This window comes from Dendrobates tinctorius, unplaced genomic scaffold, assembly GCF_039654945.1.
Source record: "Dendrobates tinctorius isolate UK_male_01 unplaced genomic scaffold, ASM3965494v1 ptg000214l, whole genome shotgun sequence".
NCBI lineage: Eukaryota > Metazoa > Chordata > Amphibia > Anura > Dendrobatidae > Dendrobates > Dendrobates tinctorius.
The window spans coordinates 2,637,267-2,696,446 of NW_027361881.1; the positions used below are offsets into that span (position 1 = coordinate 2,637,267).

The following is a 59,180-nucleotide window of genomic DNA, read 5'->3' on the forward strand; positions in this document are numbered from 1 at the left end:
ATAGGAGACATTCTCAGTGATGTCACCGCTGATCTCTAGTGTTGGATAGGAGGAATTCTCAGTGATGTCACCGCTGATCTCTGGTGATGGATAGGAGACATTCTCAGTGATGTCACCGCTGATCTCTAGTGATGGATAGGAGGCATTCTCAGTGATGTCACCGCTGATTTCTGGTGATGGATAGGAGGCATTCTCAGTGATGTCACCGCTGATCTCTGGTGATATATCCGGTTGTGATCCATTAATAATTCATTTATGAAGATTTTGAAACCCACAAGTTTAATTACAATCAAATCAAATCCTGTACATCGGGGGGCTTTTGTTACAATGTGTCAGGAGACAGCAGCGTTATTAACTCTGTAATCAGAAAAATAAACAAGATCCGATCGCGGGGCGATGACTGCACAGATCTGCCGCCTCCCACAGTCGCGCGCTCGTGTTTCGCAGATGTTCTCGTATAATCAGCTGTAACCAAACACCAAAAACGCAACGAGGAAAACAAAAAGTGAGATATAATCATCCTGCAGACATGATACATAGACGAGTCCGTGGCGCAATCTCCCAGCTCCTCGGCGCTGCCACTCATTAGATTGCGAGCTCCTTTGCGCTATACAGTGAAACCCAGAATTCCTGATAATCTGCGGCTTCTTAGCAGGAAAGCTGCGTAGACATTGCCGCTCCCTTAATATAAAGCTTCGGCGGAGCAGCGGATCGTACGTAAGCGTTTTATTTTCGCTTCGTCATCGTGAACACATTAAAGCTCTATTTTCAGCCTCGTGGCTTTCGCGGGCGTCATTGGCAGCGGGTGCAGGAGGCTGCAGACTGAGGTTATAGCTGCAGCGCCATCTTGTGGTGTTCCGTGTTATTAGAAGCAGCAGCCCTAACGCAGGATATACAGGACACGCGGATACGGATGGTCTCCGGTCCACATAGAATGCGGTTTTTTTCCTTCAGGTCTCGGAAGCAGAGTTGCATTTTCCTGCTATAGACAGGTGTAGAAAAATAAGGGCTAGTTACTGCGCCCCGATCCGGCCGGCGCCCCCGTCTTTATACATTATTACATAGGTGAGGCGGATTATATACATTACACAAGGCTTCTTCTTAAAAGCGTCACTCCATAATTCACAGTTGTCTTATTGTCACTGTGCTGCAGGGCCCCCCGGCACACGAGGGGTTACAGCGGACATGCGCCGGCCGGGCCTTGTCCCCGGGGTGGTCCGGGAGGGCGCCCCCTCTAGGTTGTCCATAGTTGCATAGCTTTCAGCATTTCATCGAAGGCTTCTAGTGATGGCGGCTGCGAGTTCTGAAATCTGTCCCTCATCCGACTGTACAAACTGAACGAGCGCAGCTCCAGCCAGATGAAGCCGAAGCGATCGTCATCGAAGAGGATGAAGAGGCCGGGAGTCCGCTCGGGGCTGCTGAACCCATGGCCGGCGATCAGGCCCGTCCCAAAGAAACTGAAAATACAAAAAAAATCACAATATTATACAACAAGGATTAAACATCGGCCTTCACGATCTCGGCTTGGTGGGACTTTTTTGTTATATTTGGAAGCTAAAAATCTAACCCAACGTTCACTTGTTTGTTTTCTTACAGCTGATAGTTTGTTACAGTTTCATCCAAGTGACACAATGCTTTGTGGACTCCAGGCTGATACATTGTAACAAGGGCTGACAATAGAGGGGAGACGGTGTAGCACTGCTCTCCGGTGTATCGGGCCCTCGCCTGCTGCACACGGACGCTGCGCGATCTCTCCGGTATATGAGGCCCTCATCTGCTGCACACGGACGCTGCGCCATCTCTCCGGTGTATCGGGCCCTCGCCTGCTGCACACGGACGCCGCGCCATCTCTCCGGTATATGGGGCCCCCACCTGCTGCACACGGACGCTGCGCGATCTCTCCGGTCTATCGGGCCCCCACCTGCTGCACACAGACGCTGCACCATCTTTCCGGTATATGAGGCCCTCATCTGCTGCACACGGACGCTGTGCCATCTCTCCGATGTATCGGTCCCTCGCCTGCTGCACACGGACGCTGTGCCATCTCTCCGGTGTATCGGTCCCTCATCTGCTGCACACGGACGCTGTGCCATCTCTCCGATGTATCGGTCCCTCGCCTGCTGCACACGGACGCTGCGCCATCTCTCCGGTATATGAGGCCCTCATCTGCTGCACACAGACGCTGCGCCATCTCTCCGGTATATGAGGCCCTCATCTGCTGCACACGGACGCTGTGCCATCTCTCCGGTGTATCGGTCCCTCGCCTGCTGCACACGGACGCTGCGCCATCTCTCCGGTATATGAGGCCCTCATCTGCTGCACACGGACGCTGTGCCATCTCTCCGGTGTATCGGTCCCTCGCCTGCTGCACACGGACGCTGCGCCATCTCTCCGGTATATGAGGCCCTCATCTGCTGCACGCGGACGCTGTGCCATCTCTCCGGTGTATCGGTCCCTCGCCTGCTGCACACGGACGCTGCGCCATCTCTCCGGTATATGAGGCCCTCATCTGCTGCACACGGACGCTGCGCCATCTCTCCGGTATATGAGGCCCTCATCTGCTGCACACGGACGCTGTGCCATCTCTCCGGTGAATCGGTCCCTCGCCTGCTGCACACGGACGCTGCGCCATCTCTCCGGTATATGAGGCCCTCATCTGCTGCACACGGACGCTGTGCCATCTCTCCGGTGTATCGGTCCCTCGCCTGCTGCACACGGACGCTGCGCCATCTCTCCGGTATATGAGGCCCTCATCTGCTGCACACGGACGCTGTGCCATCTCTCCGGTGTATCGGTCCCTCGCCTGCTGCACACGGACGCTGCGCCATCTCTCCGGTATATGAGGCCCTCATCTGCTGCACACGGACGCTGTGCCATCTCTCCGGTGTATCGGTCCCTCGCCTGCTGCACACGGACGCCGCGCCATCTCTCCGGTGTATCGGGCCCTCGCCTGCTGCACACGGACGCTGCGCCATCTCTCCGGTGTATCGGGCCCTCGCCTGCTGCACACAGACGCTGCGCCATCTCTGGGGTATATCGGGCTCTCACCTGCTGCATACAGACGCTGCGCCATCTCTCCGGTATATGAGGCCCTCATCTGCTGCACACGGACGCTGCGCCATCTCTCCGGTGTATTGGGCCCTCGCCTGCTGCACACGGACGCCGCGCCATCTCTCCGGTGTATTGGGCCCTCGCCAGCTGCACACGGACGCTGCGCCATCTCTCCGGTGTATCGGGCCCTCGCCTGCTGCACACGGACGCTGCGCCATCTCTCCGGTGTATCGGGCCCTCGCCTGCTGCACACGGACGCTGCGCCATCTCTACGGTGTATCGGGCCCTCGCCTGCTGCACACGGACGCTGCGCCATCTCTCCGGTGTATCGGGCCCTCGCCAGCTGCACACAGACGCTGCGCGATCTCTCTGGTATATCAGGCCCTCGCCAGCTGCACAAGAACACTGCGCCATCTCTCCAGTATATCGGGCCCTCACCTGCTGCACACGGACGCTGCGCCATCTCTCCGGTGTATCGGGCCCTCGCCTGCTGCACACGGACGCCGCGCCATCTCTCCGGTATATCGAGCCCCCACCTGCTGCACACGGACGCTGCGCCACCTTTCCGGTATATCGGGCCCTCACCTGCTGCACACGGACGCTGCGCCATCTCTCCGATGTATCGGGCCCTCACCTGCTGCACACAGACACTGCGCCATCTCTCCGGTCTATCGGGCCCTCGCCTGCTGCACACAGACGCTGCGCCATCTCTCCGATGTATCAGGCCCTCGCCTGCTGCGCCATCTCTCCGGTCTATCGGGCCCTTAACTGCTGCACACGGACGCTGCACCATCTCTCCGGTATTTGAGGCCTTCACCTGCTGCACCCGGACGCTGCGCAATCTCTCCGGTATATGAGGCCCTCACCTGCTGCACCCGGACGCTGCGCAATCTCTCCGGTCTATCGGGCCCTCGCCTGCTGCACACGGACGCTGTGCCATCTCTCCAGTCTATCGGGCCCCCACCTGCTGCACACGGACGCTGCACGATCTCTCCGGTCTATCGGGCCCTCACCTGCTGCACACGGACGCTGCGCCATCTCTCCGGTATATGAGGCCCTCACCTGCTCCACCCGGACGCTGAGCAAACTCTCCGGTATATCGGGCCCTCACCTGCTGCACACGGACGCTGCGCCATCTCTCCAGTATATCTGGCCCTCACCTGCTGCACACGGAAGCTGCGCGATCTCTCCGGTATATCAGGCCCCCAAATGCTGCATAGACGCTACGCGATCTCTCCGGTATATCAGGCCCTCACCTGATGCACACGGACGCTGCGCGACCTCTCCGGTCTATTGGGCCCTCGCCTCCTGCACACGGACTCTGCGCCATCTCTCCGGTGTATCGGGCCCTCACCTGCTGCACACGGACGCTGCGCCATCTCTCCGGTGTATCGGGCCCTCACCTGCTGCACACGGACGCTGCGCCATCTCTCCGGTGTATCGGGCCCTCGCCTGCTGCACACGGACGCTGCGCGATCTCTCTGGTCTATCGGGCCCTCGCCTGCTGCACACAGCTGCTGCGCCATCTCTCCGGTGTATCGGTCCCTCGCCAGCTGCACACGGACGCTGCGCCATCTCTCCGGTCTATCGGGCCCCCACCTGCTGCAGACGGACGCTGCGCCATCTCTCCGATTTATTCGGGCCCCCACCTGTTGCAGACGGACGCTGCGCCATCTCTCTGGTATATCGGGCCCCCACCTGCTGCACACGGACGCTGCGCCATCTCTCCTGTATATCGGGCCCTCACCTGCTGCACACGGACGCTGCGCCATCTCTCCGGTATATCGGGCCCTCACGTGCTGCACACAGACGCTGCGCGATGCACACGGCCGGCGCTGAAGCGCCATTTCCTTCTGCAGAACCCGGAGCCCCACAATTATCAAAGGGACCCCATTATGTTGTGTATGTTTTTTTGTTTTAAAGTAATCGATGCCCATGTGCACCCTGCACCGCGATAGTGGGGGGCCACTGAGTTGTCATGTGCCCTGGGAGGGGGAAATAAAACTGATACGTTGTGACAGTCGGAGAGAGATGGACGCTGCTCACAGGTCTGTTAGGTCTGGACTTTTTTTTTTTACTGCTTGCTGTCAGTGAATGGAAATAATATTAATAATTCCATGCAGCGTTAGACGGGACAGCTGACAACTGGAGGCTTCTTATCACTGTATCCGGTCTGTGCCGTCACTGCACAGGACTCTTCCCGATCGTTTGTTACAATGTGTCAGTCGGAGTTCCATGCTGGAACGGTCGGGTCTGTAGAGGATTTCACATGATGATGTAAGACGAGCCCCTGCTGCCCTGCGGTGTATCGGGAAATCGCTCCTACATAGCGCACATGGTGTCCCACCGGCGAGCAGCACTATGGACCCTGCTCGGACCCCTGACTCCCCTGCACTCTCCTTACCACATCTTGCAGCTTCGGGGGTAGTCTTCATTCCTCGCCAACACCTCTTCTGGCAGAGCGAACGCCTGCTGCTCGGGGGGCTGCACGTCACCCTGCACGTCCACCTGTCTGTCTTTGGGTTTCGGGGGAGGCGACTCTTCTTGCATCAGCTCCTCTCCCTGGACGCCCGCCGCCGCCTCCTCTTCGCTGCCGGCCAGACGCTGCGCTCTGTTGATTTGCTCATGGATATCCATGATGAGCCGCGACAACTCCTCAATATTCCGTAAATGTTCCAGGATCGGGAGCCGCACCGGCCGCGTCAGGTCGATTTCAAGGGTGGGCTGCCCGGCGGGGACATTGGGGTCTCCCTAAAACCAAGAGGGGAGAAATGACACAACGTCCGGGCCCCCTCATCCCCTACTAAACTCCAGGGAGCCCCCTAAAGAGACGACCCCATAACGGAGCACAGAAAGCCACCCAATGATATCCCCTTTTACTCTAGTCATATCCAAAGCTGCATTCAAAACTCCCCATAAACACCCACTGTGATTTTTGTAGCTTTGGCAAGTGTCCCGTGGAAGCTGAGCATTACGATCTCCAGGCCGTGGCTCCCATAGGTGCCCTTAAAGAAGCCGGGCCTCAGCAGGTCGTCGGGCCGGCTTGGGGGGTGGTAGATGCGCCGGTAGGTAAGGCAGTTGCTGCAGACAAAGGTTAGCGGTTATATGCTGTACGTACGACTCTGCGGGGGCAGTGTGGCCGTCTCTCCCCCAGGGGTCTGCAGGGGCTGTGTGGCCGTCTCTCCCCGGGGTCTGCGGGAACAGTGTGGCCGTCTACCCCGCAGTCTGCAGGAGCAGTGTGGTCGTCTCCCCCCTGGGTCTGCAGGAGCAGTGTGGTCGTCTCCCCCCTGGGTCTGCAGGAGCAGTGTGGCCGTCTCCCCCCTGGGTCTGCAGGAGCAGTGTGGCCGTCTCCCCCCTGGGTCTGCAGGAGCAGTGTGGCCGTCTCCCCCCTGGGTCTGCAGGAGCAGTGTGGCCGTCTCTCCCCGGGGTCTGCAGGAGCAGTGTGGCCGTCTCCCCCCTGGGTCTGCAGGAGCAGTGTGGCCGTCTCACCCCTGGGTCTGCAGGAGCAGTGTGGCCGTCTCACCCCTGGGTCTGCAGGAGCAGTGTGGCCGTCTCACCCCTGGGTCTGCAGGAGCAGTGTGGCCGTCTCCCCCCTGGGTTCCGCAGGAGCAGTGTGGCCGTCTCACCCCTGGGTCTGCAGGAGCAGTGTGGCCGTCTCCCCCCTGGGTCTGCAGGAGCAGTGTGGCAGTCTTCCCCTGTGGTCAGCAGAGGCAGTGTGGCCGTCTCTCCCCGGGGTCTGCAGGAGCAGTGTGGCCGTCTCCCCCCTGGGTCTGCAGGAGCAGTGTGGCCGTCTCCCCCCTGGGTCTGCAGGAGCAGTGTGGCCGTCTCCCCCCTGGGTCTGCAGGAGTAGTGTGGCCGTCTCCCCCCTGGGTCTGCAGGAGCAGTGTGGCCGTCTCCCCCCTGGGTCTGCAGGAGCAGTGTGGCCGTCTCCCCCCTGGGTCTGCAGGAGCAGTGTGGCCGTCTCTCCCCGGGGTCTGCAGGAGCAGTGTGGCCGTCTCCCCCCTGGGTCTGCAGGAGCAGTGTGGCCGTCTCCCACCGGGGTTTTGTCCCCCGTCCCGCGCTTACTCATACTGGCAGATGTAGATGAACTTCATGAGGATCAGCTCCTGCATGTGCTCGTGAAAGATGTCGTCCAGCGTCCGGCCCAGGTCGTCCCGCAGCCACGTCCGGAATTCCTGCATTCAGAGCAGAGTGCTTCGTTACAAAACACGACGGCGACACCAGAGGACGCGGCACAAGAGAACGAGGAACCAGAGGACGCGGCTCCAAAGGGCGCGGAACCAGAGGACGTGGAACCAGAGGGCGCGGAACCAGAGGGCGCGGAACCAGAGGACGTGGGACCAGAGGACGCGGCTTCAGAAGACGCGGCTCCAGAGGGCGCGGAACCAGAGGACGCGGCACCAGAGGACGCGGCACCAGAGGGGGCGGAACCAGAGGACGCGGCACCAGAGGACGCGGCACCAGAGGACGCGGCACCAGAGGGAGCAGAACCAGAGGACGCGGAACCAGAGGACGCGGCTCCAGAGGACGCGGCACCAGAGGACCCGGATGCGGCACCAGAGGACGCGGCACCAGAGGATGCGGCACCAGACGACGCGGCACCAGACGACGCGGCACCAGACGACGCGGCACAAGAGGACGAGGAACCAGAGGACGCGGCTCCAAAGGGCGCGGAACCAGAGGACGTGGAACCAGAGGGCGCGGAACCAGAGGGCGTGGAACCAGAGGACGTGGGACCAGAGGACGCGGCTTCAGAAGACGCGGCTCCAGAGGGCGCGGAACCAGAGGGCGCGGAACCAGAGGGCGCGGAACCAGAGGACGCGGCACCAGAGGGCGCGGAACCAGAGGGCGAGGAACCAGAAGGCGCGGAACCAGAGGACGCGGCTCCAAAGGGCGCGGAACCAGAGGACGCGGAACCAGAGGGCGCGGAACCAGAGGGCGCGGAACCAGAGGACGCGGCACCAGAGGACGCGGCACCAGAGGGCGCGGAACCAGAGGACGCGGCACCAGAGGGCGCAGAACCAGAGGACGCGGAACCAGAGGACGCGGAACCAGAGGGCGCGGCATCAGAGGACGCAGACGCGGCTGCAGAAGACGCGGCACCAGAGGACGCGGCTCCAGAGGGCGCGGAACCAGAGGGCGCGGAACCAGAGGACGAGGAACCAGAGGGCGCGGAACCAGAGGGGGCGGAACCAGAAGACGCGGCTCCAGAAGACGCGGCTCCAGAAGACGCGGCACCAGAAGACGCGGCACCAGAGGACGCGGCTCCAGAGGGCGCGGAACCAGAGGGCGCGGAACCAGAGGACGAGGAACCAGAGGACGCGGCACCAGAGGGCGCGGAACCAGAGGGCGCGGAACCAGAGGGGGCGGAACCAGAAGACGCGGCTCCAGAGGATGTGGCTCCAGAGGACGCAGCACCAGAGGACGCAGCACCAGAGGACGCGGAAACAGAGGACCCGGCTCCAGAGGACACGGACGCGGCTCCAGAGGACGCGGCACCAGAGGGCGCGGAAACAGAGGGCGCGGAAACAGAGGGCGCGGAAACAGAGGGCGCGGAAACAGAGGCTCCAGAAGACGCGGCACCAGAGGACGCGGCACCAGAGGATATGACACCAGAGGACGCGGCTCCAGAGGATGTGACACCAGAGGACGCGGCACCAGAGGACGCGGCACCAGAGGACCCGGATGCGGCACCAGAGGACGCGGCACCAGACGACGCGGCACCAGACGACGCGGCACCAGACGACGCGGCACCAGACGACGCGGCACCAGACGACGCGGAACCAGAGGACGCGGCTCCAGAGGACGCGGCACCAGAGGACCCGGATGCGGCACCAGAGGACGCGGCACCAGAGGATGCGGCACCAGACGACGCGGCACCAGACGACGCGGCACCAGACGACGCGGAACCAGAGGACGCGGAACCAGAGGACGCGGCTCCAGAGGGCGCGGCTCCAGAGGGCGCGGCACCAGACGACGCGGCACCAGACGACGCGGCACCAGACGACGCGGCACCAGACGACGCGGCACCAGACGACGCAGCTCCTACCTCCTGCCGCCCTCCGGACATTCGGTGGTAGTCCGTCTGCAGACATTTGGTGCAGAATTCGTTTTTCTTGTCCAGCTGTGAGGACGACACAAATCAGCACAACGTCAAACACATCATAGTTAAAGGGATAAACGTAAGGCTTAAAGGGGCGTGTCATGGCTGTATAATCAGGGGGAATCCAAACTCTGGGACCCCCTATAAACCTGACAATGAAAGAACTGCAGCGCTGCTGTCTGGGGTCCGAATTCCCGGGCTGTGTCGGTGTGCAGCGTCATGGCTCACCTGGATCTGCCCGCTATGGGGCCCCTTGGGCCCGTACATGCACTCCACCGTGGCCGCCTTCTTCTCCATCAGATGGATCCGGAACACGGGCTTCCGCCTCATCGGCTCGTCCACGTGCGGATCGTGAGGGGGGAGATACATCCAGCCGATGATGAAGAAGCCGTCTACCTGCAGCAAAGAGACGCGACATGTGGACGGACTGGGGGGCTGCTCTCTGGGGGCCGCAGGCAGCCATCAAAGCCTCCATGCAACTTCTACTCCAGTCACAACCAGAGCTGCATGCAGAACTGTCATGGATTCCAGTGAACCCTCTGGCGGTTGAGAGTCCCATTCCCTTTTCCCTGAGTCCAATGCCGCGTCTAGAGTTGGAGTTCTGACCGCAGCTCTGGATGTGACTGGAGGATAAAACAAAATTCTAGCATCTGGACGTGATACATGATGGCACAGGATTTCGGAATAACCGTCCTGCGGTGCACAGAGCCGATCCTCACTATGGGGGTCACTATGGGGGTCTCATCTTTACACTTAGACAGTAATCGAAGCTCAGAACTGTGAATGCAGCTTTATATGTGACTAGAGGAGAAGATGTGACGATCCAGGACTCACCACAACGTTAAGTAGTCCTCCATACGGGCCGAGGTCGGGCTGCCAGAGACCCAGGATGTCCCGGAACTGGTGCAGAACTAAACGGGGAGACAGGAGGCAGAGGAGGAATTACTGCGAATATCGAGCCCAGGCCACAAAATAACGCGAAAAACTGTTAGAGACTGGAGCTTGTGGTGTAATGAAGCAGGTGCTGCCCCCCAGTGGTCATAATACATCACTGCACAAAACACTACAATAACAGCTCTCCAGAACAGCAGCGCCCCCTGGAGGAAAGTCACCATAAAACCGCCCGAATAACAGACATAAACAAGGAAGGAAAATCCTAGGAGCAGGAAGGACGGACGGCACGAAATCCACAGAGCGATCGCCAGCAAGCAAGGGATTACATTACTCCAGTGCAGATATTACGCTCCAATAACAGATGATGTAATGTCTGGAGGTTATATCAGTACTGGAGCATTATAAGAGGGGCTGATATCAGTTACATATGGTGTAATGTCTGGAGGTTATATCAGTACTGGAGCGTTATAAGAGGGGCTGATATCAGTCACATATGGTGGAATGTCTGGAGGTTATATCAGTACTGGAGCATTATAAGAGGGGCTGATATCAGTCACATATGGTGTAATGTCTGGAGGTTATATCAGTACTGGAGCGTTATAAGAGGGGCTGATATCAGTCACATATGGTGTAATGTCTGGAGGTTATATCAGTACTGGAGCTTTATAAGAGGGGCTGATATCAGTCACATATGATGTAATGTCTGGAGGTTATATCAGTACTGGAGTGTTATAAGAGGGGCTGATATCAGTCACATATGGTGTAATGTCTGGAGGTTATATCAGTACTGGAGCGTTATAAGAGGGGCTGATATCAGTCACATATGGTGTAATGTCTGGAGGTTATATCAGTACTGGAGCGTTATAAGAGGGGCTGATATCAGTCACATATGGTGGAATGTCTGGAGGTTATATCAGTACTGGAGCATTATAAGAGGGGCTGATATCAGTCACATATGGTGTAATGTCTGGAGGTTATATCAGTACTGGAGCGTTATAAGAGGGGCTGATATCAGTCACATATGGTGTAATGTCTGGAGGTTATATCAGTACTGGAGCTTTATAAGAGGGGCTGATATCAGTCACATATGATGTAATGTCTGGAGGTTATATCAGTACTGGAGTGTTATAAGAGGGGCTGATATCAGTCACATATGGTGTAATGTCTGGAGGTTATATCAGTACTGGAGCGTTATAAGAGGGGCTGATATCAGTCACATATGGTGTAATGTCTGGAGGTTATATCAGTACTGGAGCGTTATAAGAGGGGCTGATATCAGTCACATATGGTGTAATGTCTGGAGGTTATATCAGTACTGGAGCGTTATAAGAGGGGCTGATATCAGTTACATATGGTGTAATGTCTGGAGGTTATATCAGTACTGGAGCGTTATAAGAGGGGCTGATATCAGTCACATATGGTGTAATGTCTGGAGGTTATATCAGTACTGGAGCTTTATAAGAGGGGCTGATATCAGTCACATATGGTGTAATGTCTGGAGGTTATATCAGTACTGGAGTGTTATAAGAGGGGCTGATATCAGTTACATATGGTGTAATGTCTGGAGGTTATATCAGTACTGGAGCATTATAAGAGGGGCTGATATCAGTTACATATGGTGTAATGTCTGGAGGTTATATCAGTACTGGAGCGTTATAAGAGGGGCTGATATCAGTCACATATGGTGTAATGTCTGGGGTTATATCAGTACTGGAGCATTATAAGAGGGTCTGATATCAGTCACATATGGTGTAATGTCTGGGGGTTATATCAGTACTGGAGTGTTATAAGAGGGGCTGATATCAGTCACATATGGTGTAATGTCTGGAGGTTATATCAGTACTGGAGCGTTATAAGAGGGGCTGATATCAGTCACATATGGTGTAATGTCTGAAGGTTATATCAGTACTGGAGTGCTATAAGAGGGGCTGATATCAGTCACATATGGTGTAATGTCTGGAGGTTATATCAGTACTGGAGCGTTATAAGAGGGGCTGATATCAGTCACATATGGTGTAATGTCTGGAGGTTATATCAGTACTGGAGTGTTATAAGAGGGGCTGATATCAGTCACATATGGTGTAATGTCTGGGGTTATATCAGTACTGGAGCGTTATAAGAGGGGCTGATATCAGTCACATATGGTGTAATGTCTGGAGGTTATATCAGTACTGGAGCGTTATAAGAGGGGCTGATATCAGTCACATATGGTGTAATGTCTGGAGGTTATATCAGTACTGGAGCGTTATAAGAGGGGCTGATATCAGTCACATATGGTGTAATGTCTGGAGGTTATATCAGTACTGGAGCGTTATAAGAGGGGCTGATATCAGTCACATATGGTGTAATGTCTGGAGGTTATATCAGTACTGGAGCGTTATAAGAGGGGCTGATATCAGTCACATATGGTGTAATGTCTGGAGGTTATATCAGTACTGGAGCGTTATAAGAGGGGCTGATATCAGTCACATATGGTGTAATGTCTGGGGGTTATATCAGTACTGGAGCGTTATAAGAGGGGCTGATATCAGTCACATATGGTGTAATGTCTGGAGGTTATATCAGTACTGGAGCTTTATAAGAGGGGCTGATATCAGTCACATATGGTGTAATGTCTGGGGGTTATATCAGTACTGGAGCGTTATAAGAGGGGCTGATATCAGTCACATATGGTGTAATGTCTGGGGGTTATATCAGTACTGGAGGGTTATAAGAGGGGCTGATATCAGTCACATATGGTGTAATGTCTGGGGGTTATATCAGTACTGGAGCGTTATAAGAGGGGCTGATATCAGTCACATATGGTGTAATGTCTGGGGGTTATATCAGTACTGGAGCGTTATAAGAGGGGCTGATATCAGTCACATATGGTGTAATGTCTGGGGGTTATATCAGTACTGGAGGGTTATAAGAGGGGCTGATATCAGTCACATATGGTGTAATGTCTGGGGGTTATATCAGTACTGGAGCGTGATAAGAGGGGCTGATATCAGTCACATATGGTGTAATGTCTGGGGGTTATATCAGTACTGGAGCATTATAAGAGGGGCTGATATCAGTCACATATGGTGTAATGTCTGGGGGTTATATCAGTACTGGAGCGTTATAAGAGGGGCTGATATCAGTCACATATGGTGTAATGTCTGGGGGTTATATCAGTACTGGAGTGTTATAAGAGGGGCTGATATCAGTCACATGTGGTGTAATGTCTGGGGGTTATATCAGTACTGGAGCGTTATAAGAGGGGCTGATATCAGTCACATATGGTGTAATGTCTGGGGGTTATATCAGCACTGGAGTGTTATAAGAGGGGCTGATATCAGTCACATATGGTGTAATGTCTGGGGGTTATATCAGTACTGGAGCATTATAAGAGGGGCTGATATCAGTCACATATGGTGTAATGTCTGGGGGTTATATCAGTACTGGAGCGTTATAAGAGGGGCTGATATCAGTCACATATGGTGTAATGTCTGGGGGTTATATCAGTACTGGAGTGTTATAAGAGGGGCTGATATCAGTCACATATGGTGTAATGTCTGGGGGTTATATCAGTACTGGAGCTTTATAAGAGGGGCTGATATCAGTCACATATGGTGTAATGTCTGGAGGTTATATCAGTACTGGAGCTTTATAAGAGGGGCTGATATCAGTCACATATGGTGTAATGTCTGGGGGTTATATCAGTACTGGAGCGTTATAAGAAGTGATATATGTCACATATGGTGTAATGTCTGGAGGTTATATCAGTACTGGAGTGTTATAAGAGGGGCTGATATCAGTCACATATGGTGTAATGTCTGGGGTTATATCAGTACTGGAGCGTTATAAGAGGGGCTGATATCAGTCACATATGGTGTAATGTCTGGGGTTATATCAGTACTGGAGCTTTATAAGAGGGGCTGATATCAGTCACATATGGTGTAATGTCTGGGGTTATATCAGTACTGGAGCGTTATAAGAGGGGCTGATATCAGTCACATATGGTGTAATGTCTGGGGGTTATATCAGTGCTGGAGCGTTATAAGAGGGGCTGATATCAGTCACATATGATGTAATGTCTGGGGGTTATATCAGTACTGGAGCGTTATAAGAGGGGCTGATATCAGTCACATATGGTGTAATGTCTGGAGGTTATATCAGTACTGGAGTGTTATAAGAGGGGCTGATATCAGTCACATATGGTGTAATGTCTGGGGGTTATATCAGTACTGGAGCGTTATAAGAGGGGCTGATATCAGTCACATATGATGTAATGTCTGGGGGTTATATCAGTACTGGAGCGTTATAAGAGGGGCTGATATCAGTCACATATGGTGTAATGTCTGGGGGTTATATCAGCACTGGAGTGTTATAAGAGGGGCTGATATCAGTCACATATGGTGTAATGTCTGGGGGTTATATCAGTACTGGAGCATTATAAGAGGGGCTGATATCAGTCACATATGGTGTAATGTCTGGGGGTTATATCAGTACTGGAGCGTTATAAGAGGGGCTGATATCAGTCACATATGGTGTAATGTCTGGAGGTTATATCAGTACTGGAGCTTTATAAGAGGGGCTGATATCAGTCACATATGGTGTAATGTCTGGGGGTTATATCAGTACTGGAGCGTTATAAGAACTGATATATGTCACATATGGTGTAATGTCTGGGGGTTATATCAGTACTGGAGTGTTATAAGAGGGGCTGATATCAGTCACATATGGTGTAATGTCTGGGGGTTATATCAGTACTGGAGCTTTATAAGAGGGGCTGATATCAGTCACATATGGTGTAATGTCTGGAGGTTATATCAGTACTGGAGCTTTATAAGAGGGGCTGATATCAGTCACATATGGTGTAATGTCTGGGGGTTATATCAGTACTGGAGCGTTATAAGAACTGATATATGTCACATATGGTGTAATGTCTGGAGGTTATATCAGTACTGGAGTGTTATAAGAGGGGCTGATATCAGTCACATATGGTGTAATGTCTGGGGGTTATATCAGTACTGGAGCTTTATAAGAGGGGCTGATATCAGTCACATATGGTGTAATGTCTGGAGGTTATATCAGTACTGGAGCTTTATAAGAGGGGCTGATATCAGTCACATATGGTGTAATGTCTGGGGGTTATATCAGTACTGGAGCGTTATAAGAACTGATATATGTCACATATGGTGTAATGTCTGGGGGTTATATCAGTACTGGAGCGTTATAACAGAGGCTGATATCAGTCACATATGGTGTAATGTCTGGAGGTTATATCAGTACTGGAGCGTTATAAGAGGGGCTGATATCAGTCACATATGGTGTAATGTCTGGGGTTATATCAGTACTGGAGCGTTATAAGAGGGGCTGATATCAGTCACATATGGTGTAATGTCTGGGGGTTATATCAGTACTGGAGCGTTATAACAGAGGCTGATATCAGTCACATATGGTGTAATGTCTGGGGGTTATATCAGTACTGGAGCGTTATAACAGAGGCTGATATCAGTCACATATGGTGTAATGTCTGGGGTTATATCAGTACTGGAGCTTTATAAGAGGGGCTGATATCAGTCACATATGATGTAATGTCTGGGGGTTATATCAGTACTGAAGCGTTATAAGAGGGGCTGATATCAGTCACATATGGTGTAATGTCTGGAGGTTATATCAGTACTGGAGTGTTATAAGAGGGGCTGATATCAGTCACATATGGTGCAATGTCTGGGGGTTATATCAGTACTGGAGCGTTATAAGGGGCTGATATCAGTCACATATGGTGTAATGTCTGGGGGTTATATCAGTACTGGAGCTTTATAAGAGGGGCTGATATCAGTCACATATGGTGTAATGTCTGGGGGTTATATCAGTACTGGAGCGTTATAAGAACTGATATATGTCACATATGGTGTAATGTCTGGGGTTATATCAGTACTGGAGCGTTATAAGAACTGATATATGTCACATATGGTGTAATGTCTGGGGTTATATCAGTACTGGAGCGTTATAAGAGGGGCTGATATCAGTCACATATGGTGTAATGTCTGGGGGTTATATCAGTACTGGAGCGTTATAAGAGGGGCTGATATCAGTCACAGATGTAATGTCTGGAGGTTATATCAGTACTGGAGCGTTATAAGAGGGGCTGATATCAGTCACATAAGGTGTAATGTCTGGAGGTTATATCAGTACTGGAGCTTTATAAGAGGGGCTGATATCAGTCACATATGGTGTAATGTCTGGAGGTTATATCAGTACTGGAGCTTTATAAGAGGGGCTGATATCAGTCACATATGGTGTAATGTCTGGGGGTTATATCAGTACTGGAGCTTTATAAGAGGGGCTGATATCAGTCACATATGGTGTAATGTCTGGGGGTTATATCAGTACTGGAGCGTTATAAGAGGGGCTGATATCAGTCACAGATGTAATGTCTGGAGGTTATATCAGTACTGGAGCGTTATAAGAGGGGCTGATATCAGTCACATAAGGTGTAATGTCTGGAGGTTATATCAGTACTGGAGCTTTATAAGAGGGGCTGATATCAGTCACATATGGTGTAATGTCTGGAGGTTATATCAGTACTGGAGCTTTATAAGAGGGGCTGATATCAGTCACATATGGTGTAATGTCTGGGGGTTATATCAGTACTGGAGCGTTATAAGAACTGATGTATGTCACATATGGTGTAATGTCTGGGGTTATATCAGTACTGGAGCGTTATAACAGAGGCTGATATCAGTCACATATGGTGTAATGTCTGGAGGTTATATAAGTACTGGAGCGTTATAAGAGGGGCTGATATCAGTCACATATGGTGTAATGTCTGGAGGTTATATCAGTACTGGAGCGTTATAAGAGGGGCTGATATCAGTCACATATGGTGTAATGTCTGGAGGTTATATCAGTACTGGAGCGTTATAAGAGGGGCTGATATCAGTCACATATGGTGTAATGTCTGGGGGTTATATCAGTACTGGAGCGTTATATGAGGGGCTGATATCAGTCACATATGGTGTAATGTCTGGGGGTTATATCAGTACTGGAGCGTTATAAGAGGGGCTGATATCAGTCACATATGGTTTAATGTCTGGGGGTTATATCAGTACTGGAGCGTTATAAGAGGCTGATATCAGTCACATATGGTGTAATGTCTGGAGGTTATATCAGTACTGGAGCGTTATAAGAGGGGCTGATATCAGTCACATATGGTGTAATGTCTGGGGGTTATATCAGTACTGGAGCGTTATAAGAGGGGCTGATATCAGTCACATATGGTGTAATGTCTGGAGGTTATATCAGTACTGGAGCGTTATAAGAGGGGCTGATATCAGTCACATATGGTGTAATGTCTGGAGGTTATATCAGTACTGGAGCGTTATAAGAAGCTGATATCAGTCACACATGGTGTAATGTCTGGAGGTTATATCAGTACTGGAGCGTTATAAGAGGGGCTGATATCAGTCACATATGGTGTAATGTCTGGGGGTTATATCAGTACTGGAGCGTTATAAGAGGGGCTGATATCAGTCACATATGGTGTAATGTCTGGCGGTTATATCAGTACTGGAGCATTATAAGAGGGGCTGATATCAGTCACATATGATGTAATGTCTGGAGGTTATATCAGTACTGAAGGGTTATAAGAGGGGCTGATATCAGTCACATATGGTGTAATGTCTGGGGGTTATATCAGCACTGGAGCGTTATAACAGGGGCTGATATCAGTCACATATGGTGTAATGTCTGGAGGTTATATCAGTACTGGAGCGATATAAGAGGGGCTGATATCAGTCACATATGATGTAATGTCTGGAGGTTATATCAGTACTGGAGCGTTATAAGAAGCTGATATCAGTCACATATGGTGTAATGTCTGGAGGTTATATCAGTACTGGAGCGTTATAAGAGGGGCTGATATCAGTCACATATGGTGTAATATCTGGAGGTTATATCAGCACTGGAGCGTTATAAGAGGGGCTGATATCAGTCACATATGGTGTAATGTCTGGAGGTTATATCAGTACTGGAGCGTTATAAGAGGGGCTGATATCAGTCACATATGGTGTAATGTCTGGGGGTTATATCAGTACTGGAGCGTTATAAGAAGGGCTGATATCAGTCACATATGGTGTAATGTCTGGGGTTATATCAGTACTGGAGCGTTATAAGAGGGGCTGATATCAGTCACATATGATGTAATGTCTGGTGCTTATATCAGAACTGGAGCGTTATAAGAAGGGCTGATATCAGTCACATATGGTGTAATGTCTGGGGGTTATATCAGTACTGGAGCGTTATAAGAAGGGCTGATATCAGTCACATATGATGTAATGTCTGGTGCTTATATCAGAACTGGAGCGTTATAAGGGGCTGATATCAGTCACACATGGTGCAATGTCTGGAGGTTATATCAGTACTGGAGCGTTATAAGAGGGGCTGATATCAGTCACATATGGTGTAATGTCTGGGGGTTATATCAGTACTGGAGCGTTATAAGAGGGGCTGATATCAGTCACATATGGTGTAATGTCTGGAGGTTATATCAGTACTGGAGCGTTATAAGAGGGGCTGATATCAGTCACATATGGTGTAATGTCTGGAGGTTATATCAGTACTGGAGCGTTATAAGAGGGGCTGATATCAGTCATATATGGTGTAATGTCTGGAGGTTATATCAGTACTGGAGCATTATAAGGGGCTGATATCAGTCACATATGGTGTAATGTCTGGGGGTTATATCAGCACTGGAGCGTTATAAGAGGGGCTGATATCAGTCACATATGGTGTAATGTCTGGAGGTTATATCAGTACTGGAGCGTTATAAGAGGGGCTGATATCAGTCACATATGGTGTAATGTCTGGGGGTTATATCAGTACTGGAGCATTATAAGGGGCTGATATCAGTCACATATGGTGTAATGTCTGGGGGTTATATCAGCACTGGAGCGTTATAAGAGGGGCTGATATCAGTCACATATGGTGTAATGTCTGGAGGTTATATCAGTACTGGAGCATTATAAGGGGCTGATATCAGTCACATATGGTGTAATGTCTGGGGGTTATATCAGCACTGGAGCGTTATAAGAGGGGCTGATATCAGTCACATATGGTGTAATGTCTGGAGGTTATATCAGTACTGGAGCATTATAAGGGGCTGATATCAGTCACATATGGTGTAATGTCTGGAGGTTATATCAGTACTGGAGCGTTATAAGAGGGGCTGATATCAGTCACATATGGTGTAATGTCTGGAGGTTATATCAGTACTGGAGCGTTATAAGAGGGGCTGATATCAGTCACATATGATGTAATGTCTGGGGGTTATATCAGTACTGGAGCGTTATAAGAGGGGCTGATATCAGTCACATATGGTGGAATGTCTGGGGGTTATATCAGTACTGGAGCGTTATAAGAGGGGCTGATATCAGTCACATATGATGTAATGTCTGGAGGTTATATCAGTACTGGAGCTTTATAAGAGGGGCTGATATCAGTCACATATGGTGTAATGTCTGGAGGTTATATCAGTACTGGAGCGTTATAAGAGGGGCTGATATCAGTCACATATGGTGTAATGTCTGGGGGTTATATCAGTACTGGAGTGTTATAAGAGGGGCTGATATCAGTCACATATGGTGTAATGTCTGGAGGTTATATCAGTACTGGAGTGTTATAAGAGGGGCTGATATCAGTCACATATGGTGTAATGTCTGGGGTTATATCAGTACTGGAGCGTTATAAGAGGGGCTGATATCAGTCACATATGGTGTAATGTCTGGAGGTTATATCAGTACTGGAGTGTTATAAGAGGGGCTGATATCAGTCACATATGGTGTAATGTCTGGAGGTTATATCAGTAATGGAGTGTTATAAGAGGGGCTGATATCAGTCACACATGGTGTAATGTCTGGAGGTTATATCAGTACTGGAGTGTTATAAGAGGGGCTGATATCAGTCACATATGGTGTAATGTCTGGTGGTTATATCAGTACTGGAGTGTTATAAGAGGGGCTGATATCAGTCACACATGGTGTAATGTCTGGAGGTTATATCAGTACTGGAGTGTTATAAGAGGGGCTGATATCAGTCACATATGGTGTAATGTCTGGTGGTTATATCAGTACTGGAGCGTTATAAGAGGGGCTGATATCAGTCACATATGGTGTAATGTCTGGAGGTTATATCAGTACTGGAGCGTTATAAGAGGGGCTGATATCAGTCACTTATGGTGTAATGTCTGGGGGTTATATCAGTACTGGAGCATTATAAGAGGGGCTGATATCAGTCACATATGATGTAATGTCTGGAGGTTATATCAGTACTGGAGTGTTATAAGGGGCTGATATCAGTCACACATGGTGCAATGTCTGGAGGTTATATCAGTACTGGAGTGTTATAAGAGGGGCTGATATCAGTCACATATGGTGCAATGTCTGGAGGTTATATCAGTACTGGAGTGTTATAAGAGGGGCTGATATCAGTCACATATGATGTAATGTCTGGTGGTTATATCAGTACTGGAGTGTTATAAGAGGGGCTGATATCAGTCACATATGATGTAATGTCTGGTGGTTATATCAGTACTGGAGTGTTATAAGAGGGGCTGATATCAGTCACATATGATGTAATGTCTGGAGGTTATATCAGTACTGGAGCGTTATAAGAGGGGCTGATATCAGTCACACATGGTGCAATGTCTGGAGGTTATATCAGTACTGGAGCGTTATAAGAGGGGCTGATATCAGTCACACATGGTGCAATGTCTGGAGGTTATATCAGTACTGGAGTGTTATAAGAGGGGCTGATATCAGTCACATATGATGTAATGTCTGGTGGTTATATCAGTACTGGAGTGTTATAAGAGGGGCTGATATCAGTCACATATGATGTAATGTCTGGTGGTTATATCAGTACTGGAGTGTTATAAGAGGGGCTGATATCAGTCACATATGATGTAATGTCTGGAGGTTATATCAGTACTGGAGCGTTATAAGAGGGGCTGATATCAGTCACATATGGTGTAATGTCTGGTGGTTATATCAGTACTGGAGTGTTATAAGAGGGGCTGATATCAGTCACATATGATGTAATGTCTGGAGGTTATATCAGAACTGGAGCGTTATAAGGGGCTGATATCAGTCACACATGGTGCTATGTCTGGAGGTTATATCAGTACTGGAGCGTTATAAGAGGGGCTGATATCAGTCACATATGGTGTAATGTCTGGGGGTTATATCAGTACTGGAGCGTTATAAGAGGGGCTGATATCAGTCACATATGGTGTAATGTCTGGAGGTTATATCAGTACTGGAGCGTTATAAGAGGGGCTGATATCAGTCACATATGGTGTAATGTCTGGAGGTTAAATCAGTACTGGAGCATTATAAGGGGCTGATATCAGTCACATATGGTGTAATGTCTGGGGGTTATATCAGCACTGGAGCGTTATAAGAGGGGCTGATATCAGTCACATATGGTGTAATGTCTGGAGGTTATATCAGTACTGGAGCGTTATAAGAGGGGCTGATATCAGTCACATATGGTGTAATGTCTGGAGGTTATATCAGTACTGGAGCGTTATAAGAGGGGCTGATATCAGTCACATATGGTGTAATGTCTGGAGGTTATATCAGTACTGGAGCATTATAAGGGGCTGATATCAGTCACATATGGTGTAATGTCTGGGGGTTATATCAGCACTGGAGCGTTATAAGAGGGGCTGATATCAGTCACATATGATGTAATGTCTGGAGGTTATATCAGTACTGGAGCGTTATAAGAGGGGCTGATATCAGTCACATATGGTGTAATGTCTGGGGGTTATATCAGTACTGGAGCATTATAAGGGGCTGATATCAGTCACATATGGTGTAATGTCTGGAGGTTATATCAGTACTGGAGCGTTATAAGAGGGGCTGATATCAGTCACATATGGTGTAATGTCTGGAGGTTATATCAGTACTGGAGTGTTATAAGAGGGGCTGATATCAGTCACATATGATGTAATGTCTGGAGGTTATATCAGTACTGGAGTGTTATAAGAGGGGCTGATATCAGTCACATATGGTGTAATGTCTGGGGTTATATCAGTACTGGAGCGTTATAAGAGGGGCTGATATCAGTCACATATGGTGTAATGTCTGGAGGTTATATCAGTACTGGAGTGTTATAAGAGGGGCTGATATCAGTCACATATGGTGTAATGTCTGGAGGTTATATCAGTACTGGAGTGTTATAAGAGGGGCTGATATCAGTCACATATGGTGTAATGTCTGGAGGTTATATCAGTACTGGAGTGTTATAAGAGGGGCTGATATCAGTCACATATGGTGTAATGTCTGGAGGTTATATCAGTACTGGAGTGTTATAAGAGGGGCTGATATCAGTCACATATGGTGTAATGTCTGGGGGTTATATCAGTACTGGAGTGTTATAAGAGGGGCTGATATCAGTCACATATGATGTAATGTCTGGAGGTTATATCAGTACTGGAGCATTATAAGAGGGGCTGATATCAGTCACATATGGTGTAATGTCTGGGGTTATATCAGTACTGGAGCGTTATAAGAGGGGCTGATATCAGTCACATATGGTGTAATGTCTGGAGGTTATATCAGTACTGGAGCGTTATAAGAGGGGCTGATATCAGTCACATATGGTGTAATGTCTGGAGGTTATATCAGTACTGGAGTGTTATAAGAGGGGCTGATATCAGTCACATATGGTGTAATGTCTGGAGGTTATATCAGTACTGGAGCGTTATAAGAGGGGCTGATATCAGTCACATATGGTGTAATGTCTGGGGTTATATCAGAACTGGAGCGTTATAAGAGGGGCTGATATCAGTCACATATGGTGTAATGTCTGGAGGTTATATCAGTACTGGAGCGTTATAAGAAGCTGATATCAGTCACATATGGTGTAATGTCTGGAGGTTATATCAGTACTGGAGCGTTATAAGAGGGGCTGATATCAGTCACATATGGTGTAATGTCTGGAGGTTATATCAGAACTGGAGCGTTATAAGAGGGGCTGATATCAGTCACATATGGTGTAATGTCTGGAGGTTATATCAGTACTGGAGCGTTATAAGAAGCTGATATCAGTCACATATGGTGTAATGTCTGGAGGTTATATCAGTACTGGAGCGTTATAAGAGGGGCTGATATCAGTCACATATGGTGTAATGTCTGGTGGTTATATCAGAACTGGAGCGTTATAAGAGGGGCTGATATCAGTCACATATGGTGTAATGTCTGGGGTTATATCAGAACTGGAGCGTTATAAGAGGGGCTGATATCAGTCACATATGGTGTAATGTCTGGAGGTTATATCAGTACTGGAGCGTTATAAGAAGCTGATATCAGTCACATATGGTGTAATGTCTGGAGGTTATATCAGTACTGGAGCGTTATAAGAGGGGCTGATATCAGTCACATATGGTGTAATGTCTGGAGGTTATATCAGAACTGGAGCGTTATAAGGGGGTGATATCAGTCACATATGGTGTAATGTCTGGAGGTTATATCAGTACTGGAGCGTTATAAGAGGGGCTGATATCAGTCACATATGGTGTAATGTCTGGAGGTTATATCAGTACTGGAGCGTTATAAGAGGGGCTGATATCAGTCACATATGGTGTAATGTCTGGAGGTTATATCAGTACTGGAGTGTTATAAGAGGGGCTGATATCAGTCACATATGGTGTAATGTCTGGTGGTTATATCAGTACTGGAGCGTTATAAGAGGGGCTGATATCAGTCACATATGGTGTAATGTCTGGTGGTTATATCAGTACTGGAGTGTTATAAGAGGGGCTGATATCAGTCACATATGGTGTAATGTCTGGAGGTTATATCAGAACTGGAGCGTTATAAGGGGGTGATATCAGTCACATATGGTGTAATGTCTGGGGTTATATCAGAACTGGAGCGTTATAAGAGGGGCTGATATCAGTCACATATGGTGTAATGTCTGGAGGTTATATCAGTACTGGAGCGTTATAAGAAGCTGATATCAGTCACATATGGTGTAATGTCTGGAGGTTATATCAGTACTGGAGCGTTATAAGAGGGGCTGATATCAGTCACATATGGTGTAATGTCTGGAGGTTATATCAGAACTGGAGCGTTATAAGAAGCTGATATCAGTCACATATGGTGTAATGTCTGGAGGTTATAACAGTACTGGAGCGTTATAAGAGGGGCTGATATCAGTCACACATGGTGTAATGTCTGGTGGTTATATCAGAACTGGAGCGTTATAAGAGGGGCTGATATCAGTCACATATGGTGTAATGTCTGGGGTTATATCAGAACTGGAGCGTTATAAGAGGGGCTGATATCAGTCACATATGGTGTAATGTCTGGAGGTTATATCAGTACTGGAGCGTTATAAGAAGCTGATATCAGTCACATATGGTGTAATGTCTGGAGGTTATATCAGTACTGGAGCGTTATAAGAGGGGCTGATATCAGTCACATATGGTGTAATGTCTGGAGGTTATATCAGAACTGGAGCGTTATAAGGGGGTGATATCAGTCACATATGGTGTAATGTCTGGAGGTTATATCAGTACTGGAGCGTTATAAGAGGGGCTGATATCAGTCACATATGGTGTAATGTCTGGAGGTTATATCAGTACTGGAGCGTTATAAGAGGGGCTGATATCAGTCACATATGGTGTAATGTCTGGAGGTTATATCAGTACTGGAGCGTTATAAGAGGCTGATAGTCACATATTGTGTAATGTCTGGTGGTCACATCAGTACTGGAGCGTTATAAGAGGGGCTGATATCAGTCACATATGATGTAATGTCTGGAGGTTATATCAGAACTGGAGCGTTATAAGGGGGTGATATCAGTCACATATGGTGTAATGTCTGGAGGTTATATCAGTACTGGAGCGTTATAAGAGGGGCTGATGTCAGTCACATATGATGTAATGTCTGGAGGTTATATCAGTACTGGAGCGTTATAAGAGGGGCTGATGTCAGTCACATATGATGTAATGTCTGGTGGTTACATCAGTACTGGAGCGTTATAAGAGGGGCTGATATCAGTCACATGGTGTAATGTCTGGGGTTATATCAGTACTGGAGCGATATAAGAGGGGCTGATGTCAGTCACATATGATGTAATGTCTGGAGGTTATATCAGTACTGGAGCGTTATAAGAGGGGCTGATGTCAGTCACATATGATGTAATGTCTGGTGGTTACATCAATACTGGAGCGTTATAAGAGGGGCTGATATCAGTCACATGGTGTAATGTCTGGGGTTATATCAGTACTGGAGCGATATAAGAGGGGCTGATGTCAGTCACATATGATGTAATGTCTGGAGGTTATATCAGTACTGGAGCGTTATAAGAGGGGCTGATGTCAGTCACATATGGTGTAATGTCTGGTGGTTATATCAATACTGGAGCGTTATAAGAGGGGCTGATATCAGTCACATGGTGTAATGTCTGGGGTTATATCAGTACTGGAGCGTTATAAGAGTGGCTGATATCAGTCACATATGGTGCAATGTTTGGGGGTTATATCAGTACTGGAGCGTTATAAGAGGGGCTGATATCAGTCACATATGGTGTAATGTCTGGGGGTTATATCAGTACTGGAGCGTTATAAGAGTGGCTGATATCAGTCACATATGGTGCAATGTTTGGGGGTTATATCAGTACTGGAGCGTTATAAGAGGGGCTGATATCAGTCACATATGGTGTAATGCCTGGGGGTTATATCAGTACTGGAGCGTTATAAGAGGGGCTGATATCAGTCACATATGGTGTAATGTCTGGGGTTATATCAGTACTGGAGCGTTATAAGAACTGATATATGTCACATATGGTGTAATGTCTGGGGTTATATCAGTACTGGAGCGTTATAAGAGGGGCTGATATCAGTCACAGATGTAATGTCTGGAGGTTATATCAGTACTGGAGCGTTATAAGAGGGGCTGATATCAGTCACATAAGGTGTAATGTCTGGAGGTTATATCAGTACTGGAGCTTTATAAGAGGGGCTGATATCAGTCACATATGGTGTAATGTCTGGAGGTTATATCAGTACTGGAGCTTTATAAGAGGGGCTGATATCAGTCACATATGGTGTAATGTCTGGAGGTTATATCAGTACTGGAGCTTTATAAGAGGGGCTGATATCAGTCACATATGGTGTAATGTCTGGGGGTTATATCAGTACTGGAGCGTTATAAGAACTGATATATGTCACATATGGTGTAATGTCTGGGGTTATATCAGTACTGGAGCGTTATAAGAGGGGCTGATATCAGTCACATATGGTGTAATGTCTGGGGGTTATATCAGTACTGGAGCGTTATAAGAGGGGCTGATATCAGTCACATAAGGTGTAATGTCTGGAGGTTATATCAGTACTGGAGCTTTATAAGAGGGGCTGATATCAGTCACAGATGTAATGTCTGGAGGTTATATCAGTACTGGAGCGTTATAAGAGGGGCTGATATCAGTCACATAAGGTGTAATGTCTGGAGGTTATATCAGTACTGGAGCTTTATAAGAGGGGCTGATATCAGTCACATATGGTGTAATGTCTGGAGGTTATATCAGTACTGGAGCTTTATAAGAGGGGCTGATATCAGTCACATATGGTGTAATGTCTGGAGGTTATATCAGTACTGGAGCTTTATAAGAGGGGCTGATATCAGTCACATATGGTGTAATGTCTGGGGGTTATATCAGTACTGGAGCGTTATAAGAACTGATATATGTCACATATGGTGTAATGTCTGGGGTTATATCAGTACTGGAGCGTTATAAGAGGGGCTGATATCAGTCACATATGGTGTAATGTCTGGGGGTTATATCAGTACTGGAGCGTTATAAGAGGGGCTGATATCAGTCACATATGGTGTAATGTCTGGAGGTTATATCAGTACTGGAGCGTTATAAGAGGGGCTGATATCAGTCACATATGGTGTAATGTCTGGAGGTTATATCAGTACTGGAGCGTTATAAGAGGGGCTGATATCAGTCACATATGGTGTAATGTCTGGGGGTTATATCAGTACTGGAGCGTTATATGAGGGGCTGATATCAGTCACATATGGTGTAATCTCTGGGGGTTATATCAGTACTGGAGCGTTATAAGAGGGGCTGATATCAGTCACATATGGTTTAATGTCTGGGGGTTATATCAGTACTGGAGCGTTATAAGAGGCTGATATCAGTCACATATGGTGTAATGTCTGGAGGTTATATCAGTACTGGAGCGTTATAAGAGGGGCTGATATCAGTCACATATGGTGTAATGTCTGGGGGTTATATCAGTACTGGAGCGTTATAAGAGGGGCTGATATCAGTCACATATGGTGTAATGTCTGGGGGTTATATCAGTACTGGAGCGTTATAAGAGGGGCTGATATCAGTCACATATGGTGTAATGTCTGGAGGTTATATCAGTACTGGAGCGTTATAAGAGGGGCTGATATCAGTCACATATGGTGTAATGTCTGGAGGTTATATCAGTACTGGAGCGTTATAAGAAGCTGATATCAGTCACACATGGTGTAATGTCTGGAGGTTATATCAGTACTGGAGCGTTATAAGAGGGGCTGATATCAGTCACATATGGTGTAATGTCTGGGGGTTATATCAGTACTGGAGCGTTATAAGAGGGGCTGATATCAGTCACATATGGTGTAATGTCTGGCGGTTATATCAGTACTGGAGCATTATAAGAGGGGCTGATATCAGTCACATATGATGTAATGTCTGGAGGTTATATCAGTACTGGAGGGTTATAAGAGGGGCTGATATCAGTCACATATGGTGTAATGTCTGGGGGTTATATCAGCACTGGAGCGTTATAACAGGGGCTGATATCAGTCACATATGGTGTAATGTCTGGAGGTTATATCAGTACTGGAGCGATATAAGAGGGGCTGATATCAGTCACATATGATGTAATGTCTGGAGGTTATATCAGTACTGGAGCGTTATAAGAAGCTGATATCAGTCACATATGGTGTAATGTCTGGAGGTTATATCAGTACTGGAGCGTTATAAGAGGGGCTGATATCAGTCACATATGGTGTAATATCTGGAGGTTATATCAGCACTGGAGCGTTATAAGAGGGGCTGATATCAGTCACATATGGTGTAATGTCTGGAGGTTATATCAGTACTGGAGCGTTATAAGAGGGGCTGATATCAGTCACATATGGTGTAATGTCTGGGGGTTATATCAGTACTGGAGCGTTATAAGAAGGGCTGATATCAGTCACATATGGTGTAATGTCTGGGGTTATATCAGTACTGGAGCGTTATAAGAGGGGCTGATATCAGTCACATATGATGTAATGTCTGGTGCTTATATCAGAACTGGAGCGTTATAAGGGGCTGATATCAGTCACACATGGTGCAATGTCTGGAGGTTATATCAGTACTGGAGCGTTATAAGAGGGGCTGATATCAGTCACATATGGTGTAATGTCTGGGGGTTATATCAGTACTGGAGCGTTATAAGAGGGGCTGATATCAGTCACATATGGTGTAATGTCTGGAGGTTATATCAGTACTGGAGCGTTATAAGAGGGGCTGATATCAGTCACATATGGTGTAATGTCTGGAGGTTATATCAGTACTGGAGCGTTATAAGAGGGGCTGATATCAGTCATATATGGTGTAATGTCTGGAGGTTATATCAGTACTGGAGCATTATAAGGGGCTGATATCAGTCACATATGGTGTAATGTCTGGGGGTTATATCAGCACTGGAGCGTTATAAGAGGGGCTGATATCAGTCACATATGGTGTAATGTCTGGAGGTTATATCAGTACTGGAGCATTATAAGGGGCTGATATCAGTCACATATGGTGTAATGTCTGGGGGTTATATCAGCACTGGAGCGTTATAAGAGGGGCTGATATCAGTCACATATGGTGTAATGTCTGGAGGTTATATCAGTACTGGAGCATTATAAGGGGCTGATATCAGTCACATATGGTGTAATGTCTGGGGGTTATATCAGCACTGGAGCGTTATAAGAGGGGCTGATATCAGTCACATATGGTGTAATGTCTGGAGGTTATATCAGTACTGGAGCATTATAAGGGGCTGATATCAGTCACATATGGTGTAATGTCTGGAGGTTATATCAGTACTGGAGCGTTATAAGAGGGGCTGATATCAGTCACATATGGTGTAATGTCTGGAGGTTATATCAGTACTGGAGTGTTATAAGAGGGGCTGATATCAGTCACATATGGTGTAATGTCTGGAGGTTATATCAGTACTGGAGTGTTATAAGAGGGGCTGATATCAGTCACATATGGTGTAATGTCTGGGGTTATATCAGTACTGGAGCGTTATAAGAGGGGCTGATATCAGTCACATATGGTGTAATGTCTGGAGGTTATATCAGTACTGGAGTGTTATAAGAGGGGCTGATATCAGTCACATATGGTGTAATGTCTGGAGGTTATATCAGTAATGGAGTGTTATAAGAGGGGCTGATATCAGTCACACATGGTGTAATGTCTGGAGGTTATATCAGTACTGGAGTGTTATAAGAGGGGCTGATATCAGTCACATATGGTGTAATGTCTGGTGGTTATATCAGTACTGGAGTGTTATAAGAGGGGCTGATATCAGTCACACATGGTGTAATGTCTGGAGGTTATATCAGTACTGGAGTGTTATAAGAGGGGCTGATATCAGTCACATATGGTGTAATGTCTGGTGGTTATATCAGTACTGGAGCGTTATAAGAGGGGCTGATATCAGTCACATATGATGTAATGTCTGGAGGTTATATCAGTACTGGAGTGTTATAAGGGGCTGATATCAGTCACACATGGTGCAATGTCTGGAGGTTATATCAGTACTGGAGCGTTATAAGAGGGGCTGATATCAGTCACATATGGTGTAATGTCTGGTGGTTATATCAGTACTGGAGTGTTATAAGAGGGGCTGATATCAGTCACATATGATGTAATGTCTGGAGGTTATATCAGAACTGGAGCGTTATAAGGGGCTGATATCAGTCACACATGGTGCTATGTCTGGAGGTTATATCAGTACTGGAGCGTTATAAGAGGGGCTGATATCAGTCATATATGGTGTAATGTCTGGGGGTTATATCAGTACTGGAGCGTTATAAGAGGGGCTGATATCAGTCACATATGGTGTAATGTCTGGAGGTTATATCAGTACTGGAGCGTTATAAGAGGGGCTGATATCAGTCACATATGGTGTAATGTCTGGAGGTTATATCAGTACTGGAGCATTATAAGGGGCTGATATCAGTCACATATGGTGTAATGTCTGGGGGTTATATCAGCACTGGAGCGTTATAAGAGGGGCTGATATCAGTCACATATGGTGTAATGTCTGGAGGTTATATCAGTACTGGAGCGTTATAAGAGGGGCTGATATCAGTCACATATGGTGTAATGTCTGGAGGTTATATCAGTACTGGAGCGTTATAAGAGGGGCTGATATCAGTCACATATGGTGTAATGTCTGGAGGTTATATCAGTACTGGAGCATTATAAGGGGCTGATATCAGTCACATATGGTGTAATGTCTGGGGGTTATATCAGCACTGGAGCGTTATAAGAGGGGCTGATATCAGTCACATATGATGTAATGTCTGGAGGTTATATCAGTACTGGAGCGTTATAAGAGGGGCTGATATCAGTCACATATGGTGTAATGTCTGGGGGTTATATCAGTACTGGAGCATTATAAGGGGCTGATATCAGTCACATATGGTGTAATGTCTGGAGGTTATATCAGTACTGGAGCGTTATAAGAGGGGCTGATATCAGTCACATATGGTGTAATGTCTGGAGGTTATATCAGTACTGGAGTGTTATAAGAGGGGCTGATATCAGTCACATATGATGTAATGTCTGGAGGTTATATCAGTACTGGAGTGTTATAAGAGGGGCTGATATCAGTCACATATGGTGTAATGTCTGGGGTTATATCAGTACTGGAGCGTTATAAGAGGGGCTGATATCAGTCACATATGGTGTAATGTCTGGAGGTTATATCAGTACTGGAGTGTTATAAGAGGGGCTGATATCAGTCACATATGGTGTAATGTCTGGAGGTTATATCAGTACTGGAGTGTTATAAGAGGGGCTGATATCAGTCACATATGGTGTAATGTCTGGAGGTTATATCAGTACTGGAGTGTTATAAGAGGGGCTGATATCAGTCACATATGGTGTAATGTCTGGAGGTTATATCAGTACTGGAGTGTTATAAGAGGGGCTGATATCAGTCACATATGGTGTAATGTCTGGGGGTTATATCAGTACTGGAGTGTTATAAGAGGGGCTGATATCAGTCACATATGATGTAATGTCTGGAGGTTATATCAGTACTGGAGCATTATAAGAGGGGCTGATATCAGTCACATATGGTGTAATGTCTGGGGTTATATCAGTACTGGAGCGTTATAAGAGGGGCTGATATCAGTCACATATGGTGTAATGTCTGGAGGTTATATCAGTACTGGAGCGTTATAAGAGGGGCTGATATCAGTCACATATGGTGTAATGTCTGGAGGTTATATCAGTACTGGAGTGTTATAAGAGGGGCTGATATCAGTCACATATGGTGTAATGTCTGGTGGTTATATCAGAACTGGAGCGTTATAAGAGGGGCTGATATCAGTCACATATGGTGTAATGTCTGGGGTTATATCAGAACTGGAGCGTTATAAGAGGGGCTGATATCAGTCACATATGGTGTAATGTCTGGAGGTTATATCAGTACTGGAGCGTTATAAGAAGCTGATATCAGTCACATATGGTGTAATGTCTGGAGGTTATATCAGTACTGGAGCGTTATAAGAGGGGCTGATATCAGTCACATATGGTGTAATGTCTGGAGGTTATATCAGAACTGGAGCGTTATAAGGGGGTGATATCAGTCACATATGGTGTAATGTCTGGAGGTTATATCAGTACTGGAGCGTTATAAGAGGGGCTGATATCAGTCACATATGGTGTAATGTCTGGAGGTTATATCAGTACTGGAGCGTTATAAGAGGGGCTGATATCAGTCACATATGGTGTAATGTCTGGAGGTTATATCAGTACTGGAGCGTTATAAGAGGCTGATAGTCACATATTGTGTAATGTCTGGTGGTCACATCAGTACTGGAGCGTTATAAGAGGGGCTGATATCAGTCACATATGATGTAATGTCTGGAGGTTATATCAGAACTGGAGCGTTATAAGGGGGTGATATCAGTCACATATGGTGTAATGTCTGGAGGTTATATCAGTACTGGAGCGTTATAAGAGGGGCTGATGTCAGTCACATATGATGTAATGTCTGGAGGTTATATCAGTACTGGAGCGTTATAAGAGGGGCTGATGTCAGTCACATATGATGTAATGTCTGGTGGTTACATCAGTACTGGAGCGTTATAAGAGGGGCTGATATCAGTCACATGGTGTAATGTCTGGGGTTATATCAGTACTGGAGCGATATAAGAGGGGCTGATGTCAGTCACATATGATGTAATGTCTGGAGGTTATATCAGTACTGGAGCGTTATAAGAGGGGCTGATGTCAGTCACATATGATGTAATGTCTGGTGGTTACATCAATACTGGAGCGTTATAAGAGGGGCTGATATCAGTCACATGGTGTAATGTCTGGGGTTATATCAGTACTGGAGCGATATAAGAGGGGCTGATGTCAGTCACATATGATGTAATGTCTGGAGGTTATATCAGTACTGGAGCGTTATAAGAGGGGCTGATGTCAGTCACATATGGTGTAATGTCTGGGGTTATATCAGTACTGGAGCGTTATAAGAGTGGCTGATATCAGTCACATGGTGTAATGTCTGGGGTTATATCAATACTGGAGCGTTATAAGAGGGGCTGATATCAGTCACATGGTGTAATGTCTGGGGTTATATCAGTACTGGAGCGTTATAAGAGTGGCTGATATCAGTCACATATGGTGCAATGTTTGGGGGTTATATCAGTACTGGAGCGTTATAAGAGGGGCTGATATCAGTCACATATGGTGTAATGTCTGGGGGTTATATCAGTACTGGAGTGTTATAAGAGGGGCTGATATCAGTCACATATGGTGTAATGTCTGGAGGTTATATCAGTACTGGAGCGTTATAAGAGGGGCTGATATCAGTCACATATGGTGTAATGTCTGGGGGTTATATCAGTACTGGAGCGTTATAAGAGGGGCTGATATCAGTCACATATGGTGTAATGTCTGGGGGTTATATCAGTACTGGAGCGTTATAAGAGGGGCTGATATCAGTCACATATGGTGCAATGTCTGGGGGTTATATCAGTACTGGAGCGTTATAAGGGGCTGATATCAGTCACATATGGTGTAATGTCTGGGGTTATATCAGTACTAGAGCGTTATAAGAGGCTGATATCAGTCACATATGGTGTAATGTCTGGGGGTTATATCAGTACTAGAGCGTTATAAGAGGCTGATATCAGTCACATATGGTGCAATGTCTGGGGGTTATATCAGTACTGGAGCGTTATAAGGGGCTGATATCAGTCACATATGGTGTAATGTCTGGGGTTATATCAGTACTAGAGCGTTATAAGAGGCTGATATCAGTCACATATGATGTAATGTCTGGAGGTTATATCAGTACTAGAGCGTTATAAGAGGCTGATATCAGTCACATATGGTGTAATGTCTGGAGGTTATATCAGTACTGGAGCGTTATAAGAGGGGCTGATATCAGTCACATATGGTGTAATGTCTGGAGGTTATATCAGTACTGGAGCGTTATAAGAAGGGCTGATATCAGTCACATATGGTGTAATGCCTGGGGGTTATATCAGTACTGGAGCGTTATAAGAGGCTGATATCAGTCACATATGGTGTAATGTCTGGAGGTTATATCAGTACGGGAGTGTTATAAGAGGGGCTGATATCAGTCACATATGGTGTAATGTCTGGTAGTTATATCAGTACTGGAGCGTTATAAAAGGGGCTGATATCAGTCACATATGGTGTAATGTCTGGAGGTTATATCAGTACGGGAGTGTTATAAGAGGGGCTGATATCAGTCACATATGGTGTAATGTCTGAAGGTTATATCAGGACTGGAGCGTTATAAGAGGCTGATATCAGTCACATATGGTGTAATGTCTGGAGGTTATATCAGTACGGGAGTGTTATAAGAGGGGCTGATATCAGTCACATATGGTGTAATGTCTGGGAGTTATATCAGTACTGGAGCGTTATAAAAGGGGCTGATATCAGTCACATATGGTGTAATGTCTGGAGGTTATATCAGTACGGGAGTGTTATAAGAGGGGCTGATATCAGTCACATATGGTGTAATGTCTGGCGGTTATATCAGTACTGGAGCGTTATAAGAGGGGCTGATATCAGTCACATATGGTGTAATGTCTGAAGGTTATATCAGGACTGGAGCGTTATAAGAGGCTGATATCAGTCACATATGGTGTAATGTCTGGAGGTTATATCAGTACTGGAGCGTTATAAGAGGGATTGATATCAGTCACATATGGTGTAATGTCTGGGGGTTATATCAGTACTGGAGCGTTATAAGAGGGGCTGATATCAGTCACATATGGTGTAATGTCTGGGAGTTATATCAGTACTGGAGCGTTATAAAAGGGGCTGATATCAGTCACATATGGTGTAATGTCTGGACGTTATATCAGTACGGGAGTGTTATAAGAGGGGCTGATATCAGTCACATATGGTGTAATGTCTGGCGGTTATATCAGTACTGGAGCGTTATAAGAGGGGCTGATATCAGTCACATATGGTGTAATGTCTGGCGGTTATATCAGTACTGGAGCGTTATAAGAGGGGCTGATATCAGTCACATATGGTGTAATGTCTGAAGGTTATATCAGGACTGGAGCGTTATAAGAGGCTGATATCAGTCACATATGGTGTAATGTCTGGAGGTTATATCAGTACTGGAGCGTTATAAGAGGGGCTGATATCAGTCACATATGGTGTAATGTCTGGGGGTTATATCAGTACTGGAGCGTTATAAGAGGGACTGATATCAGTCACATATGGTGTAATGTCTGGGAGTTATATCAGTACTGGAGCGTTATAAGAGGGGCTGATATCAGTCACATATGGTGTAATGTCTGGGGGTTATATCAGTGCTGGAGCGTTATAAGAGGGGCTGATATCAGTCACACATGGTGTAATGTCTGGGGGTTATATCAGTACTGGAGCGTTATAAGAGGGGCTGATATCAGTCACATATGGTGTAATGTCTGGAGGTTATATCAGTACTGGAGCGTTATAAGAGGGGCTGATATCAGTCACATATGGTGTAATATCTGGGGGTTATATCAGTACTGGAGCGTTATAAGAGGGGCTGATATCAGTCACATATGGTGTAATGTCTGGGGGTTATATCAGTACTGGAGCATTATAAGAGGGGCTGATATCAGTCACATATGATGTAATGTCTGGGGGTTATATCAGTACTGGAGCGTTATAAGAGGGACTGATATCAATCACATATGGTGTAATGTCTGGGGGTTATATCAGTACTGGAGCGTTATAAGAGGGGCTGATATCAGTCACATATGGTGTAATGCCTGGGGGTTATATCAGTACTGGAGCGTTATAAGAGGCTGATATCAGTCACATATGGTGTAATGTCTGGAGGTTATATCAGTACTGGAGTGTTATAAGAGGGGTTGATATCAGTCACATATGGTGTAATGTCTGGAGGTTATATCAGTACTGGAGCGTTATAAGAGGGGCTGATATCAGTCACATATGGTGTAATGTCTGGAGGTTATATCAGTACTGGAGCGTTATAAGAGGGGCTGATATCAGTCACATATGGTGTAATGTCTGGAGGTTATATCAGTACTGGAGTGTTATAAGAGGGTCTGATATCAGTCACATATGGTGTAATGTCTGGCGGTTATATCAGTACTGGAGCGTTATAAGAGGGGCTGATATCAGTCACATATGGTGTAATGTCTGGAGGTTATATCAGTACTGGAGCGTTATAAGAGGGGCTGATATCAGTCACATATGATGTAATGTCTGGGGGTTATATCAGTACTGGAGCGTTATAAGAGGGGCTGATATCAGTCACATATGATGTAATGTCTGGAGGTTATATCAGTACTGGAGCGTTATAAGAGGGGCTGATATCAGTCACATATGATGTAATGTCTGGAGGTTATATCAGTACTGGAGCGTTATAAGAGGGGCTGATATCAGTCACATATGGTGTAATGTCTGGAGGTTACATCAGTACTGGAGCGTTATAAGAGGGGCTGATATCAGTCACATATGGTGTAATGTCTGGGGGTTATATCAGTACTGGAGCGATATAAGAGGGGCTGATATCAGTCACATATGGTGTAATGTCTGGAGGTTATATCAGTACTGGAGCGTTATAAGAGGGGCTGATATCAGTCACACATGGTGTAATGTCTGGGGGTTATATCAGTACTGGAGCGATATAAGAGGGGCTGATATCAGTCACATATGGTGTAATGTCTGGGGGTTATATCAGTACTGGAGCGATATAAGAGGGGCTGATATCAGTCACATATGGTGTAATGTCTGGGGGTTATATCAGTACTGGAGCGTTATAAGAGGGGCTGATATCAGTCACATATGGTGTAATGTCTGGGGGTTATATCAGTACTGGAGCGATATAAGAGGGGCTGATATCAGTCACATATGGTGTAATGTCTGGAGGTTACATCAGTACTGGAGCGTTATAAGAGGGGCTGATATCAGTCACATATGGTGTAATGTCTGGGGGTTATATCAGTACTGGAGCGATATAAGAGGGGCTGATATCAGTCACATATGGTGTAATGTCTGGAGGTTATATCAGTACTGGAGCGTTATAAGAGGGGCTGATATCAGTCACACATGGTGTAATGTCTGGGGGTTATATCAGTACTGGAGCGATATAAGAGGGGCTGATATCAGTCACATATGGTGTAATGTCTGGAGGTTATATCAGTACTGGAGCGTTATAAGAGGGGCTGATATCAGTCACACATGGTGTAATGTCTGGGGGTTATATCAGTACTGGAGCGATATAAGAGGGGCTGATATCAGTCACACATGGTGTAATGTCTGGAGGTTATATCAGTACTGGAGCGTTATAAGAGGGGCTGATATCAGTCACACATGGTGTAATGTCTGGGGGTTATATCAGTACTGGAGCGATATAAGAGGGGCTGATATCAGTCACATATGGTGTAATGTCTGGAGGTTATATCAGTACTGGAGCGTTATAAGAGGGGCTGATATCAGTCACACATGGTGTAATGTCTGGGGGTTATATCAGTACTGGAGCGATATAAGAGGGGCTGATATCAGTCACACATGGTGTAATGTCTGGGGGTTATATCAGTACTGGAGCGTTATAAGAGGGGCTGATATCAGTCACACATGGTGTAATGTCTGGGAGTTATATCAGTACTGGAGCGTTATAAAAGGGGCTGATATCAGTCACATATGGTGTAATGTCTGGAGGTTATATCAGTACGGGAGTGTTATAAGAGGGGCTGATATCAGTCACATATGGTGTAATGTCTGGAGGTTATATCAGTACTGGAGCGTTATAAGAGGGGCTGATATCAGTCACATATGGTGTAATGTCTGGGGGTTATATCAGTACTGGAGCGTTATAAGAGGGGCTATCAGTCAGATATGGTGTAATGTCTGGGGGTTATATCAGTACTGGAGCGTTATAAGAGGGGCTGATATCAGTCAGATATGGTGTAATGTCTGGGGGTTATATCAGTACTGGAGCGTTATAAGAGGGGCTGATATCAGTCACATATGGTGTAATGTCTGGGGGTTATAAGTGGCTGATTCCATTATAAAGCTTATTATGTTACCGTCCCTTTATCTCCGTCCATTATCACTTCCAGGTCTCTGATGATTATAAGACGCTCTGCCCCCGAGAGACACAAATTCCCACAATGCAGAAAGCGGAAGATCGGACGGAGGAAATGAGCGGAGCTGTAATGACAGATATATAATGATCTGCTCCGGACGTAGCGGATCCCTGATAATGTGGGGGGCATGTAGAGCCTCGCGGGGGCCAATCACAGGCTACAGTGCGGAGGGAGGGATATAAGGGGGCTCTCCGCCAAATGTGCACATGCAGACAGTAAGAGAGGTGACGGGGGGCGACATCCAGACCCCTCTATCGCTCTGACAGCCAACAATGCCATTGTCACAATTTATCCAGAACTTATGATGGAGACTTCATTAGGCTGTGTGCACACGCTGCGGTTCCGCTGCGGTTTTGGCCCTGCAGAACTGCAGTAGTTCCGCAGACATGGTACAGTACCATGTAACCCTATGGGTTTTTAAAACCGCTGTGCTCACGCTGCGGTTTTTTCCGCGCGGTTTTGCTGCAATTTATAAACTGCAGCATGTCAATTGTTTGTGCGGATTCCGCTGCGGTTTTACACCTTTAACATAGTAGAGATGATAAACCGCAGGAAAACCGCAGCAAAACCGCAGGCAAAACCGCAGGAAAACCGCAGCAAAACCGCAGGCAAAACCGCAGGAAAACCGCAGCAAAACCGCAGGAAAACCGCAGGGAAAACCGCAGGGAAAACCGCAGGGAAAACCGCAGCAAAACCGCAGCAAAACTGCAGGAAAACCGCAGGTGATTCGGCAGTGTGTGCAGATAGTCTTAAAGGGACGCTGCTGCATATAAAGTGAGGGCAGGCCGCTAGCACTTGCTCGTCGGGTCCCAATTCAGGGACGGAGGGGGCTACACAGGGGAAGGTAATACCAACTACTCTGCTTGCTGTCAGTAATGATATGAGTCTTCCCGCCGTACATTCTCCTCCGGCCCGTCCGCCTCTCACAGCTGAAGATCTGTCCCAATCGTATCCGGACCGGTCAACACCTGATACACTGTAACAAACCCGCAGCTGACAGCAAGCGGAGGGAGTGACGGCAGAACAGCCAAGAACAGGCGGCCCCCGAGACCAGCTAGAGGGGCACTCCACCATGGCTAGTCTGCACTGTGGGGGTCCCAGGATCTGATGGGGAGCGGTGGAGGACCCCCAGAGGTCAGGGTGTCATGCATTCTGGCAGGAGCCTCTGTGAAGCCCCCCGGCATGCAGTGGCTGGGGGTCACACCGCACTGCAGACGTGTACTGGAAGCGGCTGGCGGGGGCATGCAGATACCTACGGCGGGCATACACATCCTGGTAGTTCATGTGCTCATAGTCGGGCAGGATTCTCATAAAGCGCCCAGATTTCACCCGCGGATTAATACCTGACACAGTAAGACACAGCGGGTTAGGGGGCCGAGAGGTGAAAGTCTACACCCCCCGGGGGGCCGAGCGCCCCTCATTACAGGGGGAGTGGACTAAGAAACTGGGAAACTTGCTACAATGTATCACTGAGGCCTTAAAGGGGCAGCGCACATTCCTGATATCCAGCCCCCCTTACTCCTAATCCCGCAGGTGGGGGGGGGGGGCGTCTTATAACGCTATCTGCGGGGTCCCCGGGGGGCTCGGCGGGAGTGTGCAGGAGGCCGCCCGTCCCGTGTGGCTGTCACTCACGTTTCACGTACACTTCTTGGCAGGAGACGCCGGTGACTTCCAGTTTCCGTAAGTTTTCGTGGACGCCGTATTCTGCGGAGAGAAACCAGACGATCAGTAACAAGCGATGGAGAGGCGTCTCTAGTCACATCCAAAGCTGCAGTCACAATCAGAGTGCTCTGCTCTCCGGGAAATAGAAGTACGAATGCAGCTCTGGAGGTGACTGGAGGAAAAGACATGAAGGACTGCAGAGGAACGACACAACCGAGAGCCAGAGTGAAAAGATCTCTGCTGGCTGCAAGTGAATGGAAGAGCAGTCCGGGGCCACCTCTGTGCCCGGGGGCCCGACCGCGACACTGGGGAAAGAGACACCGAACCATGCCGACCCCCAATGTATCCGGAGTTAGAAGGGGCAGCGATCAAAGAGGAGACATCACCACCAGCAGCGCAGAGTATTTATAGCATCCAGGGAAGGATCAATCAGAAGTGCCCCAGAGCTGGCAGCGAAACGCAGACCCCCCCCCCCCCCCCCCCCCCCCCGAGATCCAGCGCTAATCCCCAGCAATTATTCATGGGGACTTAGAAGAACACGAAGAGACATGTGCGCCAACAACATCACAGCAGCCGAGGAAAGGTAATCACGTGAGCGCTGCTCTGGGTGTAACTCAGTAATGTATGTACACAGTGACTGCACCAGCAGAATAGTGAGAGCAGCTCTGGGGTATAATACAGGATGTATCTCAGGATCAGTAATGTAATGTATGTACACAGTGACTGCACCAGCAGAATAGTGAGAGCAGCTCTGGAGTATAATACAGGAGGTAACTCAGGATCAGTAATGTAATGTATGTACACAGTGACTGCACCAGCAGAATAGTGAGTGCAGCTCTGGAGTATAATACAGGATGTAACTCAGGATCAGTAATGTAATGTATGTACACAGTGACTGCACCAGCAGAATAGTGAGAGCAGCTCTGGAGTATAATACAGGATGTAACTCAGGATCAGTAATGTAATGTATGTACACAGTGACTGCACCAGCAGAATAGTGAGTGCAGCTCTGGAGTATAATACAGGATGTAACTCAGGATCAGTAATGTAATGTATGTACACAGTGACTGCACCAGCAGAATAGTGAGTGCAGCTCTGGGGTACAATACAGGATGTAACTCAGGATCAGTAATGTAATGTGTGTACACAGAGACTGCACCAGCAGAATAGTGAGTGCAGCTCTGGGGTATAATGCAGGATGTAACTCAGGATCAGTAATGTAATGTATGTACACAGTGACTGCACCAGCAGAATAGTGAGTGCAGCTCTGGGGTATAATACAGGAGGTAACTCAGGATCAGTAATGTATGTACACAGTGACTGCACCAGCAGAATAGTGAGTGCAGCTCTGGAGTATAATACAGGAGGTAACTCAGGATCAGTAATGTAATGTATGTACACAGTGACTGCACCAGCAGAATAGTGAGTGCAGCTCTGGAGCATAATACAGGATGTAACTCAGGATCAGTAATGTAATGTATGTACACAGTAACTGCACCAGCAGAATAGTGAGTGCAGCTCTGGGGTATAATACAGGATGTAACTCAGGATCAGTAATGTAATATATGTACACAGTGACTGCACCAGCAGAATAGTGAGCGCAGCTCTGGAGTATAATACAGGAGGTAAATCAGGATCAGTAATGTATGTACACAGTGACTGCACCAGCAGAATAGTGAGTGCAGCTCTGGAGTATAATACAGGATGTAACTCAGGATCAGTAATGTAATGTATGTACACAGTGACCGCACCAGCAGAATAGTGAGTGCAGCTCTGGGGTATAATACAGGATGTAACTCAGGATCAGTAATGTAATGTATGTACACAGTGACTGCACCAGCAGAATAGTGAGTGCAGCTCTGGGGTATAATACAGGATGTAACTCAGGATCAGTAATGTAATGTATGCACACAGTGACTGCACCAGCAGAATAGTGAGTGCAGCTCTGGGGTATAATACAGGATGTAACTCAGGATCAGTAATGTAATATATGTACACAGTGACTGCACCAGCAGAATAGTGAGCGCAGCTCTGGAGTATAATACAGGAGGTAAATCAGGATCAGTAATGTATGTACACAGTGACTGCACCAGCAGAATAGTGAGTGCAGCTCTGGGGTATAATACAGGATGTAACTCAGGATCAGTAATGTAATATATGTACACAGTGACTGCACCAGCAGAATAGTGAGCGCAGCTCTGGAGTATAATACAGGAGGTAAATCAGGATCAGTAATGTATGTACACAGTGACTGCACCAGCAGAATAGTGAGTGCAGATCTGGAGTATAATACAGGATGTAACTCAGGATCAGTAATGTATGCACACAGTGACTGCACCAGCAGAATAGTGAGTGCAGCTCTGGGGTATAATACAGGATGTAACTCAGGATCAGTAATGTAATATATGTACACAGTGACTGCACCAGCAGAATAGTGAGCGCAGCTCTGGAGTATAATACAGGAGGTAAATCAGGATCAGTAATGTAATGCATGTACACAGTGACTGCACCAGCAGAATAGTGAGTGCAGCTCTGGAGTATAATACAGGATGTAACTCAGGATCAGTAATGTATGCACACAGTGACTGCACCAGCAGATTAGTGAGTGCCGCTCTGGGGTATAATACAGGATGTAACTCAGGATCAGTAATGTAATATATATACACAGTGACTGCACCAGCAGAATAGTGAGTGCCGCTCTGGGGTATAATACAGGATGTAACTCAGGATCAGTAATGTAATATATATACACAGTGACTGCACCAGCAGAATAGTGAGCGCAGCTCTGGAGTATAATACAGGAGGTAAATCAGGATCAGTAATGTATGTACCCAGTGACTGCACCAGCAGAATAGTGAGTGCAGCTCTGGAGTATAATACAGGATGTAACTCAGGATCAGTAATGTAATGTATGTACACAGTAACTGCACCAGCAGAATAGTGAGTGCAGCTCTGGGGTATAATACAGGATGTAACTCAGGATCAGTAATGTAATATATGTACACAGTGACTGCACCAGCAGAATAGTGAGCGCAGCTCTGGAGTATAATACAGGAGGTAAATCAGGATCAGTAATATATGTACACAGTGACTGCACCCGCAGAATAGTGAGTGCAGCTCTGGAGTATAATACAGGATGTAACTCAGGATCAGTAATGTATGTACACAGTGACTGCACCAGCAGAATAGTGAGTGCAGCTCTGGAGTATAATACAGGAGGTAACTCAGGATCAGTAATGTAATATATGTACACAGTGACTGCACCAGCAGAATAGTGAGCGCAGCTCTGGAGTATAATACAGGAGGTAAATCAGGATCAGTAATATATGTACACAGTGACTGCACCCGCAGAATAGTGAGTGCAGCTCTGGAGTATAATACAGGATGTAACTCAGGATCAGTAATGTATGCACACAGTGACTGCACCAGCAGAATAGTGAGTGTAGCTCTGGGGTATAATACAGGATGTAACTCAGGATCAGTGATGTAATGTATGTACACAGTGACTGCACCAGCAGAATAGTGAGTGCAGCTCTGGAGTATAATACAGGATGTAACTCAGGATCAGTAATGTAATGTATGCACACAGTGACTGCACCAGCAGAATAGTGAGTGCAGCTCTGGGGTATAATACAGGAGGTGACTCAGGATCAGTAATGTAATGTATGTACACAGTGACTGCACCAGCAGAATAGTGAGTGCAGCTCTGGAGTATAATACAGGATGTAACTCAGGATTAGTAATGTAATGTATGTACACAGTGACTGCACCAGCAGAGTAGTGAGTGCAGCTCGGGGGTACAATACAGGATGTAACTCAGGATCAGTAATGTAATGTATGTACACAGTGACTGCACCATCAGAGTAGTGAGTGCAGCTCTGGGGTACAATACAGGATGTAACTCAGGATCAGTAATGTAATGTGTGTACACAGTGACTGCACCAGCAGAATAGTGAGTGCAGCTCTGGGGAATAATGCAGGAGGTAAGTCAGGATCAGTAATGTAATGTATGTACACAGTGACTGCACCAGCAGAATAGTGAGTGCAGCTCTGGGGTATAATACAGGATGTAACTCAGGATCAGTAATGTATGTACACAGTGACTGCACCAGCAGAATAGTGAGTGCAGTTCTGGAGTATAATACAGGATGTAACTCAGGATCAGTAATGTAATGTATGTACACAGTGACTGCACCAGCAGAATAGTGAGCGCAGCTCTGGAGTATAATACAGGATGTAACTCATGATCAGTAATGTATGCACACAGTGACTGCACCAGCAGAATAGTGAGTGCAGCTCTGGGGTATAATACAGGAGGTGACTCAGGATCAGTAATGTAATGTATGTACACAGTGACTGCACCAGCAGAATAGTGAGTGCAGCTCTGGAGTATAATACAGGAGGTAACTCAGGATCAGTAATGTAATGTATGTACACAGTGACTGCATCAGCAGAATAGTGAGTGCAGCTCTGGAGTATAATACAGGATGTAACTCAGGATCAGTAATGTAATGTTTGTACACAGTGACTGCACCAGCAGAATAGTGAGCGCAGCTCTGGTGTTTTTATACAGGAGGTAACTCAGGATTAGTAATGTAATGTATGTACACAGTGACTGCACCAGCAGAATAGTGAGTGCAGCTCTGGAGCATAATACAGGATGTAACTCAGGATCAGTAATGTAATGTATGTACACAGTAACTGCACCAGCAGAATAGTGAGTGCAGCTCTGGGGTATAATACAGGATGTAACTCAGGATCAGTAATGTAATATATGTACACAGTGACTGCACCAGCAGAATAGTGAGCGCAGCTCTGGAGTATAATACAGGAGGTAAATCAGGATCAGTAATGTATGTACACAGTGACTGCACCAGCAGAATAGTGAGTGCAGCTCTGGAGTATAATACAGGATGTAACTCAGGATCAGTAATGTATGCACACAGTGACTGCACCAGCAGAATAGTGAGTGCAGCTCTGGGGTATAATACAGGAGGTGACTCAGGATCAGTAATGTAATGTATGTACACAGTGACTGCACCAGCAGAATAGTGAGCGCAGCTCTGGAGTATAATACAGAATGTAACTCATGATCAGTAATGTATGCACACAGTGAATGCACCAGCAGAATAGTGAGTGCAGCTCTGGGGTATAATACAGGAGGTGACTCAGGATCAGTAATGTAATGTATGTACACAGTGACTGCACCAGCAGAATAGTGAGTGCAGCTCTGGAGTATAATACAGGATGTAACTCAGGATCAGTAATGTAATATATGTACACAGTGACTGCACCAGCAGAATAGTGAGCGCAGCTCTGGAGTATAATACAGGAGGTAAATCAGGATCAGTAATATATGTACACAGTGACTGCACCCGCAGAATAGTGAGTGCAGCTCTGGAGTATAATACAGGATGTAACTCAGGATCAGTAATGTATGTACACAGTGACTGCACCAGCAGAATAGTGAGTGCAGCTCTGGAGTATAATACAGGAGGTAACTCAGGATCAGTAATGTAATATATGTACACAGTGACTGCACCAGCAGAATAGTGAGCGCAGCTCTGGAGTATAATACAGGAGGTAAATCAGGATCAGTAATATATGTACACAGTGACTGCACCCGCAGAATAGTGAGTGCAGCTCTGGAGTATAATACAGGATGTAACTCAGGATCAGTAATGTATGCACACAGTGACTGCACCAGCAGAATAGTGAGTGTAGCTCTGGGGTATAATACAGGATGTAACTCAGGATCAGTGATGTAATGTATGTACACAGTGACTGCACCAGCAGAATAGTGAGTGCAGCTCTGGAGTATAATACAGGATGTAACTCAGGATCAGTAATGTAATGTATGCACACAGTGACTGCACCAGCAGAATAGTGAGTGCAGCTCTGGGGTATAATACAGGAGGTGACTCAGGATCAGTAATGTAATGTATGTACACAGTGACTGCACCAGCAGAATAGTGAGTGCAGCTCTGGAGTATAATACAGGATGTAACTCAGGATTAGTAATGTAATGTATGTACACAGTGACTGCACCAGCAGAGTAGTGAGTGCAGCTCGGGGGTACAATACAGGATGTAACTCAGGATCAGTAATGTAATGTATGTACACAGTGACTGCACCATCAGAGTAGTGAGTGCAGCTCTGGGGTACAATACAGGATGTAACTCAGGATCAGTAATGTAATGTGTGTACACAGTGACTGCACCAGCAGAATAGTGAGTGCAGCTCTGGGGAATAATGCAGGAGGTAAGTCAGGATCAGTAATGTAATGTATGTACACAGTGACTGCACCAGCAGAATAGTGAGTGCAGCTCTGGGGTATAATACAGGATGTAACTCAGGATCAGTAATGTATGTACACAGTGACTGCACCAGCAGAATAGTGAGTGCAGTTCTGGAGTATAATACAGGATGTAACTCAGGATCAGTAATGTAATGTATGTACACAGTGACTGCACCAGCAGAATAGTGAGCGCAGCTCTGGAGTATAATACAGGATGTAACTCATGATCAGTAATGTATGCACACAGTGACTGCACCAGCAGAATAGTGAGTGCAGCTCTGGGGTATAATACAGGAGGTGACTCAGGATCAGTAATGTAATGTATGTACACAGTGACTGCACCAGCAGAATAGTGAGTGCAGCTCTGGAGTATAATACAGGAGGTAACTCAGGATCAGTAATGTAATGTATGTACACAGTGACTGCATCAGCAGAATAGTGAGTGCAGCTCTGGAGTATAATACAGGATGTAACTCAGGATCAGTAATGTAATGTTTGTACACAGTGACTGCACCAGCAGAATAGTGAGCGCAGCTCTGGGGTTTAATACAGGAGGTAACTCAGGATTAGTAATGTAATGTATGTACACAGTGACTGCACCAGCAGAATAGTGAGTGCAGCTCTGGAGCATAATACAGGATGTAACTCAGGATCAGTAATGTAATGTATGTACACAGTAACTGCACCAGCAGAATAGTGAGTGCAGCTCTGGGGTATAATACAGGATGTAACTCAGGATCAGTAATGTAATATATGTACACAGTGACTGCACCAGCAGAATAGTGAGCGCAGCTCTGGAGTATAATACAGGAGGTAAATCAGGATCAGTAATGTATGTACACAGTGACTGCACCAGCAGAATAGTGAGTGCAGCTCTGGAGTATAATACAGGATGTAACTCAGGATCAGTAATGTATGCACACAGTGACTGCACCAGCAGAATAGTGAGTGCAGCTCTGGGGTATAATACAGGAGGTGACTCAGGATCAGTAATGTAATGTATGTACACAGTGACTGCACCAGCAGAATAGTGAGCGCAGCTCTGGAGTATAATACAGAATGTAACTCATGATCAGTAATGTATGCACACAGTGAATGCACCAGCAGAATAGTGAGTGCAGCTCTGGGGTATAATACAGGAGGTGACTCAGGATCAGTAATGTAATGTATGTACACAGTGACTGCACCAGCAGAATAGTGAGTGCAGCTCTGGAGTATAATACAGGATGTAACTCAGGATCAGTAATGTAATGTATGTACACAGTGACTGCACCAGCAGAGTAGTGAGTGCAGCTCTGGGGTACAATACAGGATGTAACTCAGGATCAGTAATGTAATGTATGTATACACTGACTGCACCAGCAGAATAGTGAGTGCAGCTCTGGGGTATAATGCAGGAGGTAAGTCAGGATCAGTAATGTAATGTATGTACACAGTGACTGCACCAGCAGAATAGTGAGTGCAGCTCTGGGGTATAATACAGGATGTAACTCAGGATCAGTAATGTAATGTATGTACACAGTGACTGCACCAGCAGAATAGTGAGTGCAGCTCTGGAGTATAATACAGGATGTAATTCAGGATCAGTAATGTAATGTATGTACACAGAGACTGCACCAGCAGAATAGTGAGTGCAGCTCTGGGGTATAATACAGGAGGTGACTCAGGATCAGTAATGTAATGTATGTACACAGTGACTGCACCAGCAGAATAGTGAGCGCAGCTCTGGAGTATAATACAGGAGGTAACTCAGGATCAGTAATGTATGTACACAGTGACTGCACCAGCAGAATAGTGAGCGCAGCTCTGGGGTATTATACAGGATGTAACTCAGGATCAGTAATGTAATGTATGTACACAGTGACTGCACCAGCAGAATACTGAGTGCAGCTCTGGGGTATAATGCAGGATGTAACTCAGGATCAGTAATGTAATGTATGTACACAGTGACTGCACCAGCAGAATAGTGAGTGCAGCTCTGGGGTATAATACAGGAGGTAACTTAGGATCAGTAATGTATGTACACAGTGACTGCACCAGCAGAATAGTGAGTGCAGCTCTGGAGTATAATACAGGAGGTAACTCAGGATCAGTAATGTATGTACACAGTGACTGCACCAGCAGAATAGTGAGTGCAGCTCTGGGGTATAATACAGGAGGTAACTTAGGATCAGTAATGTATGTACACAGTGACTGCACCAGCAGAATAGTGAGTGCAGCTCTGGAGTATAATACAGGAGGTAACTCAGGATCAGTAATGTAATGTATGTACACAGTGACTGCACCAGCAGAATAGTGAGCGCAGCTCTGGGGTTTAATACAGGAGGTAACTCAGGATCAGTAATGTAATGTATGTACACAGTGACTGCACCATCAGAATAGTGAGTGCAGCTCTGGGGTATAATACAGGATGTAACTCAGGATCAGTAATGTAATATATGTACACAGTGACTGCACCAGCAGAATAGTGAGCGCAGCTCTGGAGTATAATACAGGAGGTAACTCAGGATCAGTAATGTAATATATGTACACAGTGACTGCACCAGCAGAATAGTGAGTGCAGCTCTGGAGTATAATACAGGATGTAACTCAGGATCAGTAATGTAATATATGTACACAGTGACTGCACCAGCAGAATAGTGAGCGCAGCTCTGGAGTATAATACAGGAGGTAAATCAGGATCAGTAATGTATGTACACAGTGACTGCACCAGCAGAATAGTGAGTGCAGCTCTGGAGTATAATACAGGATGTAACTCAGGATCAGTAATGTATGCACACAGTGACTGCACCAGCAGAATAGTGAGTGCAGCTCTGGGGTATAATACAGGAGGTGACTCAGGATCAGTAATGTAATGTATGTACACAGTGACTGCACCAGCAGAATAGTGAGTGCTGCTCTGGAGTATAATACAGGATGTAACTCAGGATTAGTAATGTAATGTATGTACACAGTGACTGCACCAGCAGAGTAGTGAGTGCAGCTCTGGGGTATAATACAGGATGTAACTCAGGATTAGTAATGTAATGTATGTACACAGTGACTGCACCAGCAGAGTAGTGAGTGCAGCTCTGGGGTATAATACAGGATGTAACTCGGGATCAGTAATGTAATGTATGTACACAGTGACTGCATCAGCAGAATAGTGAGTGCAGCTCTGGAGTATAATACAGGATGTAATTCAGGATCAGTAATGTAATGTATGTACACAGTGACTGCACCAGCAGAGTAGTGAGTGCAGCTCTGGGGTATAATACAGGATGTAACTCGGGATCAGTAATGTAATGTATGTACACAGTGACTGCATCAGCAGAATAGTGAGTGCAGCTCTGGAGTATAATACAGGATGTAATTCAGGATCAGTAATGTAATGTATGTACACAGTGACTGCACCAGCAGAGTAGTGAGTGCAGCTCTGGGGTATAATACAGGATGTAACTCGGGATCAGTAATGTAATGTATGTACACAGTGACTGCATCAGCAGAATAGTGAGTGCAGCTCTGGAGTATAATACAGGATGTAATTCAGGATCAGTAATGTATGTACACAGTGACTGCATCAGCAGAATAGTGAGTGCAGCTCTGGGGTATAATACAGGAGGTAACTCCGGATCAGTAATGTGTGTGCGGGTTGTGACCTCTGCGCTGCCCCCTCTCCTGCAGTGTTATCAGTGGAGCTCAGTGTCAGTACAGAATGACTGTACCCATTAGTTACAGGCGCTCGGTGCACAGAGCTTCGGCCAATCACACACTTCCACCTTCCCACGTATCGCTGACTGTATGGCGGCAGCGCTTGTCCTGAGCCGTCGTTCTGTGCTGACATCAGACAGCGGATTTAGGACTTTGGAGCTGAAAGTCTATAAACTACAAATAAAGACGAGAGAAGGAAACTCACGGCCCAAAAAGTTACAGAAATGGATAATTCTCAGTGCACAGATCCCGGGGTAATCTCCCTCTCCCCGGTGGATCCCGGGGTAATCTCCCTCTCCCCGGTGGATCCCGGGGTAATCTCCTTATAGTAACTTCCTCCCGCCTCTCCTGGTATCCCCGCCCCTTCCGGTGTCCCCGCCCCTCCCGGTGTCCGGGCCTCTCCCGGTGTCCCCGCCCCTCCCGGTGTCCCCGCCCTCACCCTCCCGGTGTCCCCGCCCTCACCCTCCCGGTGTCCCTGCCCCTCCCGGTGTCCGGGCCTCTCCCGGTGTCCCCGCCCCTCCCGGTGTCAACGCCCTTCACCCTCCTGGTGTCTCCGCCCCTCCCGGTGTCCGGGCCTCACCCCTCCCGGTGTCCCCGCCCCTCCCGGTGTTCGGGCCCCGCCTCTCCCGGTGTTCGGGCCCCGCCCCTCCTGGTGTCCCTACCCCTCCCGGTGTCCAGGCCTCTCCCGGTGTCCCCGCCCCTCCCGGTGTTCGGCCCCCGCCCCTCCCGGTGTCCCCGCCCCTCCCGGTGTCCGGGCCCCGCCCCTCCCGGTGTTCCCGCCCCTCCCGGTGTCCCTGCCCCTCCCGGTGTCCCCGCCCCTCCCGGTGTCCCCGCCCCTCCCGGTGTCCCTGCCCCTCCCGGTGTCCGGGACTCTCCCGGTGTCCCCGCCCCTCCCGGTGTCCACGCCCTTCACCCTCCTGGTGTCTCCGCCCCTCCCGGTGTCCGGGCCTCACCCCTCCCGGTGTTCGGGCCCCGCCCCTCCCGGTGTTCGGGCCCCGCCCCTCCCGGTGTCCCTACCCCTCCCGGTGTCCAGGCCTCTCCCGGTGTCCCCGCCCCTCCCGGTGTTCGGCCCCCGCCCCTCCCGGTGTCCCCGCCCCTCCCGGTGACCGGGCCTCACCCTTCCGGTGTCCCCGCCCCTCCCGGTATCTCCGCTTTCCCGTTGTCCCCGCCCCTCCCGGTGTCCCCGCCCCTCCCGGTGTCCGGGCCCCTCCCGATGTCTCCGCCCCTCCTGGTGTCCACGCCCTTCACCCTCCTGGTGTCTCCGCCCCTCCCGGTGTACGGGCCTCACCCCTCCCGGTGTCCCCACCCCTCCCGGTATCCACGCCCCTCCCGGTGTTCGGGCCCCGCCCCTCCCGGTGTCCGGGCCTCTCCCGGTATCCCCGCCCTCACCCTCCCGGTGTCCCCGCCCCTCCCGATGTCCGGGCCCCGCCCCTCCCGGTGTCCCCGCCCCTCCCGGTGACCGGGCCTCACCCTTCCGGTGTCCCCGCCCCTCCCGGTATCTCCGCTTTCCCGTTGTCCCCGCCCCTCCCGGTGTCCCCGCCCCTCCCGGTGTCCGGGCCTCTCCCGATGTCTCCGCCCCTCCCGGTGTCCACGCCCTTCACCCTCCTGGTGTCTCCGCCCCTCCCGGTGTACGGGCCTCACCCCTCCCGGTGTCCCCGCCTCTCCCGGTATCCCCGCCCTCACCCTCCCGGTGTCCCCGCCCCTCCCGGTGACCGGGCCTCACCCTTCCGGTGTCCCCGCCCCTCCCGGTATCTCCGCTTTCCCGTTGTCCCCGCCCCTCCCGCTGTCCACGCCCTTCACCCTCCTGGTGTCTCCGCCCCTCCCGGTGTACGGGCCTCACCCTTCCGGTGTCCCCGCCCCTCCCGGTATCTCCGCTTTCCCGTTGTCCCGCCCCTCCCGGTGTCCACGCCCCTCCCGGTATCCACGCCCCTCCCGGTGTCCGGGCCCCGCCCCTCCCGGTATCCCCGCCCCTCCCGGTGTCCGGGCCCCGCCGCTCCCGGTATCCCCGCCCCTCCCGATGCCCGGGCCCCGGCCCTCCCGGTATCCCCGCCCCTCCCGGTGTCCGGGCCCCGCCCCGCCCCTCCCGGTGTCCCCGCCCCTCCCGGTGCCCGGGCCTCACCCTGCCTGCAGCGTCTCCTCCAGATGGTGTCGGTGCTGAGGATCTGGCGGAACTTGCGGCACACGAGGGCGAGTGGCGGCAGCTCGGTGCCGGGCAGGCAGGAGAAGATCTCCACCAGGATCTCCGGCGGCAGCTGCAGCAGAGTGCGGGCTCCCCGGGGCGCCGGCTGCACCTCCACCCGCAGCACCTCCGCCGCCGCCTCCCCGTCCTCCGGCTCGCTGCCTCCTTCCCGCTGCCTCTGCCGGCATCCCCCGGAGTGCACCACCCCGCAGAAGCGGGCACACACCGCCATCCCGGAGCACCGCGGCACTGACAGCCGGCGCCGCCCACTCCAGGCCCGGACACGCCCACTCCGAGCGCAACCACGCCAATTACTCTGCTGGACACGCCTACTGCAGGCCGAGGCACGCCCACAACCAATTGGGACACGCCCGTTCCATTTCAGGCACGCCCTCCTCGGTTTGAGCCTCCCATCCCAGGGCACGCCCACTGACAGCGCCGCCGCTTCCCCCTCTCCGCTCGGTATCCGTCAGTGACAGCCGGCGCGGCGGGAAGAGAAGGGATAACGGAGACACACCGACATACACAAAAAAGGAAAATAAAACCTTCCTGCCCCGTGTGAGGATCGAACTCACGACCTTCAGATTATGAGACTGACGCGCTACCTACTGCGCTAACGAGGCGAGGATGGAGAGGAAGAGGAGGCTGCAGAGGCCAGGAGCATTGGAGGGAGAGAAGGCTGCAGGAGGAAGAGGAGACTGCAGAGAGCAGAGGAGGCTGGGGAGAGCAGGAGGTAGAGGAGGCTGCGGAGCGCAGGAGGTAGAGGAGGCTGCGGAGCGCAGGAGGTAGAGGAGGCTGCGGAGCGCAGGAGGTAGAGGAGGCTGCGGAGCGCAGGAGGTAGAGGAGGCTGCGGAGCGCAGGAGGTAGAGGAGGCTGCGGAGCGCAGGAGGTAGAGGAGGCTGCAGAGAGCAGAGGGTAGAGGAGGCTGCGGAGCACAAGAGGTAGAGGAGGCTGTGGAGAGCAGGAGGTAGAGGAGGCTGCGGAGCGCAGGAGGTAGAGGAGGCTGCGGAGCACAGGAGGTAGAGGAGGCTGCGGAGCACAGGAGGTAGAGGAGGCTGCGGAGCGCAGGGGGTAGAGGAGGCTGCGGAGCGCAGGAGGTAGAGGAGGCTGCGGAGCGCAGGGGGTAGAGGAGGCTGGGGAGAGCAGGAGGTAGAGGAGGCTGCGGAGCACAGGGGGTAGAGGAGGCTGGGGAGAGCAGGAGGTAGAGGAGGCTGCGGAGCGCAGGGGGTAGAGGAGGCTGGGGAGAGCAGGAGGTAGAGGAGGCTGGGGAGAGCAGGAGGTAGAGGAGGCTGCGGAGCGCAGGAGGTAGAGGAGGCTGCGGAGCGCAGGAGGTAGAGGAGGCTGCGGAGCGCAGGGGGTAGAGGAGGCTGCGGAGCGCAGGAGGTAGAGGAGGCTGGGGAGAGCAGGAGGTAGAGGAGGCTGCGGAGCGCAGGAGGTAGAGGAGGCTGCGGAGCGCAGGGGGTAGAGGAGGCTGCGGAGCGCAGGGGGTAGAGGAGGCTGCGCAGCGCAGGAGGTAGAGGAGGCTGCGGAGAGCAGAGGGCAGAGGAGGCTGCGGAGCGCAGGGGTAGAGGAGGCTGCGGAGCGCAGGAGGTAGAGGAGGCTGCGGAGCGCAGGGGGTAGAGGAGGCTGCGGAGCGCAGGGGGTTGAGGAGGCTGCGGTGCGCAGGAGGTAGAGGAGGCTGCGGAGCGCAGGGGGTAGAGGAGGCTGCGGAGCGCAGGGGATAGAGAAGGCTGCGGAGCGCAGGAGGTAGACGAGGCTGCGGAGCGCAGGGGGTAGAGAAGGCTGCGGAGCGCAGGGGATAGAGGAGGCTGCGGAGCGCAGGAGGTAGAGGAGGCTGCGGAGCGCAGGAGGTAGAGGAGGCTGCGGAGCGCAGGGGGTAGAGGAGGCTGCGGAGCGCAGGAGGTAGAGGAGGCTGCGGAGCGCAGGAGGTAGAGGAGGCTGCGGAGCGCAGGGGGTAGAGGAGGCTGCGGAGCGCAGGGGGTAGAGGAGGCTGCGGAGCGCAGGGGGTAGAGGAGGCTGCGGTGCATAGGGGGTAGAGGAGGCTGCGGAGCGCTGGGGGTAGAGGAGGCCGCGGAGAGCAGAGGGTAGAGGAGGCCGCGGAGCGCAGAGGTGGCTGCGGTGCGCAGGGGGTAGAGGAGGCTGCGGAGCGCAGGAGATAGAGGCTGCGGTGCACAGGGGGTAGAGGAGGCTGCGGAGCGCAGGGGGTAGAGGAGGCTGCGGTGCACAGGAGGTAGAGGAGGCTGCAGAGAGCAGAGGGTAGAGGAGGCTGCAGTGCACAGGAGGTAGAGGAGGCTGCAGAGAGCAGAGGGTAGAGGAGGCTGCAGAGCGCAGGAAGTAGAGGAGGCTGCGGATCGAAGGGGGTAGAGGAGGCTGCGGTGCACAGGAGGTAGAGGAGGCTGCGGAGAGCAGAGGGTAGAGGAGGCTGCGGAGCGCAGGGGGTAGAGGAGGCTGCGGAGCGCAGGGGGTAGAGGAGGCTGCAGAGAGCAGAGGGTAGAGGAGGCTGCGGAGCACAGGAGGTAGAGGAGGCTGCAGAGAGCAGAGGGTAGAGGAGGCTGCGGAGCGCAGGAGGTAGAGGAGGCTGCGGAGAGCAGGAGGTAGAGGAGGCTGGGGAGAGCAGGAGGTAGAGGAGGCTGGGGAGAGCAGGAGGTAGAGGAGGCTGCGGAGCACAGGAGGTAGAGGAGGCTGCGGAGAGCAGGAGGTAGAGGAGGCTGCGCAGCGCAGGAGGTAGAGGAGGCTGCGGAGCGCAGGAGGTAGAGGAGGCTGGGGAGCGCAGGAGGTAGAGGAGGCTGCGGAGCGCAGGAGTTAGAGGAGGCTGCGGAGCGCAGGAGGTAGAGGAGGCTGCGGAGCGCAGGGGGTAGAGGAGGCTGCGGAGCGCAGGAGGTGGAGGCTGGGGAGAGCAGGAGGTAGAGGAGGCTGCGGAGCGCAGGAGGTAGAGGAGGCTGCGGAGCGCAGGGGGTAGAGGAGGCTGCGGAGCGCAGGGGGTAGAGGAGGCTGCGGAGCGCAGGGGGTAGAGGAGGCTGCAGAGCGCAGGAGGTAGAGGAGGCTGCGCAGCGCAGGAGGTAGAGGAGGCTGCGGAGAGCAGGGGTAGAGGAGGCTGCGGAGCGCAAGAGGTAGAGGAGGCTGCGGAGCGCAGGGGGTAGAGGAGGCTGCGGAGCGCAGGGGGTTGAGGAGGCTGCGGTGCGCAGGAGGTAGAGGAGGCTGCGGAGCGCAGGGGGTAGAGGAGGCTGCGGAGCGCAGGGGATAGAGAAGGCTGCGGAGCGCAGGAGGTAGACGAGGCTGCGGAGCGCAGGGGGTAGAGAAGGCTGCGGAGCGCAGGGGATAGAGGAGGCTGCGGAGCGCAGGAGGTAGAGGAGGCTGCGGAGCGCAGGAGGTAGAGGAGGCTGCGGAGTGCAGGGGGTAGAGGAGGCTGCGGAGCGCAGGAGGTAGAGGAGGCTGCGGAGCGCAGGGGGTAGAGGAGGCTGCGGAGCGCAGGGGGTAGAGGAGGCTGCGGAGCGCAGGGGGTAGAGGAGGCTGCGGTGCATAGGGGGTAGAGGAGGCTGCGGAGCGCAGGGGGTAGAGGAGGCCGCGGAGAGCAGAGGGTAGAGGAGGCCGCGGAGCGCAGAGGTGGCTGCGGTGCGCAGGGGGTAGAGGAGGCTGCGGAGCGCAGGAGATAGAGGCTGCGGTGCGCAGGGGGTAGAGGAGGCTGCGGAGCGCAGGGGGTAGAGGAGGCTGCGGTGCACAGGAGGTAGAGGAGGCTGCAGAGAGCAGAGGGTAGAGGAGGCTGCGGAGCACAGGAGGTAGAGGAGGCTGCAGAGATCAGAGGGTAGAGGAGGCTGCGGAGCACAGGGGTAGAGGAGGCTGCGGAGCGCAGGAGGTAGAGGAGGCTGCAGAGAGCAGAGGGTAGAGGAGGCTGCAGTGCACAGGAGGTAGAGGAGGCTGCAGAGAGCAGAGGGTAGAGGAGGCTGCAGTGCGCAGGAAGTAGAGGAGGCTGCGGAGCGAAGGGGGTAGAGGAGGCTGCGGTGCACAGGAGGTAGAGGAGGCTGCGGAGAGCAGAGGGTAGAGGAGGCTGCGGAGCGCAGGGGGTAGAGGAGGCTGCAGAGAGCAGAGGGTAGAGGAGGCTGCGGAGCACAGGAGGTAGAGGAGGCTGCAGAGAGCAGAGGGTAGAGGAGGCTGCGGAGCGCAGGGGGTAGAGGAGGCCGCGGAGCGCAGGGGGTAGAGGCTGCGGAGCACAGGGGGTAGAGGAGGCTGCGGAGCGCAGGGGGTAGAGGAGGCTGCGGAGCACAGGAGGTAGAGGAGGCTGCAGAGAGCAGTGGGTAGAGGAGGCTGCGGAGTGAAGGGGGTAGAGGAGGCTGCAGAGAGCAGAGGGTAGAGGAGGCTGCGGAGCGCAGGGGGTAGAGGAGGCTGCGGAGCACAGGAGGTAGAGGAGGCCGCGGAGCGCAGAGGGTAGAGGAGGCTGCGGAGCACAGGAGGTAGAGGAGGCTGCAGAGAGCAGAGGGTAGAGGAGGCTGCGGAGCGCAGAGGGTAGAGGAGGCTGCGGTGCGCAGGGGGTAGAGGAGGCTGCGGTGCACAGGAGGTAGAGGAGGCTGCGGAGAGCAGAGGGTAGAGGAGGCTGCGGAGCACAGGAGGTAGAGGAGGCTGCAGAGAGCAGAGGGTAGAGGAGGCTGCGGAGCGCAGGGGGTAGAGGAGGCCGCGGAGCGCAGAGGGTAGAGGAGGCTGCGGAGCGCAGGGGGTAGAGGAGGCTGCGGAGCACAGGAGGTAGAGGAGGCTGCAGAGAGCAGAGGATAGAGGAGGCTGCGGAGCGCAGGGGGTAGAGGAGACTGCAGAGAGCAGAGGGTAGAGGAGGCTGCGGAGCGCAGGGGGTAGAGGAGGCTGCGGAGCACAGGAGGTAGAGGAGGCCGCGGAGCACAGGAGGTAGAGGAGGCCGCGGAGCGCAGAGGGTAGAGGAGGCTGCGGAGCACAGGAGGTAGAGGAGGCTGCAGAGAGCAGAGGGTAGAGGAGGCTGCGGAGCGCAGGGGGTAGAGGAGGCTGCGGAGCACAGGAGGTAGAGGCTGCAGAGAGCAGAGGGTAGAGGAGGCTGCAGAGCACAGGAGATAGAGGAGGCTGCAGAGGGTAGAGGAGGCTGCGGAGCGCAGGGGGTAGAGGAGGCTGCAGAGGGTAGAGGAGGCTGCGGAGCGCAGGGGGTAGAGAAGGCTGCGGAGCGCAGGGGGTAGAGGAGGCTGCGGAGTGTAGTGGGCACTGGAGGATCTGGAGAACAAGAGGTGAATGAGGGTGCTGGAGGCAGGAGCTGACACGGAAGAGGCTGGGAGTCCAGACTCTTAACCATTTGATGACCACATTTTGTTTTTTCCCCTTTTTCTGAGATTCCGTGTCCTCTGGAGCAGTGAGAACATCCTGCAATCCCACAATTGCTGAATGACCCGGGGACGAGATTATCGTGGTCGGAGCGACCACGGAGAGAATAATCTTGTGCGTTTTTCTCCTTAGCTGTCAGCGTCGCCGTTCTGAGCCCCGCAGTATTTTGTCCTTTCTGTCCCCGGAGCCGTGAGAGGTTTTGTTTCTGGCGCATTTCTCATTTCTGGAGTTTTTGTGTTTTTTTTTATTTCCATTATTTACCTTCTGATTTGTAGAATTTCATATTTTTCACTTCGGGCTCTTACGGCTGCAGCGACACCAGACAGGTTAATAGGTTTTATTCTTAATTGAGGGGAGGGAGTTTGAATTTTAATTTTTTTAATGTTTTTTAAAACTTTTTGTTATGGTTTTAGTTCTTGGCCCCTTTCGAGCTCATACAATTTTCTGCAGTGTTACAATATTGCACTACACAGCCATTGTCACAGGAAGCTCAGCTGCCGGCCGGACTATGGAGGACCAACATGGCAGCCGTGGGGGCTTCAGCAGATGGACCATCAGTACCCAGCCGTCATGTCACAGACCTCACAATAGGCGCGCCCAGTGGTTACTGTGTGACATGCTGATATCACAACCATCATTGTCATATTATAGATGCCCCGTCTCCTGCTGACAATGCCTCATCTGCTGACAGTGCCCCGTATCCTGCTGACAATGCCTCATCTCCTGCTGACAGTGCCCCGTCTCCTGCTGACAGTACCCGTCTCCTGCTGACAGTGCCCCGGCTCCTGCTGACAGTGAATCGGCTCCTGCTGACAATGCCCCGTCACCTGCTGACAATGCCCCATCTCCTGCTGACAGTGCCCCGTCTCCTGCTGACGATGCCTCATCTCCTGCTGACAGTGCCCCGTCTCCTGCTGACAGTGCCCCATCTCCTGCTGACAGTGCCCCGGCTCCTGCTGACAATGCCCCGGCTCCTGCTGACAGTGAACCGGCTCCTGCTGACAATGCACCGTCACCTGCTGACAATGCCCCGTCTCCTGTTGACAGTGCCCCGTCTCCTGCTGACGATGCCTCATCTCCTGCTGACAGTGCCCCGTCTCCTGCTGACAGTGCCCCATCTCCTGCTGACAGTGCCCCGGCTCCAGCTGACAATGCCCCGGCTCCTGCTGACAGTGCCTCATCTCCTGCTGACAATGCCTCATCTCCTGCTGACAGTGTCCCGGCTCCTGCTGACTGTACGGTTGCTGTTACAGGGGGCGATGTGAGAACAACCCGGTAGTGGACCCTCTGGGTCACGGCTCCAGAGCCCCCGAGGGCCAGCGGACCAGGTTTGGCCACCCCCTATACAGGGAGCGTTAGGGGCAGGCCCACGGAGGGTAGAACCGTGACAGCCAGAACCAAAGGGGAGACTGGGGTTAAGCCAGGAGCGGACACACAGAAGACACCAAGCTGTAGCGGAGAAGGACCTGGGGATCACGGAGAATGGGGCGCGTACTGAGCTCAGCGGGTGGCACAGGCGGGAGGCTGTAATGGAGAGAAGGCACAGGTAAGGACACAGAATGGGAGACAAGGCAGGAGGCAGACGGACAGAGGCAGACACAGAAGACAACTGTGGACAAGGAATGGCAAAAGGGACAGCGCGAGGGCTGCCAGAGGTGGCGCAGAAAAGGGGCCAGGCAGGAGACACAGTGAGCGCTGAAGGAGACAGCGTCACTGTAGTTGACGGTCAGGCAACCAACCTGGCCAGACGCTGATCCTATGTAGTCGGTGGACGCCGCCATGTTGGGGGCGGCGCCACCGCGTCATCACTCCCAGGAGGCAGAGCGCCGGGATCCCCACAGTGCGCAGGCGCCCGACGCTGAGGGACACGGAAGCCGGGCGCGGGGACGCGCCGGGCCACAGGAGCACGCCGGGAGGTGCGCGCATCAGCCGGGACCATGACACTGACAATGCCCCGGGTCCTGCTGAGTGTCCCGACTCCTACTGACAATGCCCCGTCTCCTGCTGACAGTGCTCCATCTCCTGCTGACAATGCCCCGTCTCCTG

General features: G+C 50.1%; 2 protein-coding genes and 1 non-coding gene across 6 annotated transcripts; all 3 read right to left on the reverse strand.

The window, feature by feature from the left end:
- Positions 1-252: 252 nt before the first annotated feature.
- Positions 253-52,093, reverse strand: FBXO31 (F-box protein 31). Of its 4 annotated transcripts, none has more exons than XM_073554912.1 (10): positions 51,744-52,093; positions 39,607-39,678; positions 39,231-39,317; positions 9,989-10,065; positions 9,383-9,550; positions 9,101-9,175; positions 7,117-7,226; positions 5,979-6,132; positions 5,456-5,802; positions 253-1,457 (listed from the first exon to the last, which is right to left on the reverse strand). In XM_073554912.1, exons 1-10 carry the CDS (start codon positions 52,033-52,035, stop codon positions 1,235-1,237), a joined length of 1,605 nt encoding a protein of 534 aa, XP_073411013.1. In that variant the 5' UTR covers positions 52,036-52,093; the 3' UTR covers positions 253-1,234. The 4 variants fall into 4 exon arrangements, with proteins under 4 accessions (XP_073411013.1, XP_073411015.1, XP_073411014.1 ...); XM_073554914.1 differs by lacking the exon at positions 51,744-52,093 and adding an exon at positions 49,830-49,917; XM_073554913.1 differs by lacking the exon at positions 39,231-39,317.
- On the reverse strand, positions 7,232-9,091 carry LOC141058683 (uncharacterized; the record flags this gene model as incomplete). The annotated part of the gene is made up of 1 exon (XM_073554862.1): positions 7,232-9,091. A coding segment is annotated over one exon (1,860 nt), but the record flags the coding sequence as incomplete, so codon positions are not given.
- Positions 52,094-52,353: 260 nt separating the features above from the next.
- TRNAM-CAU (transfer RNA methionine (anticodon CAU)) lies at positions 52,354-52,426 on the reverse strand. The gene has a single exon. It is a non-coding gene; the product is annotated as a tRNA-Met (tRNA).
- Positions 52,427-59,180: the final 6,754 nt, after the last annotated feature.

Excerpts from the sequence above, each read along its gene's own strand:
- FBXO31 (XM_073554912.1), bottom strand. The coding sequence starts at position 52,035 with ATGGCGGTGTGTGCCCGCTTCTGCGGGGTGGTGCACTCCGGGGGATGC. Across the intron at positions 9,551-9,988 it reads GAGGACTACTTAACGTTGTG|GTAGACGGCTTCTTCATCAT; the intron begins GTGAGTCCTGGA and ends TCTTTGCTGCAG. Across the intron at positions 9,176-9,382 it reads CCCATAGCGGGCAGATCCAG|CTGGACAAGAAAAACGAATT; the intron begins GTGAGCCATGAC and ends TCGTCCTCACAG.